Consider the following 72,089-nt stretch of genomic DNA (forward strand, 5'->3'; position numbering starts at 1 on the left):
ACATCCTCTTTTCAGACATCAGTGCTCCTGGGACTTAAACTATTGCCTCCATTCTCAGGTCTTTGGGTTTGGACCGAAACAACATCAGAAGTTTTTCAGGGTCTCCAGCTTACAGATATCAGATGAACTTTTCAGACTCCACAGTAGCATGGGCCAATTCCTCATAATAAGTATTTTTCTATTTCTTATGGTAGCAATATTTATAATAGTAAAGACATGGAAACAAAACAAATGTTCATGAAGAGTTAACTGTATAGAGAAAATGTAGTATACACTGCAATAGAATGTTAATCAGCCTTTAAAAAAAGGGGGGAGAATCCTACCATTTGTGACATCAGAGAAAAACCTACAGGTTATTACACTACATGAAATAAGCCAGTCACAAAAAGACAAATGCTCATGATTCTACTTACATAGGGTACCTGAAATAATCAAACTCATAAAAAGTAAAGAATAAGTGGAGATTGCCAGGGGGTGGGGGAAAGGGAAAATGGGAAATTATTTTCAATAGGTATAAAGGTACAAAGTTTTAATAGGTATAAAGTTTTAGTCATGCTAGATAAATAAGTCTTAGAGATCTTGTGTACAATATAGCACCCTAGTTAATAGTACAGTATTGTGCACTTTAAAATGTGTTGAGGATACATCTCATGTTAAGTGTTCTTACCAAAACACACACACACACACACACACACACACACACACACACACACACACTTTTGGAGGTGATGGATATATTCAGTACCTTGGTTGTGGTGATGATATCACAAGTTTATGTATACATTCACATTCATGAAATTGTATACATTAAATATGTGCATTTTTTGTATATCAAATATACCTCATTAAAGCTTTTAAAAATACTGATATGATACTAAAATATATTCACATTGAAAAATATTAAAAATAAATGCAAACCATTCTGTTATATAATGAATACTTAAAGTTATTAACATTATTAAGTATTTGCATGTTTAATTAAAGATTATATTTTATTATTGTGGGTCTAAATAAGCCAAAATTAAATAGGCCAGGCAGAATAAACATTCTGAAGTAATCTGACGTTTCTCTATGCCTCATCAACTTGCAGAGGATTATAATTTTAGAGAAAGGAGTTATTTTATATATCAGCAAACACATGAGGAAACTTTCATGCAAATGCTAAAGGAAAAGTTTATAGTGCTAAATGCCCACATCAAAAAATCTGACAAATCACAAACTGACAACCTAACAGCATACCTCAAGGAACTAGAAAAACAAGAACAAATCAAAACCCAAAGCTAGCAAAAGGAAAGAAATAACAAAGATCAGAGCAGAACTCAATGAAATTGAAACCAAGAAACAATACAAAAGATTAATGAAACAAGGAGTTTATTCTTTGAAAAGATAAACAAAATTGATAGACCATTAGCTAGATTAACCAAGAAAAGAAGAGAGAAGATTCAAGTAAGTTCAATTAGAAATGAAAATGGGCCGGGCGCGGTGGCTCAAGCCTGTAATCCCAGCACTTTGGGAGGCCGAGACGGGCGGATCATGAGGTCAGGAGATTGAGACCATCCTGACTAACACAGTGAAACCCCGTCTCTACTAAAAAATACAAAAAAACTAGCCGGGCGAGGTGGCGGGCGCCTGTAGTCCCAGCTACTCGGGAGGCTGAGGCAGGAGAATGGCCTAAACCCGGGAGGCAGAGCTTGTAGTGAGCTGAGATCCGGCCACTGCACTCCAGCCCGGGAGACAGAGGGAGACTCTGTCTCAAAAAAAAAAAAAAAAAAAGAAATGAAAATGAAGACATTATGACCAACACCACAGACATAGAAAATATCATTCGAGCCTACTATGAACACCTCTGTGCGTACAAAGTGAAAAATCTAGAGGAAATGGATAAATTCCCGGAAACATACAACCCTCCTAGGTTGAACCAGGAAGAAATAAAAACCTTGAACAGACCGGTAACAAGCAATGAGATTGAATCAGTAATTTAAAAATTGTCACAACAACTAAAAAATTCTAGGGCCAGACAGATTCATAGCCAAACTCTGCCAGACATTTAAGAAAAATTGGTACTGGTCTTACTGAAACTATTCCAAAAGACTGAGAAAAAGAGAATCCTCTTTAACTCATTCTATGAAGTTTTACCCTGATACCAAAGCCAGGAAAGGACATAACAAAAAAAAAAAAAAAAAAAAAAAAAGAAAGCTACAGAACATACTAATATCCCCGATGAACATGGATGAAAAAATCTTCAATAAAATACTAACAAGCTGAATCCAACAGCACATCAAAAAGATAATACAACATGATCAAGTGGGTTTCATTCCAGGAATGCAGGGAGAGTTCAACATATTCAGCTCAATAAATATGATTCATCACATAAACAGAAGTAAAAACAAAAACCATATAATCATCTCAATAGATGTAGAAAAAATATTCAATAAAATCTAGCATCCTTTTATGATTAAAAAACCTCAACAAACTAGGAATAAGAGGAAATAACTCAAAATAATAAAAGCCATGTATGACAGACCCACAGCCAACATCATACTGAGTGGGGAAAGGTTGAAAACATTCCCCCTAAAAACTGGAACAAGACAAGGATGCCCACTTTTACCACTTATTTTCAACATATTACTGGAAGTCTTAGCCAGGGAGTCAGGCAAGAGAAAGAAATAAATGGAATCTAAACTGGAAAAGAGGAAGTCAAATTATCTATGTTTGCTGATGATATGATCATATACCTACAAAATCCTAAGGACTCTTCTAAAAGACTCCTAGATTTGATAAAGGGATTCAATAAAGTCCCAAATTACAAAATCAATGTACACAAATTCGTAGCACTGCAATACATCAATAATGACCAAGCTGAGAATCAAATAAAAAACTCAGCTCCTTTTACAATAACTGCAAAAATAAAATAAAGCAGAATCCCTAGGAATATACTAAGCCAAGGAGGTAAAAGATCTTTACAAGCAGAACTACAAAACACTGCTAAAAGAAATCACAGATGACATAAACAAATGGAAATACTTTCCATGCTCATGGATTAGAAGGATCAATATTGCAAAAATGACCATGCTGCCCAGAGCAACCTATGGATTCAAAGCAATTCCTATCAAACTACCAAAATCATTTTTCATGGAATTAGAAAAAAAACAATCCAAAAATCCATATGGAACCCAAAAAGAGAGCCCAAATAGCCAAAGCAATCCTAAGCAAAAAGAACAAACCTGGAGGCATCACATTACCCAACTACAAATTACACTCTAAGGCTATAGTAACCAAATCAACATGATACTGGTATAAATGTAAATACATAGACCAATGGAACAGAAAAAGACAATGCAGAAATAGAGCCAAGAACTTATAACCAACAGATCTTTGACAAAGCATACAGAAATGTAAATTGGGGAAAGGACACCCTATTCAATAAATGGTGTTGGGAAAACTGGATAGCCACATGTAGAAGAATGAAACTAGATCCCTATCTATCACCATATACAAAAGTTAACTCAAGATTGATAAAAGATTTAAATCTAAGACCTGACGCCATAAAATTTCTAGAAGAAAACCAAAAAAAAACTCTTCTGGACATTGGCCTAGAGCAAGAATTTATGACTAAGACCCCAAAGCAAATGTAACAAAAATAAAAATAAATAAATGTGATCTGATTAAATGAAAATTCTGCTGCACAGCAAAAGAAATAATCATCAAAGTATACAGACAACCCAGAGAATGGGAGAAAATATTTGCAAACTGTACATCTGACAAAGAACTAATATTTAGAATCTACAAGGAACTCGAACAAATTAGCAAGAAAAAAATATCCCATCAAAAAGCAGGCAAATGATATGAATAGATCTTTCTCAAAAGAAGATATACAAATGGCCAAGAAACATATTTAAAAAGTTCAACATCACTAATTATCAGGGAAATGCAACTTAAAAGCATAATGAGATGCCACCTTACTCCAGCCGGAATGGCCATTATTAAAAAGTCAAAAACCGGCCGGGCGCGGTGGCTCAAGCCTGTAATCCCAGCACTTTGGGAGGCCGAGACGGGCGGATCACGAGGTCAGCAGATCGAGACCATCCTGGCGAACACGGTGAAACCCCGTCTCTACTAAAAAATACAAAAAACTAGCCGGGCAAGATGGCGGGTGCCTGTAGTCCCAGCTACTCGGGAGGCTGAGGCAGGAGAATGGCGTGAACCCGGGAGGCGGAGCTTGCAGTGAGCTGAGATCCGGCCACTGCACTCCAGCCTGGGCGACAGAGTGAGACTCCGCCTCAAAAAAAAAAAAAAAAAAAAAAAAGTCAAAAACCAGTAGATGTTGGTATGGATGTGAAAAAAAAAAAAAAAAAAAAAAAAAAAAAAAAAACAAGGAACACATACACTGCTGGTAGGAATGTAGATTAGTACAAACTCTGTAACGAAAAACAGTATGGAGATTTCTCAAAGAATTAAAAGTAGATCTACCATTTGATCCAGCAGCATCAAAGGAAAGGGAAAAGAAGTCATTACATCAAAAAGACACCTATGCACATATTCATCACAGCACAATCCACAGTAGCAAAGATGTGGAACCAAGCTAAGTGCCCATCAACCAGTGAATGGATAAATAAAATGTGTTATATATACACCATGGAATACTGGTCAGCCATAAAAAGAATGAAATATATCGTTTGCAGCAACTTGGATGGAGCTGGAGGCCATTATTCTAACTGAAGTAACTCAGGAATGAAAAACCAAATCACATTATGTTCTCACTTATAAGTGGGAACACAGAGGCGTACAAAGTGGTATAATGGACACTGGAGACTCAGAAAAGGGGAGAAGAGGAAGTGGGTGAGTGGGAAAAAAGCATATATCAGGTACAATGTACACGACTCAGGTAACTAGTGCACTAAAATCACAGACTTCACCACTATATAATTCATCCATGTATCCAAAAACCACTGTACCCCTAAAGCTATCGAAATTTTTTTCGAAAAGAGAGAGAGACTTGGCCAAGTTATCAAAGCTGGGTAAGTTAAGAACCAGGACGAAGTATTGAATTGGTATTGAGGTGATGAAGCTAAAATATGACATTCGACTGTGTTTTAAGTTCTCTTTTTTTAACCAGTTTTATCAAGGTGTAATTAACAAATGAAAATCGTGTATATTCAAAGTGTACAAAATTATGCTTTGATATATGTATATACTGTGAAATAATTACTGCAATAAAGCAAATTAACATATGCATCAAATTTAGGTCTGGGTAAGGGAATTAAGAAGGGAAACTTGGGCCACGCGCGGTGGCTCAATCAAGCCTGTAATCCCAGCACTTTGGGAGGCCGAGACGGGCGGATCACAAGGTCAGGAGATCAAGACCATCCTGGCTAACACGGTGAAACCCCGTCTCTACTAAAAAATACAAAAAACTAGCTGGGAGAGGTGGTGGGTGCCTGTAGTCCCAGCTACTCGGGAGGCAGAGGCAGGAGAATGGCGTAAACCCCCGAAGCGGAGCTTGCAGTGAGCTGAGATCGTCACTGCGCTCCAGCCTGGGCAACAGAGCGAGACTCTGTCTCAAAAAAAAAAAAAAAAAAAAGGGAAACTTGGTGTTTCCTTGCATGATAAACATGCAAGAGTAGCAGCATAGGGGACAGGGTCTGCATGTCTTGTTCCAATGGCTATCTTGAGTTATTGTCAGTCTGGTACAGACTTGTATCATCTTGACAATGGCTGTGTTGTAGATGAACCAGCCTGAGGTAATCTCTAGATGGGGAGGATTCCACAGCCGGATCTCCATGCTGGGTTTATTTCAAGATTAGCCCCTGTAATTTCTAAGGAAGTACATAATTAGATAAACCAGCCCAGTGCAAAAAGTACCCAGCGAAGGGAGGGAAATAAAGGGCTTCAAGGTACATGTCAAGGCCAAAGAGAAGAAAAAAAGCATTTTAAAATGAATTATGAAGCTAAGTTATGTTATTACATATTATAAAATGAAATTCAGTGAAATACTTAAAATATTTTATTAGTAAAATCAAAATTATAAAAATATTTAAATAAATACAGATTAAAGCCAGGCATGGTGGCTCACACCTGTAATTCCAATACTTGGAGGCCAAGGCAGGCAGATTGTTTGACTCCAAGAGTTCAAGACCAGCCGGGATAACATGGTGAAACCCCATCTCTACAAAAAAATGATACAGAAGGGGGTCAGCGAAGTGCTGGGTTGAGAGGGTGGGGTCTCTGGCAAGCGGTCCACCATTGGGCCTGTGACCACAGACCTAAGTGAGAACAGGCACTCCTGTTCTCATGCCTAAATGTTGCATTTTCCAAGACCATTCTGGCCCACCCTGTGCCCATATAAACCCAGGACCTTAGGGGGCACACATGCAAGTAGCTGCATGTCAAGACCAGCAGGCCAGCAGACCAGACCTGGCAGAATGACATGACAAGAAAGAGAGAAGAGGAGGGACATCTGGATGCTGAGGGGAGTTCGGCTGGGGGCTTTCAGAGAAGAGTTTGGCCACTGGGCAGCCAGACTCCAAGGAAAGACCACCTTCCCACTCGATCCCTGCTTCTGGCTTCCCATCCTTCTCATTGAGAGCCACCTCCACTACTCAACAAAGCCTTGCACTCATCCTTCAAGCCCATGTGTGATTCAATTCTTTTGGGACACTGGGCAACAGCTCAGGATACAGAAGGCTGTCATACCGGCCGTCTGTCCTTGTGATAAGGCAGAAGGTCCATTGAGCTGATTAACACACAGGCTGTGTGCAGACAGGAAATCTGAAAAAGCCATGCCAATGCCCACTTGGGCTTCGGGAATTGCAGACACCCACCCCTAGACACTGCCATGGGGCCAGAGCCCAAAAATTGCTTGCCCTGGCCTCTGCACCTGCCTGTCTGCATGCTCTCCTTACCCTCTACAGGTTTGAGATTTGGGGCAACCAAGCAGGTGAGCCACACCCCTGTCACATGCCCTGAGAGGGGAATCGAGGAACTCTTCTGTTTCAAAACTACAAGAAAATTAGCAGGGTGTGGCGATGCGTGCCTGTAGTCCCAGCCACTCAGGAGACTGAGGTGGGAGGATCACCCTAACCCAGGAGGCTGAAGCTGCAGTGAGCTGAGATCATGCTATTGCACTCCAGCCTGGGTGACAGAGTGAGACCCTGTCTCAAAAACTAAAAAATAAAACAATACACACAGATTTGTTGATTTCAAATACCACAATTACTATACATTAAATATTGCTATGGCTTAATTAAACGTTTATGTCCCCTCAAAATTCATATATTGAATTCCTGCCAAGCTGTCTCTTGTGGGGAAACTCTACAATCTGAAGAGAATCCCCTTCCTTTTTGAGGTCTTTTGCCCTGATCCAGGAGAAAATTAACTAAGAGTCTGGCTCCCTTTTAATTCTTTTTTTTTTTTTTTTTTTTTTTTAGACGGAGTCTCGCTCTGTCACCCAGGCTGGAGTGCAGTGGCCAGATCTCAGCTTGCTGCAAGCTCCGCCTCCCGGGTTCACGCCATTCTCCTGCCTCAGCCTCCCGAGTAGCTGGGACTACAGGCTCCCGCCACCTCACCCGGCTAGTTTTTTGTATTTTTTAGTAGAGACGGGGTTTCACCGAGTTAGCCAGGATGGTCTCGATCTCCTGACCTCGTGATCCGCCCATCTCGGCCTCCCAAAGTGCTGGGATTTCAGGCTTGAGCCACCGCGCCCGGCCTTTTAATTCTAATAAGAGACAATCTATTCTCTCTGAAGCCTGCTACCTGGAGTCTTCATTTGCATAAAAAACCTCTTGGTCTCTACAAGTCCTTATCTTAATGTAGACACTCAATACTATTGATTCCAGGTCTTTAGATAAACTCTCTCAACCAATTGCCCTGGGAATCCACCTGGAAACTCCCACTTCGAGTTGTTCCGCCTTTTCAGATCAAACCAGTGTACATCTTACATGTATTGATTGATGTCTTATGTTTCCCTAAAATGTATAAAACCAAGCTGTAGCCTGACCATCGTGGGCACATGTTCTCAGGATCTCCTGAGGGCTGTATCACAAGCCACTGGGTGGCCATATTTGGTTCAGAATACATTTCTTTAAAGATATTTTTTAAATCTATATATTGAAATTCTAATCATCAAAGTGATGGTATTAGAAGGTGGAGCCTTTCAGAGATAATTAGGTTGTGAGGCTTCTGTCTTCACGAATGGGATTAGTGCACTTATAGCCAGTCCCTTCCACCATATGAGGGTGCAGCAAGACTTCTATGAACCAGATGGTCCTCACCAGCCACCAAATCCACTGACTCCTTGATCTCGAATTTCCAGCCTCAAGAACTATAAAAAATAAATTTACGTTTTCTTGATTTATTGCATTTTATTATAGCAGCTCTAAAAAAATACTTTATATTTATTTCATTTTATTAGAGCTACTATAAAATAGCAATAAAATAAAATTATTTGGTTTTATATGTATATATAAAATTGGCCAGTTTGAGACAATTTTATATGATTTGAGATATATAGTCACACTATATATAAAAAATACTTTTTATACTATCTATAAAAAAATTTGGATATATATTCAAAATATTTATATATGTATTCAAAGTCAAATACAATCAGTAGGATACACTAGAAAGATATTAGCACAAGTTATTTAAATTCAAATCAAAGAATCATATCCACTCTGCAAGAACCTGTGTTATGTAGTGTGGTTAATATAAGCTGAAAAAGGCATGGCTCCTGTGCTTCAGGAAATCCAAAAGTAATGAGGAAGGCAGACACATACATGGCATGCATTGTTGGGTATAACACTTAAGTTGAGAAAAGGAAAAAAGAAGGCCAGGTGCAGTGGCTCACACCTGTAATCCCAGCCTTTTGAGAGGCTGAGGCAGGCGGATCACTTGAGTTCAGAAGTTTGAGACCAGCCTGAGCAACATGGTGAGACTCCCATCTCTACTAAAAATACCAAAAATTAGCCAGGCGTGGTGGTGCACGCCTGTAGTCCCAGTGATTCCAGAGGCTGAGGTGACAGAATCGCTTGAGCCTGGGATGCAAAGGTTGCAGTGAGCTAAGATCACACCACTGCACTTCAGCCTGGGCAACAGAGTAAGACCCTGTCACAAAAAAAAAAAAAGAGAGAGAGGAAGGAAGGAAGGAAGGAAGGAAGGAAGGAAGGAAGGCAGGAAGGAAGGAAGGAAGGAAGGAAAGAAGGAAGGAGAGTGTAAGGAAAGGAGTGACTTGCAAATGGATATTTTGAAAGGTCCTCTTTAAGCATAATCTTGAATTAGCTTGATTCAATCATTCTATATTGTATACACATGTCAAAACATCCTTGTGTAGCCCATATTTATATGCAATTATAATTTATCAAAAAAATAAAAATAATTGTTTTTAAGAAGAAGATCCTTGCAAGCTAATCATGACATCAGCAAATGGGGATAAATAAATAGTCCTATCAGGAAAAGAATGAAAAATAAAAAAAGTTATAGCAATCGATGAATGAAGAGTAGAAAACAACCAAAAATTTTATGTTAGTAGAGACTTTGGATGTCAGTTTATGGAAGGTTAAAGAGATTATTCTGTGTTGGAGAACCACAAAGAGTTCACAGGAAAGAGCAACATGATCAGATAGATAGATAGATTTTAGATAGATATATATATTTTTTTCTGTCATCTGGGCTGGAGTGCAATGACACGATCTCAGCTTACGGCAACCTCCACCTCCCAGGTTCAAGTGATTCTCCTGCCTCAGCCTCCCAAGTAGCTGGGATTACAGGTGCCTGCCACCATGCCCAGCTAATTTTTTGTATTTTTGGTAGAGATGGGGTTTCACTACGTTGGCTAGGCTGGTCTTAAACTCTTGACCTTTGATCCGCCTGTCTCAGCCTCCCAAAGTGCTGGGATTACAGGCATGAGCCACCACGCCAGCCAGGTCAGATATATTTAAGGAAGTTAACTGTGGTACAATAAGCAGGCTAATTAGATAAGACAACCAAGAATATTAGGCGGTATTCAGATGTGGGGTCCAGACTGGGGTCTTATTAGCAGAAATAAAAAGGAGACAATGAGACAAGAGATATTTTGAAAACAGAATGAACAGAAACATGGCATCAAATAGGATTCCAGTCGTTTCAGCCAGGTTAGCTGGGAGAACCTGTGATGCCACTGATATAGAGAATGACAATAATGGAAGTCTCCTGGGAATATCCATGTGAAAATGACAATAGGCCAAAAAAGAGACTAACCAATAGGAGAAAAGCAAGAAAAAGATGGTGATTCAATAGTTATTTCATTTAGATGAAACTGTGAGCAAAGATGAAACCACAAAGAAGAGTATAAAGTGAAAGAACAGGGGGAAGAAAAGCAAGTGCAAGAAATGTCCAAATTTGAGAAGGAGATATTTGTTTCAAAATAGTAGTGTAGAGTTGCCATTTCCGACTTTTCCTAGAACTCATCCAAAAGCAATGAGGAAAAAGAGGAATAAAAGAGTAAAGCTATTTTTGGCAAGACGAGAAGTCAGTTAAAACTTTACCATAATATAGGTGAAAGCAGTGAATTCTTACAAGGAAGCAGAGAAAAAAACATGCCGCTGCTGTTTACCTTGGAAGGAGCCAGAACAAAAGGACATTTCGTGAAACAGGGTGACACCCTAAAGGGCAAAAATCTATGTCCCTGGTCCACAATAGTAGGAAGAAGCAGCATGCACTAAATATAAGAAGTCAGTTTGTTTTCTTTCTTTTTTATTTTTTTGCACGCCACTGACTTTATTGATCTAAAAAACTTTACAAGGACAGTGACTGTTCTGGCCAAAAAGGAGCCAAATGGTATCAAACGGACTGAAAGTGAGGGTCGGGGGTGAGGGACGGGGCCAGGAATCCATTCAGGAAAGCTGGTAACTGTCACCAGGAAACTGGCAGGGGAAAAAGGGCCGGGGAGGCATGCAAGAGGGAGAATCCAAAAAAGTTGAAATGGTTAGGGGAGAAAACTCCCAAAAGACCCTGGAGTACGTTGGAGGTGAGTACGACAATAGCAATCATCTTTTCCTTCGTAGAGGGCAGGGGAGGAGTCCCTACTCGGCTGCAAACTCTGGATGAGGGCTGGGGATTGAGAGCTTCCCAGAGAGTATCACAAGAAGGCGTCGCACCACTCTCAAAGGCATCCGAAGCAGTCCCGGGACTGCTTGGCGTTGGCGCCACACGTGGCCTTCAGCCATTCCTGGAAGAGGTCTTCATCTTTCTTTAACACCAGAAACTGGCCAAGGACAACATAGGCCTTGTCAAAGCCCCTCTCCTCCAGCTTCTTGCCCAGGACTTCACAATCCCAGCCAGGCTCCCCACTGGCTTCTCCCCCATGGGCTCTGCCACGAAGTCTGGGTGCTTTTGGGAGGTTGTCACCTTGATCAGGCTTAATCGGCAGCTTCAGTTCCCCTAACGGTTCCTCAGTTTGTTTTCAAATGGTGCAGGCTAGGCCACATGAGGAACCACACATAGGGGCCATTTTGGTTGAAGCAGGCCTTCTCTGTGGCAGTAGAGGAGAGACTTTGCCTTGCTAAAGAAACAAACAAAACTTAGCTTGCCTATCCAGCTATTCTGACACAAGACCTTGGTCCTCCCTCATGGCCCGAAATTCCTGTAGATATCTGGAGGAATGTACTTGTTTCAGTGATAAATAATAAGGAGGAAGTCTGTTCAGAATCCACATAAAGATACTAGAAGGAGAAGGAAAATAAGAATGGGGTGAGAGGAGAAAAAGAAACAGGAAAATCAACTGACAAATTAGGGACACTCAGCAGAATAATTTTGCAAAGGAGTAAATAAAAATTCTCACCAAATGTTTGATATAAATGAGAAAATCTCAATGTAGAAATTGTCTCTGTGGGGAAAAAAAAAAAAAAGAAGCAGCAGCAGCAAAGATCCACCAACTCAGCAAAGATTTAGTGAGAAAATAGAATGAGATGAAATAAAAGCTGGGAGAAATCAGAAATGAGGGGAATACATAGAATCATTACTGAACCAATATGAGGTGGAAGAGACACAGGGGGATACAGGTACTTGTGAAAGTATAGCAAGTGGCATCAAAGATAAAAATAAAGTGAGCCCACAAAATTAAATGAAAATGAAGAGTTACAAATGATCAAAGAAAAAGTAATAGAAATTGACAAAAGGCAAAGACAGATAACACACATCACCAAAATTCCCATGTTAAATAAAGCTTCAACAATAGGACAGAAGGTGCATTTGAAGTGACAGATGACCCCTGAACAACACGTTTGAACTGTGAAGTCCACTTATATGCAGCCTTTCTTCCACCTCTGCCACCCCTAAAACAGAAGATCAACTGCTCTTCTCTCCTTTTCCTCAGTCTACTCAATGTGAAGACGACGAAGATAAAGACCTTAAAATGATCCACTTTCCCTTAATAAGAGATAAATACATTTTTCTCTTATGATTTTCTTAACAACATTGTCTTTTCTCTAGCTTACTTTATTGTAAGAATACACTATAAACACATGGAACATACAAAATCAGTATTAGTAGATAGTTTACGTTATTAGTAAGTCTTCCAGCCAACAGTAGGCTGTTAAGTAGTTAAGTTTTTGGGGAGCCAAAAGTTACACGCAGATTTTTGACTGCACAAGGGGTTAGCACTCCTAACCCCAATGTTGTTCAGGGGTCAACTGTGTACTAAAAAAATTTCCTGAAATAAAAGTGGATATGAATCTTTTCAGGGAAGCAATCAACCCTAACTCTGAAGTCTTACCATTTCCCCAGTCTCTGCTTAGGAACAGGGCATTGTTCTCTTCTGTTTTTGGCATCTTCAAGGTTATCTGGTATTTTTGCTTCCCTCCTTATACCAGTAGCCTGGTATATATTCTGGACACACTTAAGTGAAAAAAGAAGGAGTTTTCTTTTACTACATAGTACTTTTAAAGTACAGAAACCAAAGCTACATCCACATATACATGCATAACCAAAGACATATATGAACCATAATAGGGTAAGTGTCTGTGAACAGGAAGAGAAAGTTAGTAGGGAGTAAGAATGAAAGGGAAAAAAATAAAATCAGAGGGAAAAATAGAATTAGGTCTCATAGACCAGTGATAACAGAATGTAATAAACAAGACTGTTGTCTCAAATCTCATCACCTTAATGTAGGAAACAAAGCAAAACCTGCTGCCCAAACAGTGAGAAGGACAACCAGGTAATCGGGAGAATACATTAGTATTTTTCAAATATTATTAGTATTTCAAAATATTATTCTACTACAATATTTTTACTTGTTTCCATTTCATTTTTGGTCATTTAGAGAACAAAGTAAAATTCTCTATTTTTCCCATTTCCTGGACTTTCTAATGATTTCAGATCAATTTTATGGATAACTTGTCATTTCTCTTATGTCTAGGGATATGACTGCTGAATTTATAATGGCTGTGTTTCAAGATTTTATTTTTTGTCAGTTGTTTGGAAGCTCAAACACATTTTCCTAGTGTAACAATATTATAAATGTTAGTGAAAGGAAGTGGCAATGTATCAAGTATAAAAATAAAGAATGTCTGACAGTTGAATGCATGAAGATTGAAGACAGCTTATATTATATATTTTATTTCCCATATGTCATATTTAATAATTTACATATCTGTTTTCTTCCATGAAATCTTAAGGTTCTTTACAGTTAGAGCTGTGGGTTTTCAAAAAAATGTATATAACCTATCACAATACTTAGTGAATGTGTTCTGCTCAGAATAGGCCTTCAATAAATGTTTGTTCGATGAAGAGATGGATGAATATATTGTTGTCAACAACATTTAAAGTGAAAAACAGTTAAATCCTTTTGTATTATATCCTTCCATCCTTCTAAAAAGGAGAAAGAAACTAAATATTTGAAACAAGATTAATTTCAGTGTTTTTCCCTCCTACATTTCAAGCCTACTAGGTAACACAGAATGATATGACTTCATAGATAAGAAGGTCCTGGTCAACGTGCAAGTGATCAAACATTTGTAAGTAAAAGAGAGTGAAAAAAAGGAGCATGTGCATTAATCTAACCCTGTAAAACAAACAAACAAAAATAGTACCCGTTGACTATAAGTCTCAGGTTATTGCTCTGGCAAACCATAACGATGTGCAATGAGCTCAAACCAGCCCCCTGGGCTCAAATCAAGGCATCCACAGCCCTGAGTTCCTTCTGGAGGCTCCAGGGGGGAATTATTTCCTTCCCTTTTCTGGGTTTTAGAGGCTGCCTGCATCCTTTGGCTCATGGCCCCTTTCTCTGTCTTCAAAGCCAGCATCTTCTTCCCTCCATGACCCCTGCTTCCATTTTTACAAGGTCTCTGATTCTGACCCTACTACCTCCCTCTTTAAGGGCCTTTGTGATTACACTGAGTACATTGTCCCCACCTGGATAATGCAGGGTCCTCTTGTCATCTCAAGATCCCTAACTTAAATGCCTCTGCAAAGCCCCTTTTACCATGTAAGGTAACACAGTCGCAGGTTCTAGGGATTCAAGTTTGGAGATTTTTGGGGAGCCAATATTCAGCCTACTGCACTGTCCTTCAGCCTTCATGAAAACAAAGATAATTGGGTAATTAAAGAGCCATCACCATCTTTGGCAATCATTCGCCAGCATTATTAAGTTTGGAATCAAACTAGTAATAATTGTAACCTAAGTATCAGTTGTGTGTAAGTCATCAGAGTCCTTGAGCCTGGTGTGGTTACAACTGAAGTACAATTTTACTACAAGATTTAAAGAAAATTTCCTCCAACTCTTGCATTACATATAATTGGATGGCCATTATCTCTCTGTGTTTCTCAGAGCGCTTGGGAGGCTTGCACTTCTGCTCATCAGTAGTTCTGACTTCTTGCTTTTGCAGTATTCACAACCTCACTCACATCTGGTATCCTGTGCTTTCTATGCCCCTTTAACATGCTCTCCCACATGCTGGACATAGCCCTGAGGACTACACTTCCTTAACCCTGACCTTGATCCAGACAGAGGTTATTTGGATAGCTGACTCTAGTTGAAACAAGAAGGCACAGAAGGTGTTTACAGCAAAGCACAGCAGGAACACAGCGAACATTTTAAAATGCCCTAATTCTATCTCATCCAGGCCATGTCCTCCACCTCTTTTATGCAGAGCCTCTCTCGGTATTATGCTTTAAGAAACTAAAGCACTTCAGTTATCTTCTTATGAAATATGTTATTTTGCATCTGCTTATAAACTAAACTTTGTTGACATACAAATATTTTAATAACTCCATTTGTTGGACTCTTATTATATGGTATTCACCATGCTAAATCCTTTTTATGCATTGTCACTTAGTCTTCAAAACAACTTTATGATGTGGTCATTATTATTATCATATCTATGAGACAGATGAGAAAATTTAGACTCATAGAGGATAAGTAATTTTCCCAAGGTCAGTCCACTCCTATGCGGTCAAGAAAAGATCTGAACACATAGGCCATTGAGCACAATGCATGCACACATCACATCGTGGCAGTTGGAGAAATGGACAATGTGTTAACTAGGACAATCTGGTATTTCTGGCTTCTTCCCAGGGTCACAGATTCCTACTTGTTGAAAGGAGCAATGCTATCCAGTCCCATTCCCACGGTGAGAAGCAGCAGCACAAGGGAGCAGGGACATGGGGCAACTTTGTGACATTCCCTACAGATAACTCATCTTTGTCTAGAGCCTCCTTTTCCCCACTATGGGCTCCTTCAGCAATGGGGCTGGCCCCTGTTGATATGTTTCTGTGTGACTTGGGGATAGTAGCTTTCTGCTCAAGACATCTGGGGTCAAAGATCTGGTAAGATGACCCACCCTCTTCATCCTTCGATGAGGGGTTACACTTTGTCTTTACGTCATTGGTGGTTCCAACTGGAACAATTCCTTCCTACCCTACTCCAGCCTTAATGCTTCTATAGCGAGTGTGTGGTGAACAATGGAATTCTCCATCAGCTCCCTTTTAGGAAGTAACCTGGGAGGATATTTGATATTATCAGTACCAATCTATTCTTGGCCTCACTCCTAAAATCTCATCTACTATCTTGCCCAAGGGCCCCATCTATCTAAAAGAAGAGAACATGCTATAAGGATATCTCTCAGTAGATCATATCTATTCTGAGTCTGGATAGATGCTACCTGCCTCTATTTTTTCTCTCCCCATCAAATTCAACTTTACTAAATCATTCAAGCGATTTTCATAGCATAAGGGCTTAGAATATTGCTTCTAGAGCTTAAGACTATGTTCAAATGAAACCCTATCTCTACTAAAAATACAAAAATTAACCAAGTATGATGGCAAGTGCCTGTAATGCCAGGAGAATTGCTTGAACCCAGGAGGTGGAGGTTGCAGTGAGCAGAGACCACATCATTGCACTTCAGCCTTCAGCCTGGGCAACAAGAGAGAAATTCCGTCTCAAAAAAAGTCTTATCTTGACCACTTGCCAGCTGTGGGGATTTGAATAGGAGTTAAACATCTCGAAATGAGGCTCCATTTTTTATCTGTAATTGGGGATGATATTAAGTGGTTAAGAGTTGTTGCAGGGATAAAATGAGATAATGCATGTAAACACTGAATAGTCTGAATGCCATATAAGTTCTCTATAAAGGTAAACTGAATATGTTTAGGTATCTCTAGAAAATGACCATTCTCCATCAACATTATCAAAGTAGTCAGCATTTTTCATTCATCATATTGCAGGGTATTGTTCTGGAAGCATTCCTTTTCCAGGACTGCTAGGCAGAACCTTTTCTGGTTTTGGTGGTCTTCAATCAGTTTGAGGGCTTGGTTCCATAGCTTCATGCCCTAGAAGTTCCTCTTTTCTGTTACTAGCCAAAGCCAGTCCTTCCACCTAGGATTAGATTACTTTCCCTATGGTCTAATTAAGGAAATTGCTTAGGCAGTTCTTCCCTCTCTTCTCTGTTATCATTAATTTTCCTGTCTTTACTGGATTACTTTTATCAACACACAAAGATAGTATTTTTTCCCACCTCTTAGAAAAAAACAACTCTTTTGACATCCATTTAATCCTTCAACTACTATCCCTTCCCTCTTTTAACCAAAACTCTTTAGTTGTCTATACTCATAATCTGCACATTCTCTCTTCTCATTCCCTCCTCTTATTCCCTCCTCTTATTCCCTCCTTAATTCATTCTAATCAGGTTTTTGGCCACCACAAAACCAGTGGACTTACTTTTCTTAAGATCAGTAATGAGTCCACATTCCTAAATACAACAACACATGACAATATATTGTTCCTTTTTAGGTTAACATCATGTAAGAGGGAGAATATACTGTCATGTGTTGTTGTGTTTAGGAATGTGGACTCACTGTTGATCTTAAGAAAAGTAAGTCTACTGGTTTTGTGGTGGCAAAAAAACACGATTAGAGTGGATTAAGGAGGGAATGAGAGGAGGGAATGCGAGGAGAGAATGCAGAGATCATGATTATAGACAACTAAAGAGTTTTTTGGTGTAAAGAAAAAAGAGAAAAAGAGATAGTAGTTGAAGGATTAAACGGATGCCAAAATAAAAAGCTTATTTGGGATTAGGAGAGAATTACAAGTCAGGATATGCAATTTATGGTGGATCAGAGGCACATCCAAGGTTGTGGTAAGGGTAAGGTTCTAAAGACAGAAGAGAGAAAGAAGGCCAGGCACAGTGACTCAGACCTGTAATCCCAGCACTTTGGGAGGTCAAGGCGGGCAGATCATGAAGTCAGGAGTTCGAGACCAGCCTGGCCAACATGGTGAAACCCCGTCTCTACTAAAAGTACAAAAATTAGCCAGGTGCGGTGCTGGCACCTGTAGTCCCAGCTACTTGAGAGGCTGAGGCAGGAGAATTGCTTGAACCCGTGAAGCGGAAGTTGCAGTGAGCCGAGATCGTGCCACTGCACTCCAGCCTGGGTGACAGAGCAAGACTCTGTCTCGGAAAAAAAGAGAGAGAGAGAGAGAGAAAGAAAGAAAGAAGTACATACAGGTTGTTTTGAAACCGAAAACACTGGTTACAGAGTCTTATGGCAGAAATTGACATCCGTTTATTAGTGGAGACAGTCAGGCAAGTGTTCTTGTGCAAGCAGCTAGCTGTCCTTGCGTGGCTAGCCTTGTGTCCTTGTGTGGCTGCTAGCTCTCATTGTATGACTCACGTAGCAAGCTGCACTTTGAAAACATTTCCTGTGGTATTTTTTTTGGTGGAAGCATAGTGCATGAGCTCCCCTCCCTCATGGCCTCCTGGCTCTATTGTCTTAGGGTTAAACATAAGCAACTTCACTTTGGTATTGATGACTTTCACAGTGACAATCACAGCACTTGATTTAATTGATCATTTTCCCCTCCTTCCAACACTTTTATTCCCTTAGGTTTCAGGGTACCCTATGGGCTTATGTTTTGCATTCTGTCTCAGTCTCTTTTGCCGCGTCTTCTCATTTCCTTAACCTCTAAGTGTTGGAAAGCCCCAGGGCGCAGTCTTCGGACTCGTTTTCTCTTCTGTTAACTTTTCAATCTTAGCTGATCTCATCTATTTTCTTCTCTTTTCTGTCTACCATCACCTCTCACTCTCATCTAGTCCTATGGCTGCGAATAGTACCTATATGCTGATGACTTCCAAGCTATATTTATATCCTAGACCCCTCTTATGAACTCTAGGCTAACATATTCAATAGCCCACTGTTTATTTCCCTTTGGATAGCTAATAGATGTTCCACACATGGCATTTATAAAACAGAATTCATAATTTTGTCTCCAAACGTTAGTCCTTCTTATCTTTTCCGTCTCGGTTAATAGCAACTCCTCCTCCTAATGGTCAGGCCAAAGATTCTGGAATCACACCAAATTTCCTCTTTCTCTCACGCATTTTACCTAGTCTGTCAGAAAATCCTATTAGCTATACTTTTAAGATATACCCAGAATTTGAGGACTTTTCATCACTTCAGTCTATTTTCAGTGCCCAGGAAAGTGCCTGACACAATTGTCATGCAATAATGATTTGTTGAAAGAATGGCATGAATCAAGTTATATCCTCCTATCTGTAACTTCCTTAACAAAGCTGAACACATAAGGTCTTTATGTGCTGTAATCTGGGCCACGCTTTCCTATTTTCATCTTTTGCCACTAACCAACCAGTATATTCTGCTTCAGTCACAGTGACTCACTTCAAGTTTCCCAAATCATCCTGTAGTTTCATTCCTCTGCACCTTGCACAATGCCATTCCCTCAGCTGAGGTCTTTTGTATACTTTAACAGTCTTTCAAGAGTCATCTCAGCCAAGAAAAATCTTACTCTAGCCGAAATACCTCCCTCTGTGCTTGCCTACTTCATGTACACTCTTTCACAGCACAAACCACACTACTGGGGCGTGCCTGTCTCCGTCATAATGCTAGGTTCGCTGCCTTTCTCCTCTTGGTTTGGTATTTCTAATATATAGCACAGAGCCTGGCTTTCGGAATGCAGTGAATGTGAACGAATGAGTGAGTGAAAGGACTCCTCTGTTTACAAAGTTTGTTTACATACAAAATCATAAAATGAGAGATAATATAAGGACATATTATTTCACAGTAAATATGAATGAATTATTCTTCAGCAGCAACACTTCATACTGATCTTTAAAGGAAAGATGACCGAATATTTGCTTTGAGAGTAGTTTATTTTATTCTTCAAAATTAATCCGAAGAAAAAGATTGATAACCCATCCTCTTCCTCTTCCCGGAACAATCATTCTCTCTTTGGACTAAGTAAAAATATTGTTAATGAGTAAACTCTAATTTCATTTTTAAAAAGTCATCAAATTTCTGTGTGTCATGTACTGAACTAGATGCATCACTTTCCACTTTAACTACCACCACCTCTCTCTCTTCCTTTGTCTCCCCGTCTCAAGATTGGGAACAGCCAATTGTCAGGTCTAATCAAAATTCTGCTGTAACCATACAAAGGATATAAAATGTTTTATTATCGTAAGTTTGCAACTATATTTTAAAAAGCATGTGTGGGCAGAGACTGAAAAATAATATGAGAGGCAGTTCACCAATGTTTACTGAGCAGTACTGTGACCAATTCATTGTTCTGGATGAGAAGATTACAAAGAAGGAACAGTCCGTCTCCCGGAAGAGTTCAAAGTCTCTTGGTATTTATGTAAATTGCTGTCATCTCATTTGATAAAGTAACAGTGGTGCCACTTGCTCTGTTCCCAGCTTAGAGGACACCAAAGTGTTCCAGGAGTCAAAACTACTCGGGTGTCTGTAGCCCACTAGGATTGATTTTCAGGCCTGTAGGGAATTACTGTGGAGAAGGGCAACTACATCATTAATAGGAACCAAGATTGTTATTGGGGTGTACTAGGGATCCTCACATGATTACCAAAAGCTCAGTGCTGGCGTCTCTGAAGCACAGCAACTGCAAAGGCCCTACTCAAAGAGCCAGTGTATAGGGGCAAGTTGTCCCCTTGCCCTTCAGTGCTGGAATGGCTCATAGAGCCTGCCCCTTTCCCAGGCATGGCATTGATGTCTGTTCACAGCCTCCCTTCTCTGTGTCTGCACGAAGCACCTTCTCCCAGCACCAGTCCCAGGAAGGGCTGGGTCATCAGTTAATTCACAGACTAAGGGATGTAAAGTATCCAGTACTTCTCCTAGGACCCAAAACATCAAATACTTCTCTTCTCTCAAAAATGGCCGAGACCAGAGAAGCACAAAATCCTTTTACCCTCTAGGAGAAGGCAAGGCAATACACTACAATCCATTCCTTCTGTTTGTATCAGCCTCCATCTCAGAAATGTAAAAGACTCTACTTTCAAATATAGGCTTGCAAACATGCTGAAAGACAAAATGCATGCTAGGTCAGAGATGCCCGCTTTAAAGTATTATTATTATTATTATTTTCTAAGAGAGGTGTGTGTGGGTGTATGTCTTTGAGCCTCTTGACTGGATCAGGGTTTAAATGGTCAGGAGCGGCGGCTCACGCCTATAATCCCAGCACTTTGAGAGGCTGAGGCGGCCAGATCACTTGAGGTCAGGAGTTCAAGACCAGCCTGGCCAACCTGGTGAAACCCCCATCTCAACTAAAAATACAAAACTTACCTGGGTGTGGCGGTGCACCTCTGTAATCCCAGCTACTCAGGACGCTTGAGAATGGGCAGCCAAGGGTTGCAGTGAGCCGAGATCGCGCCATTGCACTCCAGCCTCCTGGGGCATACAGTGAAAATCTGTCTCAAAAAGAAAAAAAAAAAAAAAAAAAAGGAGTTTAAATGATGCCTTCAGAGTTCTTTCTCTTTAATCCCTACATGTCTTTGTTCTGCTTCCTCAGGCTGAACATCAGTCTCCCAGTCCATTTCAGAAAACAAAGACCCCCTGCCACCCTACCCTACCCTTGCCCTGAGGCTTCAGGTTAACAAGGTCCTTAGCACCCAAAAAATCAGCACGAGAAAGATCCTTTCTTTCCAAGAGTCTCTGGAAAGGACTCCAGTGGGCTCTGCTTGGTCATATGCCTGTCCCTAGACCTCAGCTGTGTTCAGGAAAATGGGGTGCTTAGATGGACCAGCTTGGGTCACACACTTACTATTACAGTGCAGAGAACGTGAAGGAAACCCTTACCAGGTGAGAGAGTCATCAATTCCTAAAAGGAAAAGACTTTTAGCAGACAACAAAACAAAACCAAAAAACCAAGTGTCCGCTACACTAGAGGTGACCAGTAAAGCTGACTTCCAAATTTCTGCTGCCAAGGAATGCTGATGTTGATCAAAGTGCAGAGATAAAAGCAGTTTGAGCGCATATGAAAAATTGAGTTTTTGGCCGGGCGCGGTGGCTCAAGCCTGTAATCCCAGCACTTTGGGAGGCTGAGACGGGTGGATCACGAGGTCAGGAGATCGAGACCATCCTGGCTAACACGATGAAACCCCGTCTCTACTAAAAAAAAATACAAAAAAAAAAAACAAAAAAAAACTAGCCGGGTGAGGTGGCGGGCGCCTGTAGTCCCAGCTACTTGGGAGACTGAGGCAGGAGAATGGCCTAAACCCGGGAGGTGGAGCTTGCAGTGAGCTGAGATCCGGCCACTGCACTCCAGCCTGGGGACAGAGCGAGACTCTGTCTCAAAAAAAAAAAAAAAAAAAAAAAAAAAAAAAATTGAGTTTTTAAAACGTTGAGTTTAAGGCACCTGTAGGATATTTGAATGAGCTGGTCAGTAATTTCTTGGAAAAAAATGACCCGGGACATTAAAAAAAAGGTGTATATTTAAAATATACATTTTAAAATATAAAATGAATTCGTATTAGGGTGCATCAAGGTATGCAACGGGAAACCCACTACAATTCTAAAGTGGGGAAGTTCTTTAGCAAACATACTCTATTTTTTTAGTTTCAGAAATCCCCAGACACATGCAAGCACCCCCAAAAGCCGCACTTCCTCCAAATATCTCCGGACTCCCACTGCTTGTCTTAGCTTTGGCTCACCTCATCAGAGCCTACTCGGCCTACTGGCCCCAGACGAGGCGGCTGCGGACTACAATTCCCAGCGAGCCCCGCGGGGAGCGGGGGAGTGGGCGGGGCGAGGGACGGCCGCGCGCGCCAGCTGCCAGGCGGGGATCGGGCGGCGCCGAGCAGAGGTGGTGAGGGACTAGCTCCCGGATGTGGAGAAGCTGGGGAGAAGGCGTGGGAGGAAGATGGACTCGGTGGAGAAGGGGGCCGCCACCTCCGTCTCCAACCCGCGGGGGCGGCCGTCCCGGGGCCGGCCGCCGAAGCTGCAGCGCAACTCTCGCGGCGGCCAGGGCCGAGGTGTGGAGAAGCCCCCGCACCTGGCAGCTCTAATTCTGGCTCGGGGAGGCAGCAAAGGCATCCCCCTGAAGAACATTAAGCACCTGGCGGGGGTCCCGCTCATTGGCTGGGTCCTGCGTGCGGCCCTGGATTCGGGGGCCTTCCAGAGGTGCGCATGTGCGAGAGTGGGCGGCGCGGCCTGGGCGGGGGTCGGGAAAGGGAGTCGGGCTGCTGGAGGGGCTGGGGCCCCCGGGGCCAGCGCTCTTGGAAGGGGGCCATCTCTCTTGCCAGGGACGTGCAGGATCCGGGGTGCCTGGGGCCGGGCTGAGAGCCCAGGAGGAAGGGCTGCAGCTCCTTCCTTGTTCTGTAGCTGCCAATGGTCATAACCTGGGACAGTTCCTGTTTCCGCCCTTGAGAGTCATCCGTGAAAGGGGAGATTACACCTCCCCAACCGTCCCCTACTCCCGGGTTGACCTTACGGGGAAAGTAAAGGAGGCCACCCCGGTGCAACGTCTGTGATAATATGTGAACTCCTTTGGATGGGGGCCATCGAGGCTCCCCTGTTGCTCAGCCTCTGATAACTGCTTGGTGCTGATCGATTAGGGAAGCATCAGGTTCATGAATGGAGTTGAGTGTCGGGGTGTCAGAGCTGAATTTCAAGCTCAGCTTGGAGATCTTTTCCTAACCTTTGAAAAATACTCTAGCTATCTGCCTGTGAGTCAGCACAATCTAGAAAGCTCCCTACATTTATAAATACGTGAGACCCAGTGGGAAGGTATACAACTGACTGTTTTATGGTATATTAATGCTTACAAATCATTTAATCATACCTTTGGAACCTTGCCTGCCCTAAGGACAGTTTTAATTATGCATAATTTAGATACATTGCCAAATTGGTCAGGAGTTACAAGCTGATGTCATTCATAAAAGAAGGGAGATGAAATTCTGTGCCAAGAATGAATTTACACATATAGCTTCAACCTAACTACATTTGAATGTGTCGTTATTATGGAAATTAATTTGTGTTAACCTTTTAATGTTTCGATTTTTAAAGAGATGACTGTTTTTGAAGTCGTCTCTTTTTCTTTTTGAACCTGTATTTGCTTACCCATGTTAATACATGGGTAAGTGATTTTCATTTAACCATTCTTGTTTAAAAAAGGGAGATTCGAAAAAATATAAATGTACTAATTTTCTTAATGTTTCAACCCAAAGGAAGTCCTGGATGGAGCAAAGCAAATAGGAGCTACCACTCAGAAGATAACACTAGTGCAATAGGAAGTGTGCAAAGGAGAGATAGGGAAGGACCTGGGGATTTTGTTCAATTCGGTAGCTATTTACTGAGCCCTAATTTCTGCTATACATGTCCAAGGGAATACCAAGATGATTGGGACACAGATTTTGTCCTTGTGAAGCTCACAGACTTTGGGATATTTTTACCTTCTTAGAAAGGGTACAAACTAAAAAGGACTGAAAGAAGTAGGTGCATCCAGGCTACAGTAATATAGTGAAATATAATTTTTGTGAAATGAACTAGAGATCAAAATCATATTCACAGTAAATGGAGAACAAAACTGTTAATACCATTTACAACTCTTAGGTTGTATATCGGAAAACCCCGTTCAAACTGGCATAACAAAAGAGGGAAAGGCTTGTTAAGGTACAATCAGATTCAAGGACAAAAAAATGATTCATTCATTCAGCATACTTACTACCTACCTACTGTGTAACAGGCACTGTTGTATGTACCGAACCAGGTGTAGTAGCAGTAGAGACAGCCCTTAGTCTCATAGTGCTTATGTTATAATAAGGAAAGACATGCAGTATACAAGAACATTAATATGTGTTGTATCAGGTTATGATAAATGTTTTTAAGAAAAAGTAAAGCAGGATAAGAGGATGGGGCACTTTGTTGCCAGAATCCTCAATTTCTTAGTTCTGGATAGATGCTTTATGGCTTCAAGGTGGTTGTACTGAGAACTGCAGAACTCTCAGGGTACCTAATGACTTGCTCCAAACCTCTGCCCCAAGAGACTTGACCAAGCCCTAGCATGGCTTCTAGCAGCTTAAGGCCATGTCCCTAGGATGATCTTAGGTGCCCTTAAAATGCCTTCCTGAAGAGGCTCAAAGCTGCTAGAATTTCCTGATGGTTCCAGGAAAAACCTGGTGATAGGCCCCTGAACCCTCTTTTAGAGCAGTTAGTTTAGAAAGCTTGCAATTATAAAAACTTTCTCTGCCTTTTGAGATGTAAATCTACCACACAAACTGTTTCCTCAAGGACCTGAGAGCCCCAGGACCCTGTCTCAGTGAAATGCGAGCATTCTAACTCCCACTCTCCTTCGCAGTCCCTCTGGGAGGATAAAGGGTGAAGTTCAGTGGACACCTTGCTTCAACTTGCCCAATTGCTTTGTCTCATAAAGATAGAAGATGATTTCTCCTCCAGATAAGCACCAGTTAACAAATCCAGATGGCCTAGTCACATGGACTAAGCCCCCTTAGCACCCTTCAGTGCCTTTCCCTTAGCGCAACTCAGCCTTTAAAGTCTCCAGCCTTTCGTTTTCTGGGGCTGTGAATGCAATTTGCGTTGGACTCTTTTCCCTATTGCAGTAGTAACAGAGTATAATCTGTGCTTAACACTTTAGTCGCCAATTTTGTGTGTCTTTGATAGCGGTCCTCATATTCTTCCAAGTTTAAAGGTAGTCGGGAGTGCTGACCTCGAAGCTCGAAGTTTCATTGTGTCTCATTGGGTACCGTGCTCACTCTTCAGCCGGTCTCTATGGCAAGAAGAACACAGTGCTTGTATTGGTACAGTATAGCTGCATCTTCTGCTCTTGTAACCAGCGATGGAGCTCCCACTGAACGACATGACAGGTTCATCAAGAGGAAAATTGGAGTACAATTACCAAAAGTGAGAGGGAGTAGATTCTGTTGGTGAGAACCCAACAACCACCCATTACATCAAGCATTGGGGATTTTGCTATGAAATGATTGGAAAATATGTGTGTATGTTGACCAATGATTCTCCCATTTCCACATTTTAGCATTTGTATAACACTTCTTTAAAAAAAAAAAAAGACTCTAGTATCAACTTTTTCTGTACCAAGTTGTTGTTTTTTTTTTTTTTTTTTTTTTTTTTAGATGGAGTCTCCCTGTGTCACCCAGGCTGGAGTGCAGTGGCACGATCTCGGCTCACTGCAAACTCTGCCTCCCGGGTTCCCGCCATTCTCCCACCTCAGCCTCCCAGTAGCTGGGACTACAGGTGCCCGCCACCACGCCCGGCTAGTTTTTTTTTGTATTTTTAGTAGAGACGGGGTTTCACCATGTTAGCCAGGAGGGTCTCGATCTCCTGACCTCGTGATCCACCCGCCTCGGCCTCCCAAAGTGCTGGGATTACAGGCTTGAGCCACCGCACCTGGCCACCAAGTAGTTTTATTTAATATATGTAGACTTGAGTATAAACTCATTGACCACAGCGATAATGTTTTATACTTCCTCAAGCCACCTATGGTTTCTGTCACTATATCAGTAGTGGCGATTAGAAGAAATAAAATTGGCTGGGCACGACGACTCACACTTGTAATCCCAGCACTTTGGGAGGCCGAAAGCAGGCAGATCACATGAGGCCAGGAGTTCAAGACCAGCCTGGCCAACATGGTGAAACCCCCATCTCTACCAAAATACAAAAATTAGCCAGTTGTGGTGGTGCACGCCTGTAATCCCAGATACTCAGGAGGCTGAGGCAGGGGAATCACTTGAACCCAGGAGGCGGAGGTTGCAGTGAGCCAAGATTGGGCCACTGCACTCTAGCCTGGGCAACAGAGCAAGACTCTGTCTCAAAAAAAAAAAAAAAAAAAATTAGTTTTTCTAAACTAGCAAAATGAATGTATTTCTAACTTAACAGTATCATGTAACAATGTGAATTTACTCTGTTCAAGTTTTGTGGCTATGTGCTATTTGTCATCCTTTCCAGGCATTGGAGAGATTAGGTCAAAAGGTAATAGAAGGGACCAGCACTTCTTCCTCCATGAAGCCTTTACTGATCCCCTCAGTGAAAAGTAATTGTGCCTTTGTTTTCCCATACATAGCAACATTGTTTGTACCTTCATTTAGTGCATGCCCTATGCAGGGAGGTAAGATCACAGACTCTGAAGTCAAACTGTGGATTTGAATTTCAGCATCACCGTGTATTAACTGTGTAAACTTGGGTAAATCACTTAACCTCTCTGTGCCTCGTCTCTTCATCTGCAAAATGTACTGAAGTGTCTGCCTCACAGGCTTGTTGAGGGAATTAAGTGAGATAATGTATGTGGAGCTCTTAGAATAGTGCCTGGCACATAGTATGTAATCTATTATTGACATTTTCCTCTTGTTCAGAAGGTTTTTACTATCTTCCTTGCTTGTAAAAGGGAAACTCTCCCATTGCTTATAAAATGGGAAAGTTGTAATGATCTTCAAAATTCTTTCTAGTGCTAACATTCTTTGACATTGAAGAGTTAATGGAAAGATATCTTTGTTCTCTTTTTCAGTTTCAGTGGCCGGCAGACTTTCTGTAAAGGGCCAGATAATAAATATTTTAGGTTTTGTAAGCCAGATGGCCTTTGTTGCAACTACTCAGCTCTGCTGTTGTGTATGTTGTGAAAGTGGCCATGACAATACGTAAATGAAAGAGTGGGGCTGCATTCCAATAAAATGTTACCGAAACAGGCTGAGAAGTGGGCAGAATTTGGCCTGGGGAGACTCCTGCCATACTAGGTGAAAAGCTAAGCTGCTTGTGAGCAGGTGCCCTCTTATTCATCGTGGTATGCTTTATATATTAGATCATTAAAATGTGTTGACTTGAATTCACTTGACTTACTGTGAAGCTGTAGGAGGACTTTGGAGCACCCTTCCTGCCTCCTACCCTCTCTTTTCTTCAAAAAATATTTACCTTAGGAGAGAGCTGAAGAAAATTGCAGCTGTCTGATTTGTGTTTTTCAGGGCTAGAAGATACCTTTGAGATTATTTTGTTCAAAACCACGATTTGACTTAATTGAGGCAGATTTCTCTGGCTTGCTCAGAATCAAAGCTAACAGTACTTTTCAAGGTTGCCAACTTTGCATACTAACTAGGCTAGTTAGCAGTTAAGAAAAATGCTGAGATTTTTTTTTTCCCTTTAGTACAGAGTTATTGCCAGAGTTGATTTTGTAAGAGCTTAATTTTCAACAGTGGTTCAGTGCTGTGTAAGTAAACCTCAGAACAAATTGATTTGTAAGTGTTGCCTAACATACTTGTGAAAAATAAACATGTTTTAGTTTTATGCTTAGGGTATAGACTTTTGATTAATGAAAGGCCTATGCTATTATTATCCCTAAAATGGCAGCTTCTGATTTAAAATAGTTGTTACAGGCACCACGGTTGATATTCCTGTTGGTCCTGTTAGGTGTAGTGTGACTTCATTTGAGGATAAAGCCATTGGCGTTAGACTTTGGCATTCACTCTGCTTGACTGGCCTATTTGTTCACGTGCTCATTTTCTCTTTTGCCCATCCTCATCTTATGTCCCTGAACCAAAGACAATTATCTACTCAGTCCCTTTCATAGGTGATGATCATAGTATTTTAAGTGTACATGTGGGATACTATTTTCATATTTTTTCACAGTGTAATTGCTTAATATAACACAGACAAATTAGACATTTGGACCTTTGAAGGTCTGGAAGCAGGCCTTCAGTCTACCTTCTGAAGATTGTGAGGATCAAATGAGACAGAGTAGATATTACTTTATTACCATTCCTATTTTAGTATTTTGAATAGCTAACATTTATTAAATGTTGATTCTGTGGTTAATGGTTTATATTTAATCCTCTAAACCATTTGAGGTACCCACTATTATTACTCCCTCCATTTTACTGAAAATTGAGGCATAAGGAGATTATGGATTTTTCCCATGGTCATATAGCTAGCATGTGGTGGAGTCAGAATCGAACCTCTTCCTTCAGAACCCATCCTCTTAATCACTTACTGTTTCATTCATTCAGCAGATCTGTATCGAGTACCTGATGTGTAGCAGGCACTGTGAAAGTACTTTGTAAAAAGTAAAGCATTGAAAAGACCATCGTTACTTAATTGATCCCTTACTTCTCTTTCCCTGATGGTTTAAAGAGAATTACAGTGCCATACTGGTCTCAGTCTCTATTGATAGGCCAAGACTTTCTCAAGAAAATAAACTATACTGTATACATTATTATATCCCTAGTGTCCAGAATCATGCCTGGGACAGAATAGGCACTTAGTAAATAGTTCATAAAGGAAGGAAGGAAGGAAGAAAAGCAAACCTCATCCAAAATTCTTTTTTTTTTTTCTTACCTTTTAAACATTTCTTAAAGACCACTGAACCCTCTGGTATTGAATTTTCATTGCAGTAAAAAATCAGGATAGTAAAGTAAATGGCTTCAGCAGCTTATTTCAATTAATAATGTAAATTAGATGCCAAATTACCGTGTCTTTTGCTTTCCCTGTTTATTTTTTATTGTATTCTAATTCCATCTTATCATCCTCCCCTCACCTCTGTTTTAAAAATCCACTAGGTTTTCATTGGTACTTTGTGATATACCTTTGACTATGACATTTCCCAAGAGAACATGTTTTTCCCACTATTTCAGATTTCAAGATGGAGGAAAATAGGGGCTCCTGTGTTCCGCCTTGCATAGAGTGACATGAGTAGATATCACCGGACTTTTGGCCCCTAGCCAGTGGCTCATTTTGTTTGCTAGGCTTCCTTTGATTTTTTTTTTTCTTACTGACTTTATCCATTGATTTAAATCCTTCTATAAATATTAAAGGGAATAAGTGAAATAAATAAATGAACTCCAGGGATATTAGAAACTTTTCTTTAGTTTCTCACTTTGTTTTCACTCATGATAATTGAGCATAGACATATTAAACATGCAGTTCAGCCGAGTGTGGTGGCTCACACCTGTAATCCTAGCATTTTGGGAGGCCAAGGTGGGAGGATCACTTGAGGTCAGGAGTTTGAGACTATCCTTGCCAACATGACGAAACCCCATCTTTACTAAAAATACAAAAATTAGTCGGGCGTGGGTGACACATGCCTGTAATCCCAGCTACTGGGGAGGCTAAGGCATGAGAGTCGCTTGAACCTGGGAGGTGGAGGTTGCAGTGAGCAGATATCAGGCCACTGCACTCCAGCCTGGGTGACAGAGCAAGACTATCAAAGAAACAAACGAACAAAACATGCAGTTCATCTTTCCCTCAGTAGATACTGAAAGAGTGGGATAAAAAGAAAAAATATATATATGTGTGTGTATATATGATAATGTGTATATGTGTGTTTGTGTGTATATATACATGTATATACCAAAGACTGTAAGTCATTAAGATATCTTTGCATAAATCACTATTAAAACATTGTGGGGTTTTGTTGTTGTTGTTGTTTGTCTTTTTGAGACAGGGTCTCACTGTCTCTCAGGCTGCAGTGCAGTGGCGCGATCTCGGCTCACTGCAACCTCTGCCTCCCAGGTTCAAGCGATCCTCCTGTCAGCCTCCCTAGTAGCTGGGATTACAGGTGTGCACCACCATGCCCAGCTAATTTTTGTATTTTTAGTAGAGACCAGGTTTCACCGTGTTGGCCAGGCTGGTCTCAATCTCATGACCTCAGGTGATCCACCCACCTCGACTTGCCAAAGTGTTGGGATTACAGGCGTGAGACTCCAGGCCCGACCAAACATTGTGGCTAGAGGAGTAGTTACATCTTCGGCTTCTAGTAGTGGGAATTTGTGACTGTCCAGGAAACAAAACTTCAATAGAAACTGGTACCCCTCTCCAAAATAGCATTTTGCCTACTCATCATTTTATGAAGTCTAAACAGGCAACTGTGTAACCTGTGGTTAACAGAGTATTAAGTTAAATTATTCTGAGCCAATGAAGTCATGTTCTCTACGTTTGTTGTTATCAATGGCTATAACCCAGCTGATTCTATATCTATATACCCATCGTTTGTTGTTTAAAAAAGAAAGAATTGTATTATCTGATTGTTTTTTGAGCCCAGACTTGGGCATTTATTATCTTCTAAGCTTGAAACTGTTTCACCTTTAGGGTTTGGCTAAGCCAGGTCCATTTATATTTTTTTTTAGCAAGCATATTAAAATATTTTATACAATATTTTGGATTTGAATGGAGAATAAGCAAGATCTTTAATTTTCTTTAGATTTGACTTCTAGTGTATTTTAAAAAAACGTTTATTTTAGGTTCAGGGGTACATGGCAGGTTTGTTACAGAGTTAAATTGCATGTTGTGGGGGTTTGGTGTACAGATTATTTCGTCATCCAGGTAGTAAGCATAGTAGCTGATAGGTAGTTTTCTGATCCTTACCCTCCTCCCACCCTCTACCCTCAAGTAGGCCCCAGTGTCTGTTGTTCCTTTCTTTATGTAAAGTATATCTAGGACTGCATTTTTATTCATTAGTATGTTTATATACAAAATACTTTATGATTTCTTACATTTTTATACTCCTTTGGATCTGTAACATTATTATCATTGTGCAAATAATATTCTCACATTATATAAGCTGTATTTTATGGTTACAGAGCTCCATTTTATTATTAATGATTTCTTTTGATTTAGCTATTAATTTTTTTTTGATATCTAAACAGTGTATGGGTTTCGACAGACCATGATGAAATTGAGAATGTGGCCAAACAATTTGGTGCACAAGTTCATCGAAGAAGTTCTGAAGTTTCAAAAGACAGCTCTACCTCACTAGATGCCATCATAGAATTTCTTAATTATCATAATGGTATGAATTTGATTAATAGTTTATTCAAACTGTTATGTACTTTTCTACTTCCTTTATTATCTCATAAGACTTGTTTTAACATTTGAATTCCAAACCTTAATATTACTTCCTTGCAAGGAACTTTTTTTTAAATATCCTTTTCATTTCTCTCGTCCTTTTAAGAGGTTGACATTGTAGGAAATATCCAAGCTACTTCTCCATGTTTACATCCTACTGATCTTCAAAAAGTTGCAGAAATGATTCGAGAAGAAGGATATGATTCTGTTTTCTCTGTTGTGAGACGCCATCAGTTTCGATGGAGTGAAATTCAGAAAGGAGGTAATCTCTTATCAGTCTTTATTTTAGCTCATTTAATTGAGAATCAATTTTTTTATATATAAATATTCTTTAGACATGAGGAGACTAAAAGGGAGCTGTAAAAGAGAATATTTGACTCATTACTTTAGTAGGTAATGACATTTACAATCAGTTGTAAATGTGTTATTGAGCCAACACAACTAGACCAAATTAATTCTTTGCTTTACTCTTTACAAAGGGACATTCTAATCCTCTTATTTCTATTTGCCTTTTGAGGCAGACATGCCGTTGTTCTAGATCAAATACTTCTATGTTGGTTCTAGACATGTTTGATGAACTCCATACGAATCATATAGAAATAGAAAGCATCCTCCAAAGTGTTCCGCAGGATCTTAAGAATGATATTTCGAAGTTCTTCCCCAAATTCCTAACTCTATATATAAAAAGGGTTTCATAGGGTTTACTAGGCATTTCGCCTGCCGTGTCCAGTGTGCTGTAAATCTTATCCAGAGAATTATTATAAACACTGTTTTTCCATTCAGTACATTTCAATTGTTTCCTAGGGATTCCATTTTCTGTTGAAATTCTCAATTTTTTAAATCCATTTAAACAAAAAAGTCCTTTCCTCTAATTTAACATATTTTTGATAGCTATTCGAAAGTCCTTAATGCAGATTTCAACATCTAGTCACTTACAGTTCTGTACTCTGACTGCTTCTCTCTTGATTGTGAGTCACCTATTTCTGCCTCTTCATTTGGCTCATGTTTAATTGTATATCTGGCATAGACACTTGAGTACGTATTTTCCTCCAGAGAGGTTGCACCTTTTCTTCTATCAGGCAGATAGGATAAGGGGCTGATCCCTTTGATCCAATTAGGAATTGGACTGGGTTGAAACTTTAATTTCATCTCACCTCTTAGTTTAGGTGTCTTATTAGGAGATATATCTCGTATGTGTTACTGACACTCACACCCATCCCCTACTCTTGCTAACAAGACTCTTAAGGGATCTGAGGACCACAATACTGTAATGATATCTTTCCAGCCCATTCCGAGCTTCCCGCACAGTACACTCAGCCAAAGTCTCGTAGGAGGATTAGGTGGAAAAACTAGCTGTATGTTTGTAGTTCCTACAGATGACAATCTGTAAGTCAAGTCCACAAGGCCATTAAAAGCCATTCTAGTTTTTGCCTACCTCAGCAGAGTCCCTTTGATTATGCAAAGCTTGATCTTTCTTGCACCTTCTCCTCATACTCAGCAGATATGCCCAGGGAGAAAGCAGCCACTGATACTAGGAAAGACTTGTCCCTCTCTTTTCTTCAGAGTACCACTTGAATTATCTAGTTGGTTTAATTACCTGTCTCTACCCCTAGATTGTACACCTTTTGAGAATAGAGAGGGTTCTGGTCACTACTCTGTAGCCAGTGCCTGTAAAGCTATGTTATCTCTAGCTATTTAATTTGTATTTGCTAAGGTTTTTTCCTGGGTTATTTCAAATACCGGGGTGGAATTGAACAGGGGATGGTTTAGTTAAACAAGTAAGTAGAGGTTATTCCTAGAAGCCTTTATACACACAGAAATGACAGCAAAAAGTGAAGAAAGATTCTGGAGAATAAGCAGCTGTTAAACACACACACACACACACACGCACACACACACAGATTTGAGGAAAACTCAGTGAAAAGACGAAAGAATCTCTGTGGCAATACCAAAGGCTTCATTGATTACATTATGTTCTATTAATTAATATTGACATTACTGAGCCTTTATTATCAGGTATACTCATAAACATAATTTGTTATTATGTTTAGTATATTTTTAACTAATGGTAAGAATGTATAATATGTTACATAAACATTTTCATCAATATAAAATCTTCAATAATTTAATGGAGAAATCTATAGTTTTCAGCAATAATTGTATAAAAACAAGTTCTCAACCACATTAGATAAATAAAACTTATTTCTGTATGCGCAGACAATGAGAAAAGAGATTAAAGGGCTCAAATATTGAATATAGGTCTTTTGTGACCAATTCAGTTCTTTGAAAGCTACTTTAAGGTTGTCTTGATGTCCTCCCAAAGCATTGTATTTGTATGAATACCTTAATTGTTTCACATTTCATTATAAAATACTTTATTTTTCTAGTAGCTATTGGAAAGCAAATATAAATCATCAGAATCATTACAGATTTGATTCCTTTAAAAAAAGTTCTTTTTTTTTTTTTTGAGATGGAGTCTTGCTCTGTTGCCCAGGCTGGAGTGCAGTGGCGCAATCTCGGCTCACTGCAAGCTCTGCCCCCCGCCCCCCTCACCCCGGGTTCAAGCAGTTCTTCTGCCGGAGCCTCCCAAGTAGCTGGGATTACAAGTGCCCACCACCACGCCCAGCTAAATTTGTATTTTTAGTGGAGATGGCGTTCCACTATGTTGGCTGGGCTGGTCTCGAACTCCTGACCTCAAGTGATTCGCCCGCCTCCGCCTCCAAAGTGCTAGGATTACAGGCGTGAGCCACCGCATCCAGTCTAAAAATAGTTCTTTATCAGGCTGGGCGCAGTGGCTCACACCCATAATCCCAGCACTTTGGGAGGCCGAGGTGGGCGGATCACAAGATCAGGAGTTCAAGACCAGCTTGGCCAACATGATAAAACCCTGTCTCCACTAAAAATACAAAAATTAGCCAGGAATAGTGGTGCATGCCTATAGTCCTAGCTACTCAGGAGGCTGAGGCAGGAGAATCGCTTGAACCCGGGAGGCAGAGGTTGCAGTGAGCCGAGATGGCACCGTTGCACTCCAGACAGAAGGAGACTCTGTCTCAAAAAAAAAAAAATTCTCTATCTAGATAGAGAAATGCTCTGCATTCTGAGTTCGTTTTTATTAACTTTTTTAAAGTTACTAAATGAACACTTTCTATATTCAGACCAACATGGACTTACTCTAACTTTTTGCTTTCAGTTCGTGAAGTGACCGAACCTCTGAATTTAAATCCAGCTAAACGGCCTCGTCGACAAGACTGGGATGGAGAATTATATGAAAATGGCTCATTTTATTTTGCTAAAAGACATTTGATAGAGATGGGTTACTTGCAGGTTTGTACGTTCATTTTGCATAATCCTTTTAAGTGCTTTTGTAGGCATACTTTGAGTTCTAGGGAAGAAGTATGGTACAATTTCTTTATGATAAAAGTATCAACCTATAGAGGAAAGGTAATAGCTAACAACATTTGCTATCTGAGGCATTTATCCTGCAGGTTTACCCCAAGGTGATCTTTGGAATCCATTCAGTAAATATACAAGGAATTCTGCTATAATGATAAAAAAATGAATCAAGTACTGCGTGTCTGCACATGCCCTGGTACTCATATTATTCCATTTAAAACTATGTAATCCATGTTTGTGTTATAGTTATGTTGTGGCTGTAGGGTTGAATAACTTGTATTGCTCTAAAAAGACAAATAATTTCATAGAGGTGAAAAGAGTTACAACCTGGGCGACAGGAAACCCGGATTCTTACTCTAACTGCCTCTTACTATGTAAGCTTGAATATGTATCATTTTATCTGCTCTGACTCTCATTTCTCTCATTTTCAAATAATGGATTTAATGTCTCTCTCATTTTAGAGCCTGCAACATGGTTGCATCATATATTTCTTAACTTGTTAATTTTAGTTGTCATTATTATTTATTATTTACTGTGTACTGTGGAGTATGTGAAACACTTTGCATGTGTTATCTTACGTAATCTGCATAGCAAATGAATGAAGTGGACATTTCTACCCAGTTTTACAGAGGAGAAAACTGCATCTCTGAAAAATGAAGTAATTGACTCAAGGCAAAAACAGCTAATAAATGGTACTGTCAGGATTTGGATTCAGGTTCTTATGTTACTCAAGAGATAGCATTTTTAAAGAGAGAGAGGGAAATCTCTCCATTGTCTAATAAAAATTCTAATGGGACTCTTATTCTGAGCAAAAGAGAGAAAAACATTTTTACAAATCTTCTGGTCAATGTATAGGCAAACTATAGACTGGCTGTGTAGATAAATTTAAGTGTTCAGAGAAATTAGATTTGACATACATAGATACTACTATTTTTAAGCTCTTTTCTAAGGAGGACCATGGTGCAACCCATTCCTAAAGTGTGGAGAAAAATGTTTCTCGTTAAAACAAGATTTATGAAGAGACTGACAATTCTGAAAAAAAAAAGAAATTGAAATTATCCAGTAATTGATCTGGTCATTCAAATAATTACTATCAGAAGAAAGGCCCCTTCTCTTGCCGACTCTTGCCTACAATCAAGAGACTGCCCTTGCCATTGCCCACATGTGACTTGGATGACTATTAGTCATTTTCATCAGTAGCTCAGGGATCTAAGAAAACTCTCTACAACAGATGCTACAGTTATTTTTCCTCCCCTGTGTTGCCTGTTAGTTGCAAATTAGAACAGAAGTTCCAAAAACCTTTATACTGCTTTTGGATGATGACAGGAGAGAATTCTTGAAAAAAAGGAGGATATGATTAAGGGATTTCCACGAAACCCCATGAGGTCAGAATCCTGGAGGCTATAATGTTTCTGCTTTTTTCAATATTAAAATAGAAATTTTCTTAAATAGGGAACTTGAACTGTTTAGATAGAATTTGAAAAATGTTAAAGTTATTTAATGTGAGCTTTCTCCTTAAAAAAAAAAAAAAAAAAGCTGGGCATGGTGGCTGAGGCATGTCACCCAGCACTTTGAGAGGCCAGCCTGAGGCCTCAAGAGGATAGCTTGAGGCCAGGTTTCCAAGAGCAGCCTTGGCAACATATCAAGATCTTATATCTACAGAAAACTTTTAAAAAATTTAGCCAGACATGGAGTTGTGTACCTGTAGTACCAGATCCTTAGGAGGCTGAGGTGGGAGGATTGCTTGAGCCCAAGATTTCAGGGTTATAATGAGCTATGATTGCAGCATTGCTCTCCAGCCTGGGTGGCAGAGTGAAACCCTAACTCGAAAAAATAAAGTAAAAATAAATTGAAAAATCATTTTTATGTGACTGATTTTTACTGGGTTATTCATTTTTCTCAGTACTGTAGAAATGAATTCTTTGTGCTGTATTATAATAAAGTTTTGATATATGTGAATGAATATTAAAAACAGTATTCATGACACTTGTACTATCTTTAGGGTGGAAAAATGGCATACTATGAAATGCGAGCTGAGCATAGTGTGGATATAGATGTGGATATTGATTGGCCTATTGCAGAGCAAAGAGTATTAAGGTAAAAACAAACAAACCTGTATAACCTTTGTACTAAATCCTAATAATTATACTTCTAGATACTGATTTCTGATACTTCAAACATCTTAGGATCTTTGTAATTACTTTGTTCATGTAGGGAAGACGTATGTGAAATGTGTATTTACATGGCTTCAATAAAGTAAGAAATTATCTGGTTAGACCACACTACTTTTAGTTACTGCACTAAGAGTTGAAATATATATGTGAAGTAAATTTGAAGAATAATGTTTGAATAGTTGAAGGGAGGGTGATATTTAATGTATTGGTTTAGCCAGTTGAGAGGGAGTGATTAGTATTGCACTTACACTCAAAGGTCTATTTTGGTTTCTTTTAGATATGGCTATTTTGGCAAAGAGAAGCTTAAGGAAATAAAACTTTTGGTTTGCAATATTGATGGATGTCTCACCAATGGCCACATTTATGTATCAGGAGACCAAAAAGAAATAATATCTTATGATGTAAAAGATGCTATTGGGATAAGTTTATTAAAGAAAAGTGGTATTGAGGTATGTGCTCCCTGAATATAGCAGTATTTCATAATATTTTCATTCAGGGTCAAAGAACATGCAAGGAATTAAGAGATTTAAATTTTTAGTATTAACTTTTAAAATATCTGAAATTTGGCCTTCATATGCCTAGAAAATTATTATACTATTTACTTTTAGAATAGAATTAGGAATTTGTTAATCAGCAAATAATATTTCTTGTTTTATTCAGTAAGTATAAACATACTACTTTTAAATGGGAGCTATCTAGTGTTTCCCACAGGATCTTGCAACAAGAAAGATTTCCTAGATAATAGGTATGCCATTTCAGAAAAGGACAATATCTTGTGGATTTTTAAAATCTAGCTTATTCTTATGAATGACATTTTTGATTCTAAATAACTTAATGTAAGTGTATTTTTTTAAATGAAAGCTAAGATAATTATAATTTACCAGAAATCCTAAATATATGTTGCTAAGCAGCACGAGATAGGTTATAGACTTTCCTCTGGATAAATTGAATTATAGGAGAATCTTAGATTAGTATCAGACAATATATGTTGTAATTTTTACCTGTAGATAGAATCCTTTCTGTTGTAGAAAATAAAATACTGTGTCTCACCTTTACTGGGGCTATGAGAAATAAGCTTTGTTTTAAAGCATCATGATTTTAAAATGACAGTCAGTTTTCTTACTTGGAACTTCAGAAGGTCAAAAGATGACTCGTTTGCGATTTGGACTATCTACAAGGTCAATTATTATGAAAGATTTCTGTTTTCTTCATTTTTTAATTTTTCCCTTTTTCCTCCGATCCTGTTTTTTTTAAGGTGAGGCTAATCTCAGAAAGGGCCTGTTCAAAGCAGACGCTCTCTTCTTTAAAACTGGATTGCAAAATGGAAGTCAGTATATCAGACAAGCTAGCAGTTGTAGATGAATGGAGAAAAGAAATGGGCCTGTGCTGGAAAGAAGTGGCATATCTTGGTTGGTATCTTTTTATTCACCCGTAGTAAAATGGACCAGGATTTATTTACTTATTTTTAAAGAAATGAATAAATAACAAAGCACATCCCCCAGATGGGCATGATTGTAGGAAATAGGAACTCTCCTCCACTGCTGATGAAAGTGTTAAACTGGGACAGTCTTTCTGGAGGTTAGTTTGATAATGTGTATCAAATGAGGAATGATTACTAGCATAAGCTGTGACATCAGACCATACCACTGATTAGCCAGTTGTGATAAGATGGATGTTGTTTCCTCCTCTGTAAACTGGAGATACCAAGAGTACCTATTATCGTAGGGCTCTGGTAGGGATTAATAAAATGAGTAAAGCACTTAGCAGAATTTCTAGTACATAGGAATTACACTCTGAATATTTTTTGCTGTTAATTGAATGTACATACTTTTTCCCCAAATTCCAATTCCAGGAAAGAAGTGAGACAAATGGGCCACTAGTGAAGTTAAAAGAACCCACTTAAATGTCCTGCGAAAACTAGAATATCCCTAAAAAGGAATACTATGCAATCATTACAAACAGTGCTATGACCTGTATTTATTTGCATGATCAAATATAACAATAAGTTTTTCACTTTGATATTAAGCAATACACTTATCAGGTACCCATGATGATACGCAGCATGGAACTGGTTGTGGGAGCTGTAGGCTTGCTGCTTGCTGAGCTTACAGCCTGATGATGTCAACATTTTAAAATTGACAATGATAAGTTATTAAGATGCATAATAACTATAAATCATGCATGAAAGCAATATTTACAAGGGTAATATGAGCCTCAAAATAAGCGTAGGAATACTTTGGGAACATATGATCTAGGGACTTCAGGAATAACCCTTAAACCATGCATGAAGATTCAATGGACATAAATACTGCAGAATGTTTGAAAGGCAGATTCGATTTTCATTAGAAGAAAACAATTTTAATGGGATGTATAACAAATTCCAACTATACTTACTATCTTTGGGATATTAAGCAAGCTTCTATATACCTTAGTTTTCTACTTAGAACATAAACACAAACCAAATTTTATAAAGCCATCAGAAAGGAAAACAAAGATAATGTAAAATACTTCACATAGTGCCTACAGATAGTAGTAAGTGTATCATTTATGTAGGTAAAACTCTAGAATTATATGTGTCAAAATGTAGTGATTATCTACAAATAGTGATAATTAGGATGATTTTGATTTTTTTGCTTCTATTTTTTAAAAAAATATTTCTACCATGAATATGTATTATTTATAAGACATTAAAAAAAAAAAAACACTTTAAAAGGAGAGGTAAGAAAATAGAGAAGAGCATTTAAATTTTTATTTTAAACTCAGAGCAGGCCAGGCATGATGGCTCCCACCACTTTGGGAGGCTGAGGCAGGCAGATCCCTGGAGCTCAGGAGTTTGAGACCAGCCTGTGAAACATAGTGAGGCCCCATGTCTACTAAAAAACAAAAAACTCAGCAATGTTTTATATGGGTGATATAAATGTATAAAAATATATTTCTTAAAAAATCAATACTTTTAAAAGTAAAATTTAGTAAATAGAGCTTAAAGGCTGGATTATGCAAAAACTAACTTTAACTTTTATTATCTTTTAGTGAAAACAATTCAAATCTCAACACATTTAATAATAAATGAGAAAATTTCAGTAGATAAGCATAGAACAAATTTAAAAGAAACTCTTCAACCAAGATTGTATTGTTGTATGTGGTCTAAACTATGGTAATAGTTTTACTGAGAATGGTGAATTGAAGATACTGGGAGCTTCTGAAATACATCTTATTCCAAAAAAGGGATAAACAGAGAAGGAAGAAAAGGATATCATTATGTCAGTGTGATTTAGTATTTATTTTTATTCTTCAAAAGTGGTAATTTTTCTGTAAATATCAGTAAGTGGCATACCAATCAAAACTATTACAGATTTAAAGAGATTTAAGATATATATACGGCCGGGCGCAGTGGCTCAAGCCTGTAATCCCAGCACTTTGGGAGGCCGAGACGGGCGGATCACGAGGTCGGGAGATCGAGACCATCCTGGCTAACATGGTGAAACCCCGTCTCTACTAAAAAGTACAGAAAACTAGCCGGGCGAGGTGGCGGGCACCTGTAGTCCCAGCTACTCGGGAGGCTGAGGCAGGAGAATGGCGTGAACCCGGGAGGCGGAACTTGCAGTGAGCTGAGATCCGGCCACTGCACTCCAGCCCGGGAGACAGAGCGAGACTCTGTCTCAAAAAAAAAAAAAAAAAAAAAAAAAAAAGAGATTTAAGATATATATAAACAAGAGACCGTATGTTAACCTTATTTCACTCCTGATTCAAATAAGTCAACTATAAAAGGACAATTTTGAGACAGCTGGGGGTATCTCAACATATACTAGGTTATTAGAGGATATTAAGGAACTATTATTGGTTTTGTGGGTTTAATGATATTCTGTCAGATAAAAAATTATATTTATCTATTAAAGATAAATGCTGAAGAGTTTCTGGATAAAATATTATGTCTGGGAATTCCTTCCTCTCCCTCTCCCCAAATAAACTAGGGGGCAGGGCATAGAAAACAATATTACTATGTGATTTTAAATTCTGATAATTTTTCAATATAAAATTGGGGTTCTCGCATATGTTTGAAATTTTGCTTAATAAAAAATTTAAATAACTTAGAATTCATATATAAAATTTCTAACATTTGTAATGTGTGTGGCAGGTAGGAAGTATGCTCTATTCTTCTTCTCTAGCTCCTAAGAGTTCATTTTTGATTGCTTAGGGAAAACCCTGGACCTCAATTACACTGTGAAATATTTTTGTTCCATCTAATCTTTAGTATTCTTATATGTAGTGCCCCTAGGTCTTACTGAAGTTGCCAGTTACCTGTTGGTTGCTGTCTGCATTATTTAGCTAGAATATTCTTTGTCTCTTTAAATGTTTGCTCAGTATTTATTTTACTTGATAGGAAATGAAGTGTCTGATGAAGAGTGCTTGAAGAGAGTGGGCCTAAGTGGCGCTCCTGCTGATGCCTGTTCCACTGCCCAGAAGGCTGTTGGATACATTTGCAAATGTAATGGTGGCCGTGGTGCCATCCGAGAATTTGCAGAGCACATTTTCCTACTAATGGAAAAGGTTAATAATTCATGCCAAAAATAGAAATTAGTGTAATATTGAGAAAAAAAGATACAGCCTTCTTCAGCCAGTTTGCTTTTATTTTTGATTAAGTAAAATTTCATGTTGTAATGTTACACAGAGTGTGATTTGGTTTGTGATATATATATTGTGCTCTACTTTTCTCTTTATGCAAGATAATTATTTAGAGACTGATTATAGTCTTTCTCAGATTTTTAGTAAATGCAAGTAAGAACATCATCAAAATTCACTTTGTATTGTACCCTGTAAAACTGTGTTTGTGTGCTTTCAAAGATGTTGGGATTTTATTTATCTGGGGACAGTGTGTATGGTAAGACATGCCCTTCTATTAATAAAATTACATTTCTCAAACTTCATGAAAACTGCCTTGTTGCTGTAGAAGAAATTTACCAAGCATTTTCTTTCTTTCCTTTAAACATTAACCAATCTTAGAAACAGGCCATTCAATGCCGGGGTAGAGCATCTGATTGTACTTCCCGTATGTATACGTAACAGCATATGGTCTATGTGGGGGATTGGTTCTAGGACCACCCACATATACCAAAATCTGTGCATAGTCAAGTACCACAGTCAGCACTGTTGAACCCACATATACAAAAAGTGGGCCCTCCATCTACTGCATGATTCACATCCTTAGAATATTGTATTTTTGATCTGCACATGGTTAAAAAAATTCATGTAAAAGTGGACCACACAGTTCAAACCCATGTTGTTCAAGGATCAACAGTATATACAAATATAAATATCCAAATAAATGTATGTATTATGAAGGTTATGTATTTATTTGGAGGAAGCAAATTATTTGCAGTTACCCCTGAGATAATGGTAATTTTGCATACAGGAATATCTTGGAGATATTTCGGGTTTGGTTCCAGACCATTGCAATAAAGCGAGTCATAGGAGTTTTTTGGATGCCAGGTACATAAAATGTTATGTTTAAAGTAAACTGTGGTCTATTAAGTGTACAGTAGCATTATGCCCAGATAAACAATGTATATACCTTAATTTTAAAATATTGCTAAAGAATGCTAACAATTATCTGAGCCTACAGCAAGTCAGTCTTTTTGCTGTTGAAGGATGTTGCCTTGAACAGTGGTGGTTGCTGAAGGTTGAGGTGGCTGTGGCAATTCCTTAAAATAAGACAACAATGAAGTTTACCGCATCAGCTGACTCATGAAAGATTTCTGTGTAGTGTGTGATGCTGTTTGATAGCATTTTACTCACAATTGAGCATCTTTCAAAATTGAAGTCAGTTCTCTCAATCCACTACTTTATCAGCTACGTTTATATAATTTCTAAATTATTGATTGTCACTTCATGTTCATAGCATCTTTACCAAGAGTAGATTCTATCTCATGAAACCACTTTTTTTGCTCATCCATAAGAAGCAACTCCTCGTGCATTCAAGTTTATCATGAGATTGCAGCTATTCAATTCCATCTTCAGGCTCCACATCTAACTTCATTCTCTTACTGTTTATACCATATCTACAGTTACTTCCTCCACTGAAATCTTGAGCCACTCAAAGTCATCCATGAGGGTTGGAATCAACTTCCAAACTCCCATTAATGTTGATATTTTGACCTCCTTCTTTGAATCATGAATGTCCTTAAGGGCATCTAGAATAGTGAATACTTTCCGGAAAGTTTTCGATTTACCTATTTCCAACAGAGAAATCACTGTTGATGGCAGCAATACTCCTAGAACTGTATTTTTTAACTACTAAGACTTGAAAGTTGAAATTATGCATTGGTCCATGGCTTCAGAATGGATATTAGCAGGCATGAAAACAGCATGAATCTAGTACATCTCCATCAGAACACGTGGGTGACCAGGTGCATTGTTCATGAGCAAGTACACTTTGAAGGAATCTTTTTTTCTGAGCAGTAGGTTTCAACAGTTGGCTTAAAATATTCATGAAACCATGTTATAAACAGGTGTGCTATCACCCAGGCTTTTTGTTCCATTTATATATACAGCACAGATGGTAGATATAGCATTATTCTTAAGGGTCATAGGATTTTTAGAATGGTATTGAGGATCAGCTTCAATGTAAAATCACGGCTGCTTTAACCTTCTAACAAAAGGGTCAGCCTGTCCTTTGAAGATTTGAAGCCAGACATTGATTTCTTTCTAGCTATGAAAATACTAAATGGCATCTTCCAATGGAAGTCGTCTTCCAGTGGAAGGCTGTTTGGTCAACACTGAAAATTTGTTGAGTGTAGCCACCTTCATCAATCATCTTAGCTAGATCTGGATAACACGCTGCAGCTTGTGCAACAGCACTTGCTGCTTCACCTTGCACTTTTATGTTATGGAGATGGCTTCATTCCTTAAACCTCATGAACCAACATCTGCTAGCTACCTGCTTTTCTCCTGCAGCTTCTCCATCTCTCCCAGCCTTCATAGAATTGAAGAGAGTTAGGGCCTTGCTCTGGATTAGGTATTGGCTTAAGGTAGTGTGGCCTGTTTGATCTTTCCAGACCACTCGAACTTTCTTCATCTCAGAAAGAAGGCTGTTTGACTTTCTTATTATTTGTGCGTTCACTTACGTAGCACTTTTGAGTTTCCTTCTACAACTTTTTCTTTGTATTTACAACTTCGCTGACCATTTGGCACAAGAGGCCTAGCTTTCAGCCTATTTTGGCTTTTGACATGCCTTCCTCACTAAGCTTAATCATTTCTAGCTTTTGATTTAAGTGAGTGATGTGTGACTATATTCCTTTCACTTGAGTTCTTAGGGGCCATTGTAAGCTTATTAATTGACCTAATGTCAGTATTGTTGTGTCTTGGGGAATAGGGAGGCCCTAGAAGAGGAAGAGAGATGAGGGAGCACCTGGTTGGTGGAGAAGTCAGAACACACATTTATGGATTAAGTTTTCTGTCTCAGCATAGTTCACAGCCCCCCAAAACAATTACAACAGTAACATGAAGGATCACAGATTCACAGATCATCATAACATAATAATAATGAAAAAGTTTGAAACATTGTGAGAATTACTAAATTGTGACACAAAGACATGAAGTCAGTCCATGTTGTTGGACAAGTGTGCCAATAGACTTGCTTGATGCAAAGTTGCCACAAACCTTCAATTTGTAATAAACAGTATCTGTGAAGCACAATAAAGCAAAGCTCAATAAAACACGGTATGCCTATATTATATTTGGCTATCATCACAACTTTACAGCTGACATAAATCACTCTTCTACCTGATTAGATTCCAATAGTGAAGCATTATCTCATAAATGTGGACACTTACCTGATAAAAATCATTTCTGGTGGAACATTTACATCTATTTCCACCATAAAAATAATTCATGTAAAACTCTGACAAGAGGTTGATCTTTCAGGCCAACTATACAGGAAGCTGCTTTCCTCTATGAGGACTGTTGGATTTGCATATTCCAGAGCATGCCCCTATAGAACATACATAAGCTGGAGAAAAAAAAAAAAAAAAACACCAATTTATTTTTAAAACTTTAATGGTTTATTTATTTTAATAGCTTTAAAATAAATTAATGGCTTATTAATTTTCTTTATCTCTTGTCCTAGTTTTACTCTCATCCTTCCGGTTTTCCCGCTACTAACTTTATTTTTTCCCACCCCTTTACATTTACATATCCACAAAGGTTCTAACCCCACTTCTTGTTCTCTCCCAGGTATCACATCTCTATTCAAGGTTTCAGCTACAACCTCCATGCAGACGAACCTCAAATATAATCTTCAACCCCAATCCTCAGTTGTAAGTTCTAGTCATATCTCAAATTCTTCATGTTATAGGCCAGACTCCTGGACTTCATCCCTCAAGTTTCTGATTTTATCATTATTAAAATGTTATAGCTTTTCAGTTTCTCCTTTTCATCTCTATTCAGACACCAAAGCTTGAGTTTGATACTACTAGCCCAGTGTCCTTTCAGTTTATTCAGTACTGTCACCAGATTACTTGTTCAGATTCTTGCTAGTTATTAACCTTTTTGAAATCTTTTAGTGACTCCATGCTGACCACAGAATAAAGCATACTTCAAACCAAACACTATAGCCTGTTCACAACCTAATATTTCCAGCCATAGTTCCTACAAGTTATTGTGGGCTTTTCACCTCAATTGTAGCTTATTCTCAAGTCCTACCTTTATCAGCATGAACAATTCATTCCTCAAAATACTTCTGCTAAAATACTTCCAAAATCAATTTCTCTGTATGAATGTAAATCATATTGGAGTCCTTGTTTTGTTTCAATGACTCCAAGCCAAGTATAAGGAGATAATTCGGTTCTCACTGTTACAACTACTCCCTGTGTTCCTAGTAGTAGGAAATATTACTCAAGAAAATACAGTATGTTCAGCTCCAATATGTAAGGAACTTAGAAGTTGCCTTTCCCATCCTTACGTCAAGAAAAACTGAACAAACTGAAAATCAGTGACTTTTGGGCCCACCAGAGAACCAAGGACTCAGGGCAAACAGCCACCCATCTGGAGAGATACGCACATCCAGAGAGATTCAAGAGCATCTGATACTTGCAGATACATCCAGCAGAAGCTCCTGGATGCCCTAAGCTGATTGGAACACTTCCCTAGTAATTTTCATGAATTGCTAGACCCTGAGTATGGTCTAATGTGAGAGTGAGAAACTCCTGGTGGTTGGTGTCATGCAGGGGGCGGGTGTGCACATAGACTTTCCAGAAATACCAGTAGGTTCTCACAAGGAGGTTCCGAGGATTCAAGAGAAACCTCCCAATGGCCCTGGTAGGAGGAAGGTAAAGAACAGTCATTGTTAAATCCTGCCAGCCCCTTCTCCCTAACAAAGGCCGTGTCTCCAATAGAAAGGACTTCTCCCCAGAGGGCAATACTGCAAACTCGCCTAGCTAGGAGAAGGGAACTCTGCTCAACTCCAGCCCACTTTCCTGTCTCACCTAAGGGACAAAAAATCCATAGTCAGCAGGGGAGAAGGCAGCAAGGAAGTTGATTGAGAATGCCACAGCCAGGGAAAATGGGGAGCAATGGGATAAAAAACTATCCCCCTGGAGGAGAAATTGAAACACTTGTGAAGGTCATCTCCCAAGATACAAGCCCACTAAAAGACCAAGACACAGATGATTTTAGAATCCTTCCTCTCTTCACACCATACACTACACCAATAAGTCTCCAATATAATAAAAGTGAATTTCAGCCAAAAGAAGCTGCAAGACACAGATTTTCCCTAAGGAAAAATACAAAAGGAAGTCTCAAAGCCAAAACCAAGGACACTGAAAGGATTTGAAATCTCTGGTATCTATGGCTATAAGAAAGATTAAATCGCATTTTAACTCCAAGCAAGATTAATATAACGCTTCACACTAAAGACTTGTCTTGGTACCTATTACCTTATGCAGTATATCTGGTTTTCAACAACAATAACAACAGAAATTGTAAGATATATCAAAAACAAGAAAAAGCAGAGTCTGAAGAGAGAAAACAGTCTTCAGGTTCTGGCTCAGATATGACACACGCTGGTACTATCAGGCAGGCAATTTAAAATGCTATGGTAACCAGAACACAGGTTCAGTCACTTGCCACATGCAGAATCCAATCAGTTAACAAAAGCAAGGTCTGGCATAAAGAAAGTGACTTTTTATTCCAAAACTTGCTTAGGGGAAGAAGTACAGGCTCTTGCCTTTAAGAGTACTGCTTTGCTTTTGGAGCAGAAAGCAAGTGCTTTTAAAGGGAGCCTGGCATGCTGGCATGAATGGCATCCAGAGGAGAAGATGAGCAGATGTGTATCAACTGCAGTGGCTTATTTACCCCTGGGCAGTTTAGCAGGCGACTGCTGGCCCCTTCATGGGCAGATCTAGGTTGTAAAAGCATTTGAAAATTCTCCAGGTGAGAAAGAGTTTTGTAGCAGGCACACTTTGGATTGTAGATGAACTGTTTTTCGAGACAGCCTCCTGGTGGAGAGTTCTGCTCTGGAGCTTCTAAGCACATAGTTAAATGAACGTGCCCTGTAGGGAGTATCTGGTGAAGTAGGTGTCACGACTATAATTCCATTTTTAAAGAGCTAACTAGAGAAGTGGGGAAATGGAAGAAAGAGAAAAGAATGAGAAAATAAATTATCTCTTAGAAAAATGGGAGTATAGCCGGGTGTGGTGGCTCACGCTTGTAATTCCAGCACTTTGGGAGGCTGAGGTGGGCAGATCACGAGGTCAGGAGTTTGAGACCAGCCTGACCAACACAGTGAGATCCCGTCTCTACTAAAAACACAGAAATTAACCGGGCATGGTTAATTGGCACTTGTAATCCCAGCTACCCGGGAGGCTGAGGCGGGAGAATCACTTGAACCCGGGAGGCAGAGGTTGCAGTGAGCCGAGATCGTGCCATTGCGCTCCAGCCTCGGCGACACAGCTAGGCTCCATCTCAAAAAAAAAAAAAAAAAAAAAAGGGAGATGGGAATATTGGGTTACGATTCTCCACTGCCAAGTTCCATTTCAATTCTATGGGATTTAGGTGCCATATTCATTCTGACTGCTTCCTGCTGAAAGGGGCATAGTCATTGTGCATCAGAACGGAACTGATCTATTTGGAACTGAAAATATTCATGAGTACCCGAATTTACAGATGATATTGGTTGGAATATTATAGTGTGAGGTCTGGAAAGTCTACGGAAAATCCTGTCTTGCATTTCCCTACACAGAGTGCAACAGTAATAAAATCCAAAGCAGAGAAGTATGCCTAGTCTTGCAGCCAGGGCTAAACTGATAAGTAGTTTCCATCACCAGAACAATCCTGACCTGAAACTGAGTGCTAACTATTGATCTAGCAATATGTGGGGTTAGAAATAGCTTTGATTTGTTGGTTTGTGTCTTGCAGGCTATCAAGACATTTCCTGAATTATCTTGGATCTATATGTAGCATTTAGTCTTAATTGTCATGCAGGCTCCCCACTGCCAATTATAACCAGATATGATAACAGGTTGGTTAAATATCTGTTTAACGGATTATAGGAAGAACTGTGAATATTCACGAAGGTGGTCATAAATCCTATCTAGTTTCTGAGAATGAATCAGTTTAGTTAGCTAGCTGTGTCTCATCTAGGAGGTGGCATTGCAGATGGACTAGTCCTCTGTATGTGATGAAGGCAAACAGATTTTTAATAAGAGGCATTTCTATAGAAACAGAAGAAAAACGAAGGTTAATGTTGGGCACAATTTATCCAGATGTTAGACTCAAAGCATATTTAGTTACAGAGGAGGGCAGTAGCAGCCTGACACATTTTTCTCTCCTGTATTATGAGGAATAAGGTAGTAGTGTTTTCATCAAGTCCAAATCAGAAAAATGCAGGAAGGCCAGGCACAGTCTTACACCTGTAATCCCAGCAATTTGGGAGGCCGAGGCGGGTGGGTCACTTGAGTTCAGGAGTTCAAGACCAGCCTGGCTAACATGGTGAAACTCCATCTCTACTAAAAATACAAAAGTTAGCTAGGTGTGTTGGTGCTCGCCTGTTGTTCCAGCTACTCGGGAGGTTGAGGTAGGAGAATTACTTGAACCCGGGAGGTGGAGTTTGCAGTGAGCCAAGATCATGCCACTGCACTCCAGCCTGGGTAACAAAGTGAGAGTTTGTCTTAAAAAAAAAAAAAGAAAGAAAAGAAAAAAATGGAAAAAGAATTTGAAAGCATTTGTTTAGAGACTTGTAACCCAGAAAGAATTCAGGATTTAGTCCAAATTTCAGAAAATAATAAAAACTCAAAAACAAAGGACAAAACTAGAATCAAACAACAGGTGTACTATAGTTTTTTCTGAAATATAATTTTTTATCTCTTCAGTTCCTGTTATTACTAAAGACAAATCATAATAAGACAAATTTATTTGCAAAATAAGTTTTAATCTTATTATGTTTGGCCTGATTATTTGCAAAAAGTGCAGCAAGAATAATTATTTGTCAAATTGGCTCCTTTTAAAATTGGCTTTGCTGAAATTTTTACTTACAAGAAATCTTAAATTGACCTTTTAAAACCCTGAGGACAGCCACAGTCTTATCTGTACTTGCAAATACCTGTATGAATTGGGTGAATTCCTCTTCTTGAGGTCTCAAGATAATTTGGAGCTCTTGGGCCTATCAGAAAGTGACATTCTTTACTTACTACAGGTCAGGAAATTCTGTACAGGGATTTCATGAACAAGGTATGAGGCCAGTTTTTTCCAAGAGGCTTTAATTGGCTCTATAAGTCAACTTTGATTCCTTAAAGCAGTCTATTTATACCTGGAAGTATGCCATTTCAGTCAAAGCCTTGGTAAAATAACCAGTGTCTTCAATGGTGTCCTTTCACAGAAGAAAACAGATTCTTCTTGAATGTGTGCAGATAACTATACTGCCATAAATTAAGTTTACTTACAAATAGTTTTCAAATTCTGGAGAAATCAGGTAAAAAGAAAGAAAAATTCTCCAAATTTTGCTCACAGGAATATACTTTACTCAACTATTAAAAGCTGTAAATAGCTCAAAAGGAAAAAGGTTTTTTGGACTCTGAAAAATCAAAGAATTAGCAGTGTTTCAAACAAAGTGTTGTAAAGATTATTTCAGTCTTCCATTATTTCAGTCTATGTAATTTACTCCTGTTCTGTTTGATATTCATAAATGCATTAGCTTTTTATGGGAGTTTTGGAAGTTTTTTTCTTTATTCTAATGTCAAAATCTCCAGTTATCAGAAACCTGCCTTCAAGAGCACCTGTCAGAGTCCTATAGCTGGTTATAAAACCACCTTTGAAAAGAATCGGAGTAAAATAACAATTTTGGATGACAGAAGTCTCAGAATAGCCACAAAGACACAATCAATGAGGAAATCTGGCTATGTGGCACATAGTGATTTAGCACAACAATCATAATTATTACTGACAACATATGCTAAGACATATCAGAATTATAGGAATCATACAATTTTGGAACACATGCTCAGAATGTATTTACATAAATATAACTGAAAGAAATGTAAACATCATTTTATATTTGACAATGTTTCCTATATGGTTTTTATATGCCAAATAAGCCAGATATGTCTCTTTTAGACTTTAGGGGACCTAATATCTGAAAAGTTTAACCAGGTTAAAAAAAAAAGGAACTTAATTTAGAATTTCACTTTGGAAAGTTTGTCAGATATCAAAGGTTTAAACACTTGGTATTACAAAATAAAATCTCAGGTCACTATAAGTAGAAGGGAAAAATTTTTACTTGTTGATGGAGGACAGACAGCTTTTCAAACAAAACCCAATAAAGACAGTGTGAGGCCAACTGAATCTGTCTCTTTTCTTTCCCCTCTGTTTTCTGTCATTTATTCAAAAGGCAAACAAATTATTTTTTATTATTTTTTAATATTACACAAAAATTTGTTCAAAAGAGAAAGCCAAATTTCACCTTTGCATTAGCGTACTATTAACGTTAAACCCAATTCTCAATAAAACCTTATAAACAAATCTATCCAATGTTAATTAATATGACCATAAGGTAAAATTTCCACAAATTTTTTATAATCCTTTACAATGTTGTGTTAAAGAGCAGATCAGCTTTCTAAGAAAACCTTGTTATTCAGACACATAGGGCCAGATTCTCATCCTGCATCAATGTGCTTTTATTTTAATGTTTGATTTATGGAAAAACTAAATAATCCCTTTCAAATTTTAGCCAGCTTTCTCACACCCATGGAACTTCTTTTACAAGATTAATCTCTCACAAATCTTTCACAATTTGTTTAAACTTTCAGTTTTGTTCTGTTGTTCTTTTAGCTTAGACCAATCCTTAAAAAACCTCTGAATTAGACAAAATTACATTCCCTTTAACAAAAACCATATCATAGTTATATGCCTTCTTATAACCTTCTACTAAAATCACATTCTACTTTCCTTATATATCTTGTGTGTGAAACTGTTTCTCCAGTAGTCTCAATTACATGTTACAATGTTAACTCTCAGCAACTTTTATTTTTGGTGAGAAACCTGGTAAGTAAGTAATTTTAACCATATATTGGATTGTAAAGCCCAGGACAAGGACAGAGCTGCAGACAACTGTCTGACTCTTCCAGCCTAGGTAGGGAACCTGGCTAACTCTGTATGTCCCTAGACCTTACCTAGAATCTAATAGCTGTAAAACAGGCAAGTCAAATAATTATTATAATTCATAAATGTATTTTATGGCCTTAAAGCATCTAGCACCAGGTGAGCACTCACAGTACCTGGTTTTAACTTTGTATCACTGAAAGAGGAACTGAAGAGGTAGAAAAAACACTCTTGAATCACCGATGCCACTCCTTGCCCCCTGCCCCAAACCACCGTGGCAGCAGCAGTGTGGGGCAAAGAGTGTCTCTGAGTCCTGGGGGAGGGAGAGCATGCCAATTGTAAGGCATTGAACTCAGTGCTGCCCTGTTATAGCAGAAAGAAAAAATCAGACCAAATTCAGCTGATGCCTGTCCATAGAGGGAGCATTTAAACCAGCCCTAGCCAGAGGGAAATCACTAATCCCAACTGTCAGATCTTGAGTTCCTGCAAGCCTTGCCACCATGAGCTAAAGTGTTCTGAGGCTCTAAATAAACTTGAAAGGCAGTCAAGGCCACAAGGACTGCAACACCTAGTAAAATCCTAGTGCTGGACTGGGTCTAGAGACAGTGGACTGGAGGGACACGTGACCTACTAGACACCAGCTGGGGTGGCTAAAGGAGTTCTGGCATCTCCCCTCCCCAACCCCACGTTGCACAGCTCCTGGCTCCAAAAGAGACCCCTTCCTTATAAAAGAGAGAAAAAAAAACAGACTCATCTTTTCTTCCCTCAGTTGCAGAACAGTTTCCGACGTTTCCATTCTAGTTAGACCACGTGAGTCCTGTCTCAGCACAAGCAGCTTAGTAACAGCATATTTAAAGCGGGCAGGAAAGAAGAGAGAGGGAAAGACAGCCCTCACTGGAGCCAGGCCTATGCTCCTGTGAAATCCATACTGGGCATAGGAGCCAGGTTTCACAAGGAGGGTGAGAGAAAGAAAGGAGGAGAAGGAAAAAAACATAAAGTGACCAGATGGAAACTTGGGAAGCTTCCAACCATGACACAGTGTGGGGGCACTAGGCCCACCATTCTCATTTATCTTCTGTCAGGGAGAGTCTCAGCACCCTAGGGGGGCAGCTCTCCAAGATAGTCAGGAGGGTGAAATGGGAGGTAGAGAGTAAAGAAGGGCAACAGGGCCCACACAGAAAGTCATTCATTCACATATGCAGACAGTGTGCTTCAAATGAGTCCCCAGTCAAGGGTCTGGGTGAGGTCCTGAATCCCCCGCCCCAGTTTCAAATGGCTCCACAGGAAGCTAAGTCTGAGCCAAGTTTCTATGGAACTTCATATTCAAATAAATACAAATGCATAAAATGCTCAAATGCTATCACTAGCAGCCAAGTCTTAAATACAGCAGGGCCTTGAGCCAGGCGTGGTGGCTCACGCCTGTAATCCTAGCACTTTGGGAGGCCAAGGCAGGCAGATCACCTGAGGTCGGGAGTTCAAGACCAGCCTGATCAACATGGCGAAACCCTGTCTCTTCTAAAATACAAAAATTAGTGGGGCATTATGGCAGGTGCCTGTAATCCCAGCTACTTGGGAGGCTGAGATGAGAGAATTGCTTGAACCCAGGAGAAGGTGATTGCAGTGAGCCGAGATCAGACCACTGCACTCCTGCCTGTGCAGCTGAGCAAGACTCCATCTCAAAAAAAAAAAAAAAATACACACACACACACACACACACACACACACACACATATATATATTGTGTTCTGAGGCTCTAAATAAACTTGAAAGGCAGTCAAAATAGCCGGGTGAGGTGGTGGGCGCCTGTAGTCCCAGCTACTTGGGAGGCTGAGGCAGGGAACCCGGAAGGCGGAGCTTGCAGGGCCCCAGTGACACTCCAAAAGAGCCAAGTCTAAAATAGGGCAAGGCCCCAGTGATACCTCAAAAGACCCACCCAGTTCGGGTGCACTCCGACTACTCAGTTTCAAAGTTTGTCAGTGTCTTAAGAGGCCATTTTGCTTGTACCAGTGAAACACCAAAGGCAGCAGATGTCATGCCATGAGGCAAAAGGGAGCTTCCCCCAAAACAAATTCATTTTTGATAGCTTCTGGGAAGTTTCCTAATGTTCCCATGATGGGGTCTGCTAGCCATGAGCAGCTGGCACTCACAGGTGACCCCACACCTCACCCGGTAGTGAAACTGGGCTGACAAACTTAGCTCACCCAGGGCATGCAGCACTTCCCCATATGAGCCACAAAAATTGTAACCAAAACACAGGTTCAGTCACTCCAATTAATAGGAGCAAGGTATAAAGAAAGTGACATTTTATTCCAAAGCTTGCTTAGGGGAAGAAGAGCAGGATCTCGTCTTTATGGGTACCTCTTCACCTTTGGAGCAGAAAGTGGGGTGCTTTTAAAGGGGGCCTAGCATGCTGGCATGAATGACATACAGAGGAAGCAGTGAGCAGGTGGGGGGGTCTGCATACTAGCTTTAGTGCCTTATCTACTGGGTGGTCAAGATGGTGACTGCTGGTCCCTTTGTGGACAAGACTAGGTTGTAAAAGCAGCAGAAAATTCTCCAGGTGGGAGAGAGTTTCATAGCGGAAATACTTTGGGTAGTAGATGGACTGTTGTTTCTTTAGGCAGCCTCCTGGTAGAAGAGTTTCACTCTGGAGCTTCTAATAACATAGCTAAATAAACTTGCCCTCTAGGACTGTCTGGTGAAGAGGAGGTAAAGGCTATAACTGCGTTTCTAAAGACCTAAGTAGGAAGTGAGGAAAAGAAGGAAAGAGAGAAGAAGAAAGAGAGTAAAGAACTCTCGCCGGGCGCGGTGGCTCACGCCTGTAATCCCAGCACTTTGGGAGGCTGAGACGGGCGGATCACGAGGTCGGGAGATCGAGACCATCCCGGCTAACACAGTGAAACCCCGTCTCTACTAAAAAATACAAAAAAAATAGCCGGGTGAGGTGGCGGGCGCCTGTAGTCCCAGCTACTTGGGAGGCTGAGGCAGGAGAACTGTGGGAACCCGGGAGGCGGAGCTTGCAGTGAGCTGAGATCCGGCCACTGCACTCCAGCCTGGGCAACAGAGCGAGACTCCATCTCAGAAAAAAAAAAAAAAAAAAGAGAGTAAAGAACTCTCTCTTAGAAAAATGAGGGTACTCAGTTACACTATGATTAATAAAAGGATTGAAAAAAGTAAACAAATGCAAAATCAGATAGATAATGTCAATACAGATAGAAACTATAAGAAAGAATCAAAAGGAAATGCTAGAAATCAAAGAAACAGTAGCAGAAATGAGGAATGCCTTTTGGTGGTTTATCAGTAGACTTGACATAGCTAAGGAAAGAACAGGTAAACTTGAATATCGGTCAATTCTTTTTTTTTCTGAGATGGAGTCTCGCTGTGTCACCCAGACTGGAATGCAGTGGCGCAATCTCAGCTCACTGCAACCTCCACCTCCCAGGTTCAAGTGATTCTTGTGCCTCAGCCTCCCGAGTAGCTGGGATTACAGGCACGCACCACCATGCCTGGCTAATTTTTGTGTTTTTAGTAGAGACAGAGTTTCACCATCTTGGTCAGGCTGGTCTTGAACTCCTGACCTTGTGATCCACCCACCTCAGCCTCCCAAAGTGCTGGGATTACAGGCATGAGCCACTGGGCCCAGCCAGAATATTGGCCAATTTTTAAAGCTCCCAAACTGAAAAACAGAAGGAAAACAAATTTTAAAAAACAATAGAATATGCAAGAACTGTGGACCAGTATCAAAAGGTATAACTGAGTATCAGAAGGATAACAAATAGAACAAGACAGAAGAACTATTTGAAATAATACACGGCCAAGAACTCCCAAAACTAATGACAAACACCAAAGCCAACCTTTCTGTGGCTAAGCTTCCTGGCTCTAATTGAAGATAATAACAGTATCATCAAACGACAGATCCAGGAAGCTCAGAGAAGGCCAAAACAAATGATTAAAAATAAAATTATACAACCAGGCATTTCATATTCAAACTGCAGCAAATCAAAGACAAAGAAAATCTTGAAGGAAGCCAGAAGGGAAAAAAAAACCCCAAAAAACAAACAAATAAAAAAACAGAAGGATACAGATTATAGCAGATTTGGCTTCAGAAACCATGCAAGCAAGAAGAGTGACGTGAAATCTTTGAAATGCTGAAACAAACCCTGTCAACCTATATTTCTATATCCAGCAACATTTTTCTTCAGTGGTGAAAAATAAAGACTTTTTTAGAGAAAACTGAGGGATTTCATTGCCATCAGACCTGCCCTGCAAAAACATTAAAGATATTCTTCAGAGATAAGAAAAATGATATAGGTCAAAAACTTGTATCTATACAAAGAAAAGCATTAGAAAAAGAATAAGTGAAATCAAAATAATATTGTTAATTGATCTAAAAGATAGCTATTTAAAGTAATAATAGTAACAATGTACAGGGTGACCATAGCATACGGACAAGTAAGATAATTGACATCAATGTCACAAGGAATGGGAGGAATGAATCGGGAGCACGTTCTTATAAAGTTATATAATGTTATTTGAAGGTGGACTTATTTTAAAATGTATATTGTAAACCCTAGGGATATTACTAAATTTTTAATATGATACACCAAGTAAACATATAAAATCAAATCATACAAAATGCTTAATTAACCCCAGAGAAGTCAGAAAAACAGCAAGAGAAAGAAATAAAGAACAAATGCAATGAATAGAAAACAATTACAAAGATGGTAAATTTTAATGCAACTATTTCAATAATCACTTTAAATATGAATGTTCTAAACACCAGAGACTGTCAGGTTGGATTAAAAAAATAAAAACTAGACTTAACTGTGTACTGGCTACCACAAACCTACTTTAAATATAAAGACTCAGAAAAGTTAAAAACAAAGTAATAGGAAAAGAAATACCATGCTAAATCGATCAAACAACAATATCGTATGCTCTGTCAGTTATCAATTACTATATAACAAATTGCTTCAAAACATATTTGCTCAAAAAAATTACTATTTTTTCATAATTCTGTGGATCAGCAATTTGGGCTAAGGTAAGTAGAGTTGTTTTCATGGTCTCACTCTGTGGTTGCAGTCAGCTGATAGTGGGAACTGATGAACAGTCCAAGTGAGTTTCCCTCACATATATCTACTGGTGTCTGGGCTGTTCTCTTCTTGCAGTCTGTCAACTTTAAGGAAACTAGTTTAAGTGTCTTAACTTGGCAGTCTCTGAGCAGCTGTAAGGTGAGATTGGATGCTGCAACATTTTTTGATAACTTTCCCAGAAGCCACACAATGTTACTTCAGCCTCAATTTTACTGGTCAACGTGAGTCAAGTTTCTGACCATCCAGCTCAGATCAAGGGGTCAGAAGATGGAGTCTACTTTCTAATGGAAGGAGTCTAATTTTTAATGCATTATATATGTTGATATGTCTGGGTTTGGAAATTTGAGAAGCTGAAAAGAGAAAGATCTTTTTGAGGGTTTTTATTATAATGATTCTGCATTTTACAATTTGGACAAGTTTAGCAGCCAACCTTTCTGTGGCTAAGCTTCCTTGCTCTAATTGAAGATAATAACAGTATCGCCTCATAGGATTGTGAAGATTAAATGAGATAATATGCCTAGCATGTTCAGAGGAGTACCTGGCTCATGTAGGGCCTCTAAATGTTTCTTATTATTGGCAATAAATGAACTTAGTTTCTAGCTTCGACATTGTCACGAACTAGCTAAGGGATGCTTTTCAAGCCATATTTAACACCCCCAAGACAGTTTATTTGACTATAATCTGAGGGGCTTATAATAGACGATCTTTATTGTCCCTTCTAATTCTATAGTTGCAAATGTACTAATGTTTTACTTAGAAGAAATATTTCACATAGAAGAAACATAGATCATATTTATTGTTAACATGAGCATTTAAGGCTCCGGGGATGACTGGCTACAAATTATAGTGCAGAAGTCTTAAATTTCTTTCTTTCTTTTTTTTTTTTTTTTTTATGTCCCTACTTACCTCCTCAAACTTATGTCTAGTTTTAAAATCTATCTTGTGAATGTAAATATAGTTACTCTAGCTTTCTTATGGTCAGTGTTTGCATGGGAAGAAGTCTTAAATTTCTTAGTACATCAGTGAACTTAGAAAAGAAATACTCTTTATTATTTATTTATTTATTTATGGAGATGAGGTCTCACTACATTACCAGGCTGATCTTGAACTCCTGTGCTGTAGCCACCCATCCGCCTTGGCCTCCCAAAAATCTGGCAGCCCAGGCATGAGCCACTGTACCCAGCCAATACTTTGCATTAAACCATGATTCTTTGAAGGAGAAGAGTTATCAAAAGTAAGTAATTTTATTTGTGAAGATTGTTTACCTTTTTTCAATTTAACAATGAAGCATTTAGCATGTCAAAGATATGATTATTTTTCCTGAAATTATTAGGTTGGTGCAAATGTGATTGTGGTTAATGGCAAAAACCACAACTACTTTTGCACCAACCTACTAAAAAGCCAAATAAGGCACAAGTTCCCCACGTTGGCAAACAAACGTAGGTGAATGGGATGATATAAGTCTGGCAAGGTGAATAAACAGAGGCCAGATCCTACTCATTTTTGTGAGTTACAGTAAGACATTTTTGCTTTATCCTGAAAATAAGGGTAGAGAGAGACCCTTGAAGGGCTTGAAGCAGAAAAAAACATTTCAAATGGAGGTGAAATTTGAGCTGGATCTTAAAGACTAGAAAATTTCATTGGTGTCAAAGGACAATATAAAAAAAAATGGAGTTAACATTTATGTTCAGATAATGGAAGAGGCCATTACCTGTATAGGCCCGAAAGGATCTAGAAGGTAATGGTGAGAAATGAGACCAGAAACACAGGCCCAAATTGGAGATGACCTTCAAAAGAAACTGCTTGATTCCTGTGTTGACTTTAAAATGCTCAGTTTCCTTCTAATCTAATCTACTCCGCTACCATTTCACTTGTCTACATTATGCTTTCTGTTCCCTTTGTAAAACCTCTCAGTGACTGCATGCTACCCACAGAATAAAGTGAACAATTCCCAGTCCAAGCGTTATAGTTCTCTTTTGTATCCTTCCTGCCACTCTGCCCTGATTATGAAACCAGCAGACAGCCAGGCATTAGCCCTCCTCTCCTTCCCCCAACCCCTGCCCATTCTTGTCTTAAAGCTCTCTCTTCCTTCACAGCCTTAAGTATATATCGAAGTGTTCATTGGCTTAACGCTTATCTTTAAGTTACAGAAGATCAAAAAGCCTGTTTATTTTGTTGGCATCATATTGCATCAGTGTGGTGGATGCTGTGGTGGGCCATAGAGATCACCCTTGAGCCTGGAGGTCTTATCCCCCACCGAGCTGCTGGAATGTTGTCAGTAGACAAGCCTCAGCTGTCAGGCCTCTTCAGAGCTGCCTCACCTAAGGTTACTCCCTTTCTGGGAGTAGCCCACATCCAATGACTGGATGGAGGCAGAGGATAAAAGCCCTGCTTCATTCCCCCAAGAATGGACAACACCGAGAGGCCAGGCTAGCTTCAGAGAGCTCTCTGTGAGGTCAACTGAGGCTGTATAGGAACCATCTCCTCTCCCTCTCCCCACAATCCTCCTCCTTCATTTTCCATCTACAAGTGTGATCCCAAGAGCCTGCCTTCACAAATGTCATGGATATTAATCTCCCTCTCCAAGTCTGCTTCTCAACCCAGGACACCAGGAAATATTTTTGAATGAGCAAGTGAAACAATGTTCAAAACATCCTATACATTTTGGGATGGGTACTGGCTAAAGTAATTAATGTGATCTGAATTGCCAAGCTAAGCATGTTAATGATTTTCTAATTATTTAAAGGGCCATGTGTGAAGTCTTAATAATCTCTGTTTGTACTCTCCTGTGTTTGGTCTTTGGTTCTTTGCTATATACTGACACAAATTACTTTTTCCAAGTTTAAAAGCTATTTTTTTTTTTTTAGGAATGTGTCACCTTTGATAACCCAGTGCTTTTATCTGCCTGAACTGGTTGTGAAAGTTCTACTAAATACAGTACTAAAGAAAGTTGGTTTGTCCCCATTTCATTGATGATATTCTTAATGTAGAACATTTTCATGCCTTGTTATTCAATCAAAATTTAAAGTTGATGCAATATTATTTGTGTGCTGATGAAAATACTGGATATATTTTTTAAATTTCAGTGGTTGACATTTTGGCCACTGGGTGTCATCACAGATCTAGGCTTTAAAATGTGCAGTTGTCACTTGCTGATTGAAATTAACTAATAGAGTCTGATGAGGCTTCATGGCACATCTTCATCATTTGACCTTCATATATCGAATGTTAATCTCCACTATGGGAAATTCTTTATAAAGTACAATTTGGATACTTTTTAGTCTTTCTTTACAACAAATCACATGGATAGAAGGAAAGTTTCTTCTAACAATGTCTGGAGTGAGCCTCGAGTGGGGAAGCGTGGTGGGAAGGCTGAGGTAGGAAGAGGACATGTAAATGATTAAACCACTGCCTTACTAGAGGACCAGTGCCAACCAAAAAGAAAGATGTATTCGCAGCCTGGCAGGGTGGCTCAAGCCTGTAATCCCAGTGCTTTGGGAGGCCAAGGCAGGTGGATCATTTAAGGCCAGGAGTATGAGACCAGCTTGGCCAACATGACGAAACCCCGTCTCTACTAAAAATACAAAAACAATTAGCCAGGCATGGTGGCGCACACCTCTAATCTCATCTACTTGGGAGTCTGAGGCACAAGAATCACTTGAATCCGGGAGGCAGAGGTTGCAGTAAGCCGAGATCGTCGGATCTCGGACGGATACCACTACACTCCAGTCTGGGTAACAGAGCAGGACTCTGTCTCAAAACACACACACACACACATACACGTATTCCCTAAACTACCCAGATCTATCACCTGGTTACCTCAGGCCATTACCATGACCTCTATCTTAATTTCTATATTCTCTATCTAAATTCTAATGTTTTATAAGAAGTTATCAAAGAGGAAAGGCTAAAATACATTGAGTGAAATCCACCAACCTCTCTGCCAGATGTGTTTATCATATAAGTAGTAGCTACAAGCTAGTTTTATAATTTATAACTGATTTTTGCTTACCTTTATGTTTGAAAGAGGATGGGTAAAATTTCTTATTACACTCAGAATGGATTAAGAGGTACTGAAAGGTAAGAATCAATAACATATTGTGACTGGTTTGATTGGAAAGTGGAGGAAAAGCAAAGAATTAAGTGACACTAAGCATTCATGCCTACAGGATCAGGAAGCTGAGGAGTAGATAAAAAGACAGAAGTGTGTTTATTCATTCTTCAAATCATGCATTAATTCATTCTTCCATGCAACACACATTTATTGAACAATTTCTGTGGAAAATACACTGCATCAGTCCCTGAAGAGGCTGGTTATGAGTTCTCTGTATGTTTACAATAAAATGAGGGAAAAAAGGTTTACACAATGTGTAACAGCTAAACGATAATGGAAGAGAACATATGATTAGGTTAAAAACAAAGAATTGACTAATGCAGACATGAAGTACTAGGAGAATACAAAAATAGGATCAACGTGGGTTGCAGTATTGGAACTGAGTTTTTCTAGAAGACATAGAATTTAAGTTGGTCCATGAGCTCATTCACAACCAACATTTGTTAAACATCTATTATGAGTGCTGTACTTGGCTAGGTATGCTGAAGGATGCAAAAATGAACAGCACGTGGACTCTAATTGGCAAGAACTTTACAAACTGGAATGGCAGGTAGACATTTACTTAATAACACAAGGCTTAAATGATAAAATATGAAAAGTAAAATATAAGTGAAGAGTCTATAGAGAATCAGTGAGGAAGAAATGAAAAATAACAGGGGCAAGGAGTGCGGACTATCAGAGCAGGTTGTCATGGAACTGGTGTTGATTGACTATGGGATGAAATGCCTGTGAGTCACCAACAAATGCTTGGGGGAAAGCGCTGGTCAATAAACCTTAGAAGAATCATTCACATTTATCAGTTACTCATTGACAACAAAGGGGTAAGGGTAGAGCAGAGAAAGGAAGAAAAGAATGAAAAATATAAATGACGGAGAGAATCAGTAGGGAAATAGTGGAAGGTAGCTTGGATGAGGAAATGCATATTGAGTTGCTCTTAGGAAATGAGAAAGCAAAGTCAGAGTTTGTGGGGAGAGATCAGGGAGAAATCCCTTCTGAAAGGGGAAAAACCCCAAGGGGCATGGACATCAGGCAGTCAGTCTGCAGCAGTCTCCAGGACTGCCAGGATAGACTTAACCCACCTGGCTGGCTTGACTGGCAATTTCTTCCACTCTTTGGGCAATGATCCAGGAGATGAACAAAGGATGAGTACTAAGATTTGAAAGAATTTACCGAAGTCTATTTGTACATTCTCCAACCTTGCTCTGCCCTCCGAAAGCGGAGCCCCTCCCCTTCCCAATGGGTGTAAGTTAAGGGAGTTAAGTTAGGGGAGTAACTTAACTTCCCAATAGGTGTAAGTTAGGGGAGATGGCATTCTCATTAAAATCTAGATATCCAGTGATTGGGTACCTGATTGTGCCTGATATCTACAAGTAAAGAAAAAAAAGATGACCCCTTAGGATATTTTAGCTGTGTTTGGCCTCTTTAATGAAAGAACCAACCATTTACAATTTATATCCTTGTATTTGTGCGCACTAAGACACAACTCCTGGGTGGTGTTTATTATTGAAGTATTGAACTCATGGGTACAGAATAAACTTTGACAAAATAATTCTCCCAAAGTTTCATTTTAGAAAGATTAATCAGGAAAATGATTTTAAAACTGGTTATTAAAATTTTTTATGAAAAAGAAAAAGCTAAGAATAATTCTCAACATCATATGCAGTTGAGTATCATTAAACTGTCTCAGTGGAAGCAAGCCAAGTAATGACCAGTATCTACATCTATTGTATGCTCTGACTTGCAGGATCTATCCATCTTAATTTATATCCCAAGCTATGTCAGCCACTATCAGAAGTCCAAGATTCCCAGGTCATTCATCATCATACAGATGCTCATTACCATAATGTTCTATAAATCTTGTAATCTGATGCAACTTCCCACTGGAATCCAGCAAAAACTGCAGCAGTCAGAATGATTCTTATATACAACCAAGTACCTGGTATCTAATAGACACTTCAAAGAGCATGGCGAAAACAGAAGTCTTTATCCACTTGCTTCCTACCCACCCACTAAAATCATTCTGCTATCAAGCCTTCTGATATGGTTTGGCTCTATGTCCCCATCCAAATCTCATCTTGAATTGTAATCCATACATGTCAGAAGAGGGGCCTGGTGGGAGATGATTGGATCATTGGGGCAAATATTTCCCTTGCTGTTACTGTGTTAGTGAGTTCTCATGAGATCTGATGATTTAAAAGTGTGGCGCTTCCCTGTTCACTCTCTCTCTCCTGCTCCACCACGGTAAGACATGCCTTGCTTCCCCTTCTGCCATGATTGTAAGTTTCCTGACGCTTCCCCAGTCACGTGGAACTGTGAGTCAATTAAACCTCTTTTCTATATAAGTTACCCAGTCTCAGGTAGTTCTTCATAGCAGTGTGAAAATGGACTAATACACCTTCACACCTAAATAAGTGCCATCCTCAGATATTCAGTTGATGAGCCAAAAATCTAGTCTTCATCATCTATTTCTTTCCGTCTCTTACATCTATTATAGGTTAACCAGTTCAATACTCATATTATATCCCGAAAGTGTCCACTTCTCACCATCTTCACTGCTCTAATAATAGTCCAAGATGCCTCTTCTCTCACCTACACCATTGCAATAGCCTTTTATCCCTACACTGCTGCCCTTGACCCCTTAGGTTCATCTTTCATCTAGCAGTTGAGTAATCTTTCAAAAGTGTCTGTTAGAATGTCTCACTGCCTTGTGGAAAATCCTCCACCTAGGATAAAATCCAAACTCTTTGCCATGCTTCCAAACTCATCCAGCCCCATTTATCATCCACGTTGGAATTCCTATGTCACCTTAAGGTCTTCAGCCAAACACACCAGCTAAGGCAGTCACTGTCTACTGCATTAACCTTATTTTATCTTCTTTATAGCACATATTGGTACCTAGCATATCTCATGTTTACTTTTTAAAATTATTTTTATTTTTTGAGAAAGAGTCTCACTCTGTCACCCAGGCTGGAGTACAGTGGCATGATCTCAGCTCACTGAAACCTCTGCCTCCTGGGTTCAGGTTAAGAACCCTTGTTGGAAAATTAGTGTGGTCATTTGGAGGACATATGGCACTCTGCCATTGAGTTACGGGAGTTCTTATATTACTTCTTTCTCATCTCTGCATGTGGGTGTTCCTTTAACTGCAGTGTAGATTGAGTATAGTCAATAGACTTCTTTTCTGGACGTTTTCACAGGGCTGAAGCTGTATGCAGGTTTTTAGTTGTGGCTAACTTCTTGTCTTTGGTTTTACAAGGGAGTATGTTACCTAGATATTTTTGATGTTGAGGCTTTGGGGTGTGATCCAGGAGGTGGCTTTTAGGCATAGTGGTCAGTTGGTAGGCTCTGGCTCAGTTGTGTGGCTCCCCTATATTTCCTCACAGTTGCAGCCATGCTGCTCTGTGCTCTCAATGCTATGAAAGCATGGGCCCCTCTTCCACTTGAGCGCTGGCTGTAAATTGTGGTTTGGCACTCCTGGGCTGTCCACCAGAGCTCTGGGGTGAACTCAGGATTTATGTTTCCTCCCCAACTTAGAGTCAGCAGAGGAAGGAACCTTAGCAGTGGTTGTAGCTGATGGTCTTTTATTTGTGTCCTAGGGGCTCCACCCCGGAGAAATGCAGGTCAGCAATTGCTCAGTGCAATCAGCCTAGGATGGGTCTGTGCTGTGGGCCCCGGCCAGGAGTTCCCTTTCCTGCACTCCATCTTTCTTGTAGGTGGAGCCTCCAGGGGCAACCAAAAGCCTCTCTGCCACTCCCTCTGCCTTTGAGATAGTCTGAAGGTGGCCGGGGTAATACCACTGCAGAAGCAGTGGCACAGAGGCTTTTAGTTGCCCCTGGGGGCTCCATCTCTGTGAAACAGAGCTGCTCTTACTGGGAGTGTTCAGCCAGTGGGAAGGGGCGGATGCAGTGCTGGCATGAGCTTGGGGCTCTGCTTGTTTGGCAGCAGGGGGTGAAGGGTTCACTGGGAGGAGAGACTGGTTTCCTCTCCATATGACTGTGGCATGCTGTAGGTTCAGATGTAGCCCTCAGGCTCTTTGTTTCTTCTTCAGACTGAGGGAAGCAGGGATAGAACCAGTGACAAAGGGGCTGTAACATGTCTCTACAAGCCTCTCCTCAGGCCATTACTAGTGGGCATGTTCAGCTATGGGTGGAGTGGCTATTCTGCAGTCATGAGCCAGGGGCCCTGCCTGGTGAAGAGTCTGGGGTGGGCATTCCCCTGGAAGTAGGGCTGGGCTCCTGTCTATAGGGTGGCTGTGGTGTGCTGGAAGTGCCAGCATAATGACTAAGCCCCTTGTTCCTTCCCAAGCACGAGGGCTGTTGGAACTGTACCACTGCAGCCGCAGTGGAGGAAGGTTTGTGGGTTGACTCTGGGATTTCCTCCTAGGAGAAGTGCTGAGCTGGCTCTGATTGAAGTGATCAGGCAGAGGCAGGGTGGTTGTGCTGGAGGCTGGATAGCCCTGCCCAGTGAGAAGTGAGGATCGGAACCTGTATGGGGAACAACCTGACCACTTTTCCGTGGAGTTGGTGTTCTGTGCTGGGGGTCTGGACCAGCTCCTGGTCCTCGCAGACTCTCCAGAGCCTGGAGACACCAAGGGCAAAGGCTGCAAGACGGCCAAGATGGCAACCTGCCCCTACCATGGGGAGCCCTGCCTCAGGGACTTACAGAGGTGCTATTGACTCTATAGCTGCAGTAAAGGGTAGTTGGAGACCCAAGCCAAGAGGACCTGCCCAGTGAGGAGATACGAGATTGGGGACCCACATGACAGTCTGGCCACTTTTCCACAGGGCTGCTGCAGTATGCTGGTGGTCCATCCAGTCCCCAGTTGCCTTGAATTTTCCAGTATCTAAAGATATCAACAGTGAAGGCTGAAAAACAGCAAAAATGGTGGTCTGCTTTTCCCTCTGGGAGCTCCATCCCAGGGAGGTCGGACCTGTTGCCGACCTGAACACACCTGCAGGAATTGTTTGGAGACCCCAGTCAGGAGATCCCACCCAGTGAGGAGGTATAGGATCAGGGACCCATGTAAAAAAGCAGTCTGGCTGCTTTTTCTCAGGATAGCTGTGCTTTTCTGGGGATCCACTACAGCCCCTGGTCACCTTGGACTCTCTAATACCTGAAGGCAACAATGGCTAAGGCTCCTAATGAGCGAAGATGGTGGCCTGCCCCTCCTTCTGGAAGCTGCATCTCAGGGAGGGGTTGAAACTGCTGTCACCCAGAAAGCACCAGTGGGGGTGACAGGAGGTCCTGGTCAGGAGATTCTACCCAGTGAAGAGAAAAGGGATTTGGGATCCACATGAAAAGCAGTGGGCTGCTGCTTTGTAGAGCTGCTATGCTGGTCTGGGGGTCCGCTCCAGCCTCGTCACTTCAGACTCCCTAGAGTCCAAAGGCAACACCTGCTAAGGCTGTAAAACAACAAAGTTGTGGCCCCCTCCCGTCGCCGGGAGCTCCATCTCAGGAAGGTGTAACTGTTGTTGTTGGTGACTGGCTGGATTCCCGAGCCAGCGGGTCTTACCCTGTGAGGTGCCATGGAAGCAGGGCCTGCAGTCCGTCGCTTCTCACTTCCCTGGATTCAGCCCCTTTCCTATGGGTATGTACAAGGGTCTAACCTCTCACTTTGCCAGAGGTGCAGCTACTTTTTGCCAGGAAGCTGAATATCTAAGGCTCCCAGGGCTCCACGTGTGTCTGAATGGCTACTTTGCAGAGACATTATGTAGCTCTGCATGTCAAACTGAAGGTTCTGTAGAGTGGGTCCATGAAGGGATCTCCTGACCTGAGGGTTGCAAAGATCTGTGGTAGAACAGTGGGTCTCTGCAGTCACTCCCTCATTCAGTCAACACTTCCCTAGGCAAGGGAGGCGCCCCTGGTTCCATGTCACTCCCGGGTGGGCAGTTGCTTTTCTCCATTCTCCATGAGTCAAATTGTTTCCTTGATGAATCCCAATGTGCGTACCTGGATGCTGCTGTTAAAGGTGCTGTATTTACTCACCCCTTCTATTTCTCTTAGATTGGCACAACCTAGCTGCCTCTAATCAGCCATCTTGGCTAACCCCCTCACCACCACTTTTTTCCTTACTAATAATTCTCTACTACTACAAAATATGATAACAGTCTATCACACATGACACTTTTGACACATTTATAAAGTGTCTGTTTTACACTGAAAAAAATTCTGCTTTCTATAATGGTGAAAAATATCTATGTTTTCCCCAAGCACTGCATTACATAAAATAAAAATTGGTTTCATTTCCCATTTGTACTGAGTGATCTTCAAAATATCTTACCAGTTCACTGTGTTTCATCTTCTCTGTGAATACTTCGTCAAATACTCTTCTGCTCTGAAGTAGTTTATCCAATCACCCACCACTCCTGGATAGATTGGAAATGTATCAGACAAGAACCAATTTATATGTATTGTATTCACAAAAGAAATCTGCCAGTTTTAAAATAAAATGTGAACATTTTGTATCTCTTGGTGCCAAGATGATAGGGGATTATTCTTTATTGACTTATCTGTTGTTTCTAATTTTTTCTGTAATGGTTGTATATTATGCACTTTAAAAAGTTATTTCTGGAAAATAAAGGCAGATTAAAAATACACGAATGTCATAGGTTTTACTCTAGCAGGCAAAGTTTATCACCTAAACTTAATGAAATCATAAAGTGGGCAATATGGACATAATGATGTTTCGTTTATTTCCCGACTTGCACATCTCCACAGCAGAAGCTGTGCTGATGACTGGAGGGTGGCGATAATTAGTCTAGTTTTAAAGACATTTATTTTACAAAGTTGATATTAAAAACATAGGTGCCAAGTTATATAAACACAAACAAAATTTAGTTGTGTGATATCCTCACCTTCAATATAAGGTGTTGGGTGATTGAAATAAGACAAACACTTCACATAGTCCATCAGCCTCTCTTGATCATACAAATCACCTCTCTCAGCCTTGGCCACAGGGTCAACCACACAGGACTGCCTTTTTTTTTTTTTTTTTTGCCTCCATTATGCACACAATGCTAAACCCCAACCCTGGATCTTGCCCACAATGGTCTTTTGCCACTTCTGGCCTCAAACTTCATCTCTGGGGTCTACCTGTACTGGAGCCAGTGATACATTTTATCCATTCATTACATTACAGACCATCTTCTATTGTTCTCTATCATCTTTTCTTTCCAAATAGCTCATACACTCATTCATGTTAGGAACTGTGATGTGCTGTTAGTGTGTAATCCTGCAGAACCTCTCATCCAGAGCTGACCAGCAGCCAGCAGGTCCTCAGTAAATACCTGTGTTTTGACTGAATGTCAGACAATTTCCCACAGCAAAAAAATATAGTAAAATCTAGAAAGTTTTGATGTTGTTGATTCCTGGTTCAAAAGACTGAGTTTAAGAAGAAGCAGAAAGAAATGACAAAAAGTAGTACCAGAGAGATCTCAGAGTAAGGAAATGACATTGCTCCTAAAATGCACGAATTGGGAGACAAGGTCAACTTCATGAGGCTGAAAAGTGCCTGGCCCATAGAAGATTAATATTAATGTCAAAGGCATACCTCAGAGATATTGCAGGTTCAGTCCCAGACCACCCCAATCAAGTGAATATTACAATAGAGTGAGTCACATGGGTTGTTTTGTTTCCCAGTGCATAAAAAGTTATATTTACACTATACTATAGTCTATTAAGTGTGTAATAATAGCATTATGTATAATAATAAACAATGAACATACCTTAATTAAAAATATTTTATTGCTAAAAATTGCTAACAAACATCTGGACCTTCAGCAAGTTGTAATCTTTTCTCTGATAGAGGGTCTTGACTCCATGTTGATGGCTGTTAACTGAACAGAGTGGTAATTGCTGAAGGTTGAAATAGCAGTGGCATTTTCTTAAAATAAAACAGTGAGTTTACACATCAATTGACTCATCCTTTCAGTAAAGATTTCTCTGAGGCATGCAATGCTATCCAATAACATTTTATCCACAGTAGAACTTTCAAAACTGGAGTCAATTCTCGTAAGCCCTGCTAGTGATTTATCAGCTAAGTATATGTCATATTCTAAATTCTTGGTTGTCATTTAAACAATGTTCACAACATCTCCACCAGGAGAAACCACTTTTTTTTACTCATCCATAAGAAGAAACTCCTCATCTGTATTAGTCCATTTTCATACTGCTATAAAGAACGTCCCAAGACTGGGAAATTTCTAAGGGAAAGAGGTTTAGTTGACTCACAGGTCAGCATGACAGGAGAGGCCTTGGGAAACCCACAACCATGACAGAAGGTGAAAGGGAAGCAAAGCACCTTCTTCACAAGGCAGCAGAAAGGAGAAGAGTGGCAGAGCGAAGGGAAGAGCCCTCTTATAAAACCATCAGATCTCATGAGAACTCACTCACTATCACAAGAACAGTACGGGGAAAACTACCCCCATGATTCAATTACCTCCCACTGGGTCCCTGCCATGACTTGTGGGGAGTATTACAATTCAAGGTAAGATTTGGGTGGGGGCAGACAGCCAAACCACATCATCATCTATTCAACTTTGACCATGACATTGCAGCAATTCAGTCACATCTTCAGGGTTCACTTTTATTTCTAGTTCTCCTGCTGTTTCCACCACAACTTCAGTTTCTTTCTCCAACAAAGACTTGAACCCATCCATGAGTATTGAAATCGACTTCTTCCAAACTGCTGTTAATGTTGACATTTTGACCTCTTTCCATGAATCCCAAATGTTCTTAATGGCAATAGAATGATGAATCCTTTCCAGAAGATTTTCAATTTGCTTTGCCCAGTTACATTAGAGAAATCACTATCTATGACAGCAGCCGCCTTATGAAATGTATTCCTTAAGTAATAAGACCTTGAAAGTTGAAATTAGTCTTTGATCCATGACTGTGGAATGGATGTTATGTTAGTAGCATAAACAGGCATGAAAACAGCATTCATCAGCTTTTATATCACCATCAGAGCTCTTGAGTGACCAGATGAATTGTCAATGAGCAGTAACATTTTAAAGGAATCTTTTTCTGAGCAGTAGGTCTCAACAGTGGGTTTCAAATATTTAATAAATCATGCTACAAACAGACGTGCTCCCATCCAGGCTTTGTTGTTCCATTTATAGAGCACAGACAGAGTTGATTTACCCTAATACTTAAGGGCCCTAGAATTTTCAGAATAGTAAGTGAGCATTGACTTCAACATTAAGTCACCAGCAGCATTAACCCCTAACAAGAGAGGCAGCCTTTCCCTTGAAGCTTTGAAACACTGACTTCTCCACTATAGCTATGAAAATCTTAGACGGTACCTTCTTCCAACAGGAGGCTATTTCGTCTATGTTGAAAATCTTGTTTAGTGTAACTACCTTCATCAATGATCTTAATTAAGTCTTCTGGATAACTTGCTGCAGCTTCTTCATTAGCACTTGCTGTTTCTTTTTGCATCTTTATGTTATAAAGACATCTTTGTGCGATTGAGTGAAAATGGCAGATAGGAATTAAGACTAGTTTGCAGCTTCCTCTCTGACAGACAGAGCAGCATATGGAGACTCACATCGTGAACTTTGGCTCCCAGGACTACTGCAGGAACATACCAGGAAAGTCAAGAGAATCCACGGACCCTTTGAAGGAACTGGGTCACTGCCTCAGAATCCCTGAGATGCCAAAAAATTGTGAATCTGCTTGCTTTCTCAATAGGGAGGCTCTCAGGGATGGTTTAACATACATAAGTGAATAAATGTGATACATTACATAAACAGAATTAAAAACAAAAATCAGGCCAGGCGTGGTGGCTCACGCCTGTAATCCTAGCACTTTGGGAGGCTGAGGCAGGTGGATCACAAGGTAAAGAGATTGAGACCATCCTGGCCAACATGGTGAAATCACATCTCTACTAAAAATACAAAAATTAGCTAGGTGTGGTGGTGCGTGCCTGTAGTCTCAGCTACTTGGGAGACTGAGGCAGAAGAATCACTTGAACCCAGGAGGCGGAGGTTGCAGTGAACCAAGACTGCGCCACTGCACTCCAGCCTGGGGACAGAGTCAGACTCCATCTCAAAAAAAAAAAAAATCTCATGACTATCTGAATGGACACAGATAAAGCACTTGACTAAATCCAGCATCCCTTTGTGATTAAGACCCTCAGCAAAATCGGCAGAGAAAGGACATACCTTAAGGTAATGAAAGTTATCTATGACAAAATCACAGCCAACGTTATACTGAATGGGGAAAAGTTGAAAGCATTCCCTGTGAGAACTGGAACAAGACAAGGATGTCTGCTTTCATCACTTCTATTCAGCATGGTACTGGATGTCATGGCCAGAGCAATCAGACAAGAGAAAGGAATAAAGGGCATCCAAATTAGTAACAAGAAAGTCAAACTGCCGCTGTTTGCTGATACAATTGTATGCCTAGAAAACCCCAAAGACTCATCCAAAAGCTCCTAGAACTGGTAAATGAATTCAGCAAAGTTTCAAGATACAAAATTAATGTACAGTAATTAGTAGCTCTGCTATTCACCAACAGCGACCAAGCTGAGAGTCAAATCAACAATTCAGCCCCTTTCACAATAACTGCAAAAATAAAAATAAAATACTTAGGAATGTACTTAACAAGGATGTGAAAGCCTTTACAAGGAAAACTACAAAACACTGCTGAAAGAAATCGTAGATGTCACAAACAAATGGAAACACATCCCATGCTCATAGAAGGGTAGAATCACCATTGTGAAAATGACTGTACTGCCAAAAGCAATCTACAAATTCAATACAATTCCCGTCGAAATACTACCATCATTCTTCACAGAACTAGAAAAAAAATCCTAAAATTCAGATGGAATCAAAAAAGAGCCTACATAGGCAAAGCAAGACTAAGCAAAAAGAACAAAGTTGGAGGCATTGCATTACCTGATTTCAAAGTATACTATAAGGTCATAGTCACCAAAACAGCATGGTATCGGTATAAAAATAGGCACATAGACCGATAGAACAGAATAGAGAACCCAGAAATAAAGCCAAATATTTACAACAAACTGATCTTTGACAAGGCAAACAAAAACACAATGTGAGGAAAGGACACTGCATTCAACAAATAGTGCTGGGGTAATTGGCAAACCACATGTAGCAGAATGAAACTGGATCCTCATCTCTCACCTTATACAAA

General features: G+C 39.9%; 1 protein-coding gene and 1 pseudogene across 12 annotated transcripts; one reads left to right on the forward strand and one right to left on the reverse strand.

The window, feature by feature from the left end:
• Positions 1–11,113: 11,113 nt before the first annotated feature.
• LOC111540661 lies at positions 11,114–14,104 on the reverse strand (annotated as a pseudogene).
• Positions 14,105–22,506: 8,402 nt separating this feature from the next.
• Positions 22,507–59,809, forward strand: CMAS (cytidine monophosphate N-acetylneuraminic acid synthetase). Of its 12 annotated transcripts, none has more exons than XM_023209079.1 (10): positions 22,507–22,896; positions 31,377–31,519; positions 31,682–31,837; positions 34,766–34,899; positions 36,971–37,065; positions 37,420–37,591; positions 38,398–38,551; positions 41,524–41,690; positions 45,372–45,454; positions 59,689–59,809. In XM_023209079.1, exons 1-10 carry the CDS (start codon positions 22,637–22,639, stop codon positions 59,792–59,794), a joined length of 1,470 nt encoding a protein of 489 aa, XP_023064847.1. In that variant the 5' UTR covers positions 22,507–22,636; the 3' UTR covers positions 59,795–59,809. The 12 variants fall into 12 exon arrangements, with proteins under 12 accessions (XP_023064847.1, XP_023064848.1, XP_023064849.1 ...); XM_023209080.1 differs by lacking the exon at positions 59,689–59,809 and adding an exon at positions 57,944–58,043; XM_023209081.1 differs by lacking the exon at positions 59,689–59,809 and adding an exon at positions 57,918–58,005.
• The last annotated feature ends 12,280 nt before the right edge of the window (positions 59,810–72,089 follow it).

Source organism: Piliocolobus tephrosceles, chromosome 10 (assembly GCF_002776525.5).
Source record: "Piliocolobus tephrosceles isolate RC106 chromosome 10, ASM277652v3, whole genome shotgun sequence".
Classification (NCBI taxonomy): domain Eukaryota; kingdom Metazoa; phylum Chordata; class Mammalia; order Primates; family Cercopithecidae; genus Piliocolobus; species Piliocolobus tephrosceles.

What these genes read in the sequence shown, in the direction of transcription:
- CMAS (XM_023209079.1), top strand. Translation starts at nt 22,637, where the DNA reads ATGGACTCGGTGGAGAAGGGGGCCGCCACCTCCGTCTCCAACCCGCGG. An exon ending in GAGTGAAATTCAGAAAGGAG is followed by an intron (nt 31,838 to 34,765) that starts GTAATCTCTTAT and finishes TTTTGCTTTCAG; the next exon opens with TTCGTGAAGTGACCGAACCT. An exon ending in TTTTCCTACTAATGGAAAAG is followed by an intron (nt 41,691 to 45,371) that starts GTTAATAATTCA and finishes GTTCTCTCCCAG; the next exon opens with GTATCACATCTCTATTCAAG.